Raw genomic sequence first — 53,006 nt, 5'->3', positions numbered from 1 at the left:
GCGAGCCAAGGGAAGGAAACCTGGATAGGGATAGGACTCAGACGTGTTCAGAATTGTTTGCTCGCGACTCTTGGAGGACTTAGGTTCTCCTAGTACTGCCATATTCAGAGACTTTGTGGCTAGGGAATATGGTTGGTATATCGACTTCGGATGACGATCCGGGGCATGCATCCGAGGGTCCTGTGGGAAGGTTGTTAAAGGGTGAGGACTAGGGTTCGAGGAACGCCTGGCGCACTAATAACCTACTGGTGGATTAGGATATCCACAGTGATGGGTTAGGATCGATGCCGTGTAGGACCAGCTTGGGGTCCATTGGAACGGCTAGCAGTGGGTTAGCAGGGTCCACGAACAGTCTGTTAGGACAGCTAGCGGTGGGCTAGTGGAGTCCACGGGAAGGGTTGTCATACCATGAAAGAAAATGAAGAAGAATGAGGAAAATTAATAAGAATGAGTGTAATTAAGAAGTGAAGAACAAGGAGTAAAAGAAGGCGCAGAACAAGGTGGAGAACACTTTTTAACCAGTTGAAGAACAAGAGTCGAAGGAACGACGTTTTCTATTTCTGGAGAAGATGATGACATGGAATGCTGACATGGATGATGCGTCCGAAGTGGCAAGTCAGCCACCAAACGAACATTTAAATCAGCCTAATTAAATCAGCCATCAAACAAAATTATAACTCAGCTGCAACATGAATAATATTACAGTAATTAAAAAGCACAAAAATAGCTGCCAAATTTGCCGCTTAATGTCATAACTCAACTGAAAATTTGTAACTTAGTCATATCGTTAAATAAGTCAGCCGTAACTGAATGATATTCTAGTAATTAATATTTTGCTACTAAGTCAGCCGTAAAATGGCCGAGTTTTACGATAAGTCAGCTCATGGCGGCTGAGTTATAAAACTTAACCATAAATCAGCCATAACCACATCTCATAAGTCAGTCATTGTTCATAACTCAGTCAGATTCAGAATGATAATTCAGCCGTGTAGTAGTAATAACTCAGCCAAAACTTTTACAACTCAACCATCGGATTATAACTCAGCCGTAAGGGCGGCTGAGTTGTGGCATAACTCAACCAGATTTCATTAAGTCAGCCGTAATGCTTGGCTGAGTTATGCTCTACGTCAGCCGTCCGCTTTAACTCAAATGTTTTTTCTATAAATCAGCCGTCATTACCTCTGTAACGCGTACGGCTGAGTTATATAATACACGTTAGTGATTTCTGATGTGGCGTCTGACGTAGCAATGATATATTTGTAATTACATTTTTTCTTGTAACATAAAACAAGGACACATTGTGTATTTTAAAAATAGTCAAAATATTTTAATTTCTGAGTAAATCTCCCTTATTTTATAGTTAACTAAATTAACTATGGAATTTTCGAAGAATATTGACAATTTTTTTTTTCTCACGCTGTTTTACAATTTTCTTGAATTCATAATTTTCTTTTTATTGATTTTATGTGTATAACATACATAAAGAAGTTGTCGTGAATCAGAATATCATACGTCGTGGATCTGAATATTCTAACATTTCTCAATAAAATTAAGAATATATATCTGATATTCCTATTTCCTCCTCCTCCTTTTGTCTCGTGCCACGGAAGATTCAACAAGTTTTTAAATAGTTCAATAGCCTAGTCTTCGTCATTACTTGGAGCTAAAGCTAAATAGTAAAGTATATATTACTTTCTAGATAAACTATAAAGTATATATTAGCACACTATAAATAAAAAGAAATGCCCCAAAATACCATCAAACATAGTTTTAGTTCCTAATCTACTACACATTCGTTAATTTTCCATTAATAACATTATTTATTCATTAAAAAGATTATATTGTCCCTATGTTATACATCGTCATTCTCAGCCTCTCTATGGTATGCGTCTATGGTCTTCGGCGAGATCTGACGAATCTTTTACGATCTAGCTACGACGTCGTTATCTATGGTCTCCAGCGAGATCCGACGAAGCTTTTGTGTTCTCATCGTTCTGGACCTCTCTACGTTCTTCTTCGTCGTTCTCTATTATCTCTGGCGAGATTCACGAAGCTTTTGCGATCTAGCTACAAGGTCATCCGTCTTCGTCTCTTTTCGATGTCGTCAATTTTAGTTTTCTCTTTTATCTCTTCTTTGTTACTCTCGTATCTTAGTTATCTTGAGGTTTACTATTTGGAAAAATGAATCGATTATGCTCAATCGATTGTGTTTAATTAGCCGTTGTGCTTTATGGTCTCTAACAATTATAGCTTTGTCTAGCTTTGATGTTGCCAATATCAGATTCTTCTCAGTCATAAAGAGATGTTGCTTTGGATTTGTAAGGTGATTTCAATTTTGATTAATGTTTATCAATCCTAGATATTTGGTTTAGGTTACATTTGTGTATCTCAAGTTGTGATTGTTTGAATTCTTGTGTATATGGTTGAGTTGTACTCAGTTTGTGGAGAGTGGAAACACAATGACGAATGAGGCTGGGATTTTGCAATTGTTCGAGAAGAAGAAGATCACTTAGTGAAGGTCATCCTAAATTTGTGAAGGTCATCCTGAATTTATGAAAGTCATCATAAATGTTAAGATATCTTTTATAAACATTATGAAATCTTCTTTGAATTAAAATAAATGTGTTTATCTCCTTATTTTCTGTTTTGCCTCAATTTATTACAGATTGATCCATTTGTTAAGGTGAATGGTTTGATTTTGTGTCTTGGTTGATGGCTTTTAGCATTTGTTTTTGTTTTATGAAGACCATCCTGAAATTCAAAGAAACCTTCCTAAATCTCAAGAAATCCTTCCTGAATGTTTAGTTCATACTTATTTCTATTATGAGTTATTAAACCAACCTTTTATTGAAGCCTTTGTTTCATAACCTTCTTAAATGTTTAATTCAAAACAATTATGGGACTGTGGTGAAAACATAGCTACCTACCACAAATCTTAATACAATAATTAACAAACATATCAACATCATGTGATATCTTGTTGTTTTTGTAGCGGACTTATACAATTTGTGTTTCTAAAGTACAATTTGGCTCCTCTTCAATTTTGAAATGAGCTTAGGCAGTGGGGGCATTTGTAAGAAAAAAAATCTCCCATGTCCTACAATAAAAATTGAAGTCAGTAATCTATTCAGAAAAGTCTTCCTGAATTTCAATAATACTTCCTGAATTCTCTCAATAAATGCTTCCTGAATTATAAACAACGCTTCCTGAATTTTCAAAAGTGATTCGTAAACACATCAATACACAAGAAACAAACAATAAGCAAAACACAAGCAACAAGCAATAAGCAAAACACAAGCAACAAGCAATAAAAATGATAATGTGGTGTAAGACCATAAGTGGCTAAAAACACATCAGTACACAAGCAACAAGGATTGATAACATGGTATGATATTAACAATTACGGTAGCACAACTCTTTGAAAACCAAGATCCTACAAAAAAAATCATTAGTGGGACCTAACAAAAGAATCCAAAATCGACCAAATTCTATTATAACTATAGCATCACCATTAGATCCAACAAAACTAGCAAAGCTACCATCACCATTGTATCCAACAAAACTAGCATCACCATTGTTATACGGAGAAGAAAATTCACAAATAGTATTCTAGTTTAGGAAAACCAAATCATTACACAAAGAATACTATCCACAATACAAAATCTATTAAAATTTACTGAAATTTTAGTATAATCCATAAGAATCTACTAAAATTTGCACCCAATTGATTGAGGGTTTTGAAAAATTAGAAAATTCAAAATTACACAAACCTAAAACTTGCAATTTCTACAATGTAACGAGAATAGCAAGTGAAAGTAGATACAAACCTTACTTAGGAAGACACAATGATAAAGCGTCGTGTGAGGGATTGAGAAAAAAGAAGAACCATAAAAACAGATCGGAGATGGTGATAGACCGATGACGTTAGATCAAAGACAAAAGATTGGCGAGGGGAAAAGAATCTGAGCAAACTCTGTATCAGATCTCTTCAGGAAAGGGAAGGCGAGGAGATGACGTGAAACAACGAGTGTTTGAGGTAACGTCAAATTCGATCCTTACAAGCAAAGGAAGTACACGGCGAGGAGACGACATATTGGTGATTAGAACAAGGTGAGAAGAACACGACGACGACGAGGAGATCGAAGTTCGTGCGCCGAGTCGAGGAGATTGAAGTTTCTAAGATGAGAAACAAAAGTGATTTGAATAAGATTATTTTAGTCAATTGTGTTAGTAGTAAATATTACAAATGGAAATTTAAGAACCATGTGGTATTTTTGGCCTACAAACATAAAACTATGGTATTTGTGACAATTCCCCATAAATAAAAGTAGTGACATATTCTTTTGACTTTATTAATATTACTTTTTGCAAAACGTTGTTTCTTGATTAATTTTCAACTCACAATTGTGATGGTTCGACAACAACAAAAACCTATCTTTGATTTATCACGTTTTTATTCATTACTAAGGCTGTGTTCGTTTGTTTTTTTTTTTTTTTGTGGCAAAAACATTGATTTATAAATCCAGAGATTACATGGCTTAATGGTTCTACAGATTCAGATATTACAACACAACATCAGATATAGAAACATCTATATATGCAAATCATGCAACAAAATGATAGCTATGATAGGCCGATAAAGAAAAAACAATGAAATTTCTTAGATAAGAGTTGTAACACAAGTCACCACAACCGAGAAGACGGAGAGTTAAAATACACGAACACGAACACTTTTGGAAGTCGGAGATTAGTCACGGTTAATAGACACAGTGATCTTAAAGAATCCAAAATCTTGAAATAGAAAACAGAGAGCCCATTGATGAAAAGTTGGGAATGAAAATGTTGCTAGGAACACTAAAACGAACACGGTCTAAATCACTACGAAATGATTTAACGAATTTTAAATTATTATTATTTCATTTTAAAATAAAAAGGAAACTTCCATATCATTGTTAGTTATGTACCAGAAGAATTTGGTTTCTCAGCCTCTATACATACGTACTTAATGCCATAACCATGTACACGCTGTTTTTCACTTTTGATTTGTAGTATTAACGGAGGAGCTACTGACACTCATACCTAAACAAATCATTGTGCACATTCATGATTTTTTTTGGTGGACGTATTTATGTAAGTATGCATATTCATTGTGCCTATTCATTGTGCATGTTCATAATATTTTGTGGATTTGAATCATTTTTAAATTAACTCTCTTTTTTTTGTCAACAAAAGATTAGCTTATATGAGCCAATGCGGTGGAAAATTGTTTACATACAAAACATTCTGCGGAGATGTGCGCGCATAGCGAGCCAGAAGATCCACTTTTGCATTTGCATTTCTAGGAATAAAAGTTAAGGAAAAAGAAGAGAACTCCTCCCTGTCCATCTTTATATCATCAAGATACGTCGAAAACGCCGGCCAGTCGTGTGGCGAAGACACCATCTTCACCAAATCAGCACAGTCTGAGTAGAAAGCCACATCACGGTAGTCATGTCCACTCATGCAACGCATCGCCCAAATGAAAGCTTCCACTTCAGCGTGCAAGGGGGAAAGACTTCGTCGAAAGTTAGTTGCACCCCTGTCTGTCCTTGGATCCTGAGACTGAGTATAAAACCACCCGGCTCCTGCGAAACGATCGTCCGACTTCCAAGAGCCATCAACAAAACAACGGTAACCTGAAAAGGATATGGGGAGGGAGCCGTTTGGCCCCCGCAAATGGGATTCCGCAACCGCTGTCTGGATAGTTGAAACCACATCCTCACCCTCCTCCTGAGCCCGATTCCAGGCTAAAGCCTCACCTTCGGCTATCCGAAAAACCTCCTCTGGCCGCTCTGTGATATTTTCAAAAACCTTTGCATTACGCGCCTTCCATAAATACCCCAAAATCCACGGGAAAGCTGATACATGGGATCCCGGGCTTTTGGGATCCAGGAAATGATCCATATTAGCATAAACGGACTCCACCGGAAAACAATGTGATCCTACCGGTACCTGAGATAAAGCCCAGGTCTGACGCGCTGGTGGACAAAGGAACAGAACATGATTAACTGTTTCCTCATCCGCGCCATAACGTGAACAGCCCAAATCACATGCGATACCACGCCGCCACAAATTTCGTGAAACCGGAATACACCCAGACAAAACTTGCCACATAAAGTGGTGTAGTTTTGGTGGGCAACGAACCGTCCATACACTAGCTAGGAGGGAGGTTATCTCTGGCCCGTCCCCAATCGCCTTAAAAGGCCCTGAAATCGACATACGTGCCACATGGTAACCAGATTTAACCGTATACCTCCCATTTTTTGTAAAATGCCAACCAAATGTATCATCCTTTGGGCAGCTACCTAAAGGTAAAGCTCCTATCAACGCAACATCTACTGGATCAAAATGCTCCGAAAGCACATCCATCTGCCACGAATTTGTCCGACAATCAACTAAGTGTGAAATTTTAAGAGAAGGGTCCTTAAACGGGCCCTTGCTGAGAGCTGGTCTCGGGGATTGAGCTGGTATCCAGGGGTCAGTCCATATTGAAATGGACTCTCCCGAACCAACCCGTTTAATAAGTCCTTTTTGTACCAGAGAGCGAGCTGAAACTATACTCCTCCACCCGTAAGATGGAGAGTAAGAACGAATCGGTTCCATGGGATCCGAATTCCTATAATACCTACCTTTAAAAACCCTGGCAAACAACGAATCAGGATATTCAATTAGCCTCCACAGTTGTTTAGCCAACAAGGCCGAATTGAAATCATCGACATTCCAAAATCCCAAACCACCCAATTGTTTACTACAGCACAGTTTCTTCCAAGCTAACCAATGCATACCCCCCGACCTACCATCCGTACTCCACCAAAAATTCACCACAGCACTGGTGAGTTTGGATGTAATCGTCTTCGGAAGCCAAAAGCAAGACATCACAAACGTCGGGACCGCAGTAGCGACATATTTGATAATTGCCTCCTTTCCCCCTTTAGAAAGCAGCCTCGCCGACCAACTAGTCGTACGACCCTGCAATCTTTCCCGAACAAAGGAAAAAACCTTTGTTTTAGATCCTCCTAAACTCTCAGGCAACCCCAGATACGATCCCATGCCACCCCGATTTGTTATGCCAAGAATTCCTTGGATCTCTATTTTTATATCTTCCGCAACCTTATGACCAAACTGAATAGAAGATTTCGAAAAATTTATTTGCTGACCCGAGGCAGCCTCATATTTCCGTAAAATACCCAAAATGACCTTACATTGTTCTTTGTCGACCTTACAAAAAAATAAACTATCATCCGCAAATAAAAGATGTGTGATTGGTGGGGATTGATTCGCCACCTTAATCCCCGTAATTAATTTATCCTCCTCCGCTTTCCGAATATTGGCTATTAATACCTCCGTGCACAATATAAACAAGTATGGAGATAAAGGATCCCCTGTCGTAAACCCCTTTCCGGAACAATCAAACCATTTGGTTGACCATTCAAAAGGACTTTGTACTCAACCGAACTAACACAAAACATAATCCAACCAATCCATTTATCATCAAAACCCATTTTGTGGAGTAACTTTTCAATAAACGCCCACTCCACCCGGTCATATGCCTTACATATATCTGTTTTTATTGCCATAAACTTCCCTTTGCAAGACGGATTAGTCCGTAACCCATGGAACATTTCCTGGGCAATCAGAATGTTATCTGAAATTAGACGGCCAGCAACGAAAGCCGATTGTGTTTCCGAAATTAGCCCTGGTAAGAACTTCTTAAGCCGTTGACACATGATCTTTGAGATAATTTTATACCCCACATTGCACAAACTAATTGGACGCAGCTCCGTCATCTGGGTTGGCTTTGCCACCTTCGGAATGAGACAAATATGCGTAGCATTTAAACCTCTTTCAAATACTCCCTCCTCAAAAAAACCATTAACTAGCGAAAGAAGGTCTCCTTTAACAACCTGCCACGCTTTTTGGTAAAACAAGGCGGTCATCCCGTCCGGGTGCATCATAAAAAGAGCTGCGCGAACCTCTGCCTCTGTAACCGAGGCCGTTAACTGGGCATTGGCTTCATCTGTAATGACTGGGCGTACCTCACATAAGACCTCATCAAAATTTGTCGGGTTTAAAGTTGTAAATAAATCGGCAAAGTATGACACTGCAATATTGCAGATATCAACATCCTCCGTAGACCAAACCTCGTTCTTATCAAAAAGACCTGTAATCCGATTGCGGGCCCGTCTCTGCTTAGTCAGGGCATGAAAATACTTAGAGTTCTGATCCCCCATCTGCATCCACCTATTAAGACTCTTCAAATACCAATAAACCTCTTCATCCTTATAGGCTTCCCACAATCGGGCATTTAATTCGGAAATTACCGAATGTGGAGTTGCATCATCAGCCTGAGCGGCGGCCAGCTGACTCTTTAAAGCCTCAATTGTGTCCCTACCAAAAGGAACTTGCTCCTTACGCCACCGCGAAATAGTCCGTCGACAATTTACAATTTTATCTATAAAGGTGGGCGAACTCTGAGTGTGTTCCCCATCCCAACCCACCGCGATCGCCTCCATCAATCCATCCTTCCCAATCCACCGGGGATCAAACATAAAACGTCGCTTACCCCGCGGCCGCTTTGCCCCTATATTAATCACAATTGGCTTGTGATCCGAGGCAATCATAGGTAAATATTCTAGAACCGTATCAGGGAACAGTTCATGCCAATCCTCATTACCAAGGGCTCTATCCAACCGACAACGAATAGCTTTTTTGATGATCCGCCCTTTATAAACCGCTTCAACATCAATTAACCGATTAGACTCAAATAAAATAGAGGCATTAAAATCTTCTTGATTGTAAAAAAGTGCCAAACCTCCACTAGACCCAATAGGATCAACTGTGACTAAATTTTTGTAGCCAAAATGCCCTACATATTTTTCCAAAACAGTGCGGGTTGTTTTGTTTCCATCAAGAATAAAAAATCAGGCCGATGTTTATGCCATAAATCCCGCAGATTACCAATGGTTGCCTTATTACCTAGGCCTTGACAATTCCAACTAACAATATTCATAAATTAAAAACCAAGTTTGTGTGGTTAAGACCATATAAGGCTACCCGCCCAAACCACGGACGAGTAGGCCGAAAAAGAGACTGAGAAAAACGCCAAAAATATCCAATAGAAACCGATGGGGGGAAAAAAGCCCAAAGCCCACGAGCCCAACTTGATCCAAACATAATTCCCCAACACAGAGGGGCAAACAAATGCTTTAACACCTGCTGAATAAATTTGGAGAGACCTCGACACCACTCAAAGTTGAAAATATCCCGTAACAATAGAAAACATACCAAACGGAAAATAATAGGCATGAAACCACATTCACTAAGCCAATGCTTAAATATCTCCTGTGACCAACAGAATAATACCACCAAGTAAAAGAAAAGAAGCCAGTAGGTTCTTATTATTGTCCTTACAAAAAGGTTACAACAGCTCAGAAACAAATCAAACTGAAAACACCCACAGATGGGGAACAAAAGCAAGAAATTAAAACAAAACAATGGAGCTCCCATTGTAATATTATTGAATAGAAGAAAAAGAGACAAAACTAAAAGACTCAAAAAGGACCAGAACCCAGTCTTTTTGCCGAACAAAACCCAGAAACGAAAGAGATGCTCTGGAACCCCCTTTTCATGCCAACTCATACAGGCACTCAACATCAACTACCCAAATTAGTTGGAGGCTTCCCTCCTTGGGTAGGGCCTGCGTTACCTTGCATTCCCACTCCCAAAGTTGAGACCGATGCAACCACCTTCTTGTGCGGTGAAGCTAAGGTATAGAGATTCCGTTTTTAGTGCTTGCACCAGGTAAGACACCTTTGGACCTGACCAACTTAGACCGAGGTGGTGGAACCCCACTCTCATCTGCGACATCTTGCACAAAATCTGTAGTGGCACCTTCCTCAACAACAGAAACCGCATCCCCTTGCATAGTTTGCACTTGGGAATCGCCTAGACCACAATCCTTGGTGACAAAAGACACCTCCTCATCCGCTGTGGGCGTGACTTCCTCAGAAGGTAACTCAGGTGCAACCCCGCTCTCCTCCAAAATTGGAGCCAGTCCTCCTATCTCTCGTGTATCAGTGAGATTAAACTCCTGATCCAGGAAATCACACAAGGCAGCGGAGAAAAGATCCTCCTGTTGATCTTGAACCATAACTCAACGAGTGGTGACATTCTGGGCTACAGAAGCAGAAAAAGATTCTTACATACCCGTTTGTCCTCACCAGAAGGAACCTCAACAAACAAAGGAACAGCAACCTCCTCCGTAGCAGAATCCAAAAAAGCATCCAGTATCGGTTGTTCTGTAACGTCCCCGTCAGTTCCCTGAGCTGGACCAACACCCTCTCCCACAACCGGGACAGTAGTACCCGCCATTGAAGCCTGCTGTGCAACCTGCTCCTTTGGCTGAAAATCCCTACGTCCCCTCTTTGACTTGTGCCCAAAACCTTGTTTGTGACGGTGACCGTCAGCCTGACCACCTCCTGCACCCCGTCCTCCTCCTACAGCAGAGCCCTGAGGAGCCCCCGACCCACGGACCCCTGAACTAGAACCAGAATTAGACCCACTTGCAACTGCTCCCTTATAGCTTTGAAGCTTGTCCTCAGGACGAGGATCCGTTCCACTTGCCTGTGCTTGTTTCCCATTATTCCCAAACAAAGGACAATAGGACACGTCATGGCACAACCTAAAGCACCATCTACAGTACCCATATAACCGCTCATACCTCAGAATCACCAACGTTTCTTCGCCACTATGGAACTCGACAGCAGCTTCAAACACCAATGGTTTAAAACCATCAAACAAGAATTGAACTCGACCATTGTCGATATCAACCTCCACAACCTCCCCCAGATCGGAGCCAATACTGCGGAACGTCTCATCAGCCCAAAAATGAAGCGGCACTCCCATCATCCGCACCCAAAACTTAATAAGATAGGGATACATGTGATCCACCACTGGCTCCCACCTAACCAGGGAGAGCATCCAATGATCAAAGTGATAGGGTTCCATTTTCAGAACCTCGAGAATGTCCTCTTCTTGATCAAAATCAAACTGAAAACGCCCCATTCCCAGATCCGCACCCACAACCCTCTCCTCAATCTTCCAGATCTTTGGCAACATGAATAACAGAGCCTTCATGTCCTGCATCGCAGGATTCATACACCGGCCAATGAGAGTCTTAGCATACCCTTGGATTAGTGCAGAATTATCGAAACGTGGAACCTTGATCTTCAGCTTACCACTAGACCCTGACACCTTCTCAGAAAGCACCTAAGAAGCCAATAAACCGCTTTGAGCCATAATACCGAAAGGAAAAAGAGAATAAAGACGCGAATATGAGAAGACGGAACAACCAAAAGCGACCAACAAACAAGCTGGTCCGAACCAGAAGAGTAAAGAGCAAGAAGCAAGACAACACAAAGAAGCGTGAATACCAAGTGCGAACCTCAAGACCCTTTTATAACCAAATCCAACCCTCTCAATCGGATTTACCATTAAGACAATGATCTCGAAAGTAATTGAGACAAAGGTTTCGCCATTACCCGGACGATGATTTCGTGATTGACCATCGGATCTCGAGGACCAATTATAACCAGAAAAGGAAACTTGGACCACCAAAGAATCCTCCCGCAACACAGCCCCAGACTGCGTAATCACAGCCGAAAATCCCCATATCCATCTAGGCAAATCGAGAGAAGACGAACCGTGACCCACACCAGAAGAAAGCCAACCGAAGGATCCGCTTTCCAGGATTCGATCCCCTTCGTTCCCTCCCATCAGATCACCATGAAAATCCCATTGAAAAACCAAGATCCCCAACACCGGTAAACGCAGATCCGCTATATTGAAACCAAAATCAGAGGAACCCTGAAAGGAGAACCCAGAACAAACCAACCAGAATCTCAAGATGAGATCCTCCAGATTTAAAACTTGCCGCAATCGGGGACCAAATCAAACCCTACCGTCGCATCGAGAGAGAGATATTTCTCGAGAGGTTTTGCTCACTTTGTTCCTTCATTTTTAAATTAACTCTTAAAGAAAATTTTATATGACTTAGCTTTATATAAGTACACATTTTCCCACTTAGGCTGCAGAAGGTACATGCAACAAGTTTCAATGGACATGGTTACTTAAAATAGCATCGACGAAGACCGTTTCCAATGGGATATTATTATTTTAAAACTTTTATAAATTTTTAATATTAAATTTTGTACTTTTTAAAAATAAAAAATTTAGAAGGTTAATTAAAATTATTGTCTTCAATGGTAAAATTCTAATTAGGGTTCTTATTTTTTAAAAAAATATATTTTCAAAATAAAAATATTTTAAGTAGAACATAATTAGTTTAAATGTTTAAACATTTTAGATTTTATAAAAATGGAAGATTAATGCATTTCATAAAATTTTAAACATACAAAACATAAAATTATATTTAAAATAGAATTACAAATCATAAATGAGGAAGAAACAAAAAAAATCTTCACACCAACCATCTATATATTGACACTTACACAACAAATAAGAGTGGATCTTATTTTTTTCATCAATTATTATTTATTTTTAATCACTTTTGCAATAAGAACTCTTGCTAAATCCTCCATTGGAAATGCTCTAACGAGTTTGTCACAACTAAACTTTTAGTCGTAAAGTGTATTAATTTAATTTAAGAGAAACCACTTAGAACTAAATAATAAAAGAAATTATACTACTGATAAACCACTAAGTATAATAATAATAATTTAGACTAATGTTATATATATTATACTTTTGTGTAACTTTGTTTCCAATGTTTTCAAACCCATTCGAAAAACAAATTGAAAAATCTTTTGGATTACTAGATCGATTTGGTCTAACAAGAAGTCAATAAATTGGTTAACTTTTATTATATATATTTTATAAATATAAAAACAAAACAAAATTATATGTATGATGTTATACAATAATCATATCTTAATATAAAACTTAATTCAAATTTAATGTAAGCGATAAACAGTAATTAGATAGTGATATATATCTTATTATATAAAGTTGGGTTTTGAAAGTTAGCAATTAACAGGATTTTGACACTTGTCAAGTTATTAATCTGAGATTTTGACATGTGTAAAAGTTAATATTTAATAGGATAAATTTGAGATAATGACAAAAAATAAAAATAAATTGTTTAAACAATATTAATAATGTAAAAATATAATTATCAAAAAATTACAAAAATTAAACATTTAAAAAATAATAATTATAAGGAGATTATATATTTTATAAAATTCAAAATTATAACATTATTTACTTTTTTTTAATTTTAAGTTATTAATTCAAAAAAAAATAGAAATAGGATTAAGAAAAATGTACAGTTAATTATTAATTCTAAAAAATGTAAATACTCACTTCTACATAAACATAAATTGTCTCACATTTTTCATCTAACAAAATAATTTATTCAAAAACACTGCTTTAAACTTTGTTCTATTGGTAAAAAAGGTAAATTTTCCTTATTTTTTTAAACCAAAACTTTCTCCTATTTTCTCTTCTTTCGGTTTGGAATATGTAAGAGATTAATATGTTGACCCAAACAAAAATGTAAGATTAATATATGCGTCTTCTTTTTCTAATACTGTATTTTAAATTTTATTGTAGTGTTTTTAGATTGTTTTATTTAATTTATATTTTCATCTCTGATTTGAGATTAATATATTACTGTGCTTATAATTTTCTATTATTTATTTAATTATGTCAAATTTATTTTTTTGTAATTTTTCAACCTTGATTGGTTGGTCATAGACCTTTTTTATGCAAACATAATTGTTACCATTCATTCAATCCCAAAAGAAGATAAAGAGTAGAACCCCATCAACCTAATGGTTGGATAAAATAGGCTAATCAAACACAAGCTTACAACAAACATAGATAGATAGATTGGAAAAACATAAACCATTTTTGATAGATCCATAGGAGCTTGAAGATAGAGGCTACATCATGATGTGTCAAAGACAATTCCACAAATATATTGAGAAATTTAACATTAGTTACTATCAAAATATTTTGTGACGTTAGAAAAGGGTTTTTAGTTTTATTGGTTGTCGGAGCATGCCACTTTGAGATAGCTAAAAGACGTGAACATGTTCTCTCCACACATTAGTAAGGCAGAGCCAAGGTTCTCTTCATGGTGGAAGAGGTTGGACGCCTGCAAGGTTATCTCTCCAAGGGAGGAAAGCGGAGCCATAGTTCCCTTCATGGTGGAGGAGGTTGGACGCAAGGTTCTCTCCATAAGGGAGGAGGGCGGAGCCGAGGTTCTCTCTATGGTTGGTCATACACTAATTGTGATGATACATCATTGATTAGTATACTATGTAATATACTTTTTATTTGAGAAGTTTTTTGAACCGACAATTTTAGTGATTAAAGAAACTATGCAAAAGTGAAAATAAATAGACGTATAATAGTTGGCTTAATGTGTTTATATAGATATTTTCCTAGGTGGTGGTAAAGAATATATTTGTAACATACAATATAATTAGATGTAAAAAAATACACCTAATGGTTGGATAAAATAGGCTAATCATACACAAGCTTATAACAAACATAGATAGATTGGAAAACTATAAACAGTTTTTGATAGATCTGTAGGAGCTCGGAGACAGAGGCTACATACATCATGATGTGTCAAAAACATTTCAATGAATACATTGAGAAATTTAACATTAGTTACTATCAAAAGATTTTGTGACATTGGAAAAGGGCTTTTAGTTTCATTGGTTGTCGGAGAATGCCACTTTGAGATAGCTAAAAGACGTAAACATGTTCTCTCCACATATGAGGAGGGCAAAGCCAAGGTTCTCTTGATAGTGGAGGAGGTCGGACATATGCAAGGTTATCTTCCCAAAGGAGAAAGATTGAGCCAAGGTTCTTTTCATGGTGGAGCAGGTTGGACACATGATTCTCTCCATAAGGGAGGAGGGCGGAGCTGAAGTTCTCTCTATGGTTGCTCATACACTATTGTGATGATACATCATTGATTAGTATACTATGTAATATATTCTTTATTCGAAAAGTTTCTTGAACCAACAATTTTAGTCATTAAAGAAACTATGCAAAAGATAAAATAAATAGACATATAATAGTTGATGTAATATGTTTATATAGATATTTTCCTAGATAGTGATAAATAATATATTTGTAACATACAATATACTTAGGTGTAAAAAAATATACTTTTAATGGTAACAAAAATCAAAAATTTGTAAATAGATATAAATCAGTGTAATATAGCAAAAAATGTTTTTTTATAAATAACGTAAGACAAATTTTAATATATATTTGTTAAATTTAATTTTATTTACAAGGGTATGTATTTATCTAGTATATATATAGTTGGATAAGTTTACTGAACCGCATTATGTCATATAAGTAAACAATTTTTCTATTAATTAATTTATTTGAGCTAATCTATTAAAATTGTTGTTAAAAATAAAAAAAAATTGGAGAAAAACAAAAACAAAAAAGGATGCGAAGTATTGAAGTTGTATAACAATGTGGATGCCACTCATGGAACCGAACTTATCAAAGTGATTGTGTTGTTCGATTGAGACCAGAATTTGATAGTTTTATAGAGGTTGGTTCTTCACTCCTGTTTTTTTTTTTCTGTGGTTGCAAATTTTCTATACAAGAAGGAAGAAACATTGATGTATGTTGGAAACAAAAAAGTGTTAAAGAAAAAAAAAACCTATTATATATTTCCTAAATTGGTCAAAAGACTCAAAACTCCAAACCAAACTACAAAAAATTAGAACCTCTTAGTAATTAAAAAAAAAAAGAAAAAAAAAGTATTAACCTTGTAACCGATGTTTGAACAAAATGAAATTTCCCAAATATTACCGATTCGATAAGTCTCTCGAGTGAACAAAAAAGGAATATACGGGTCCGACCCCAATATGGGTCGGGTTCTAATTAATAACATTGATTGCTTTTTCAACATTACTAGGTTTGAATCCGCGGTACACCGCGGAACTATTTTTGTTTTTATTCTGTTTCTAAAACATTTAAATATTTTAGTAGATATATGTACACTTATTTTTGAAATAATTATCATTAATATTAGTTATTTTTTTCTTTAAATATTTTATAAGTTAAAAGATTTAGAGTAATATTAGTGAATGCCACAAATATGGAGAGAAATAAACAAATACCACAAAAATTTATTTTTATAGGAAAATGCTAATGGGCCCACAGTTTTGGTAGAGTAAAAAGACATAATTATCCTTTTTGTTTTAGAGTTAGATAGAAAAAGTGAAAAATAGCATGTAATATTTATATTTTACATGTTATATTGAACTAAATAACATTTAACATATAAAAATAGCATGTTACACGAAAAAGTAACATGTTAAAAAGAGAAATTTTCTAAATATGACTTGTAATTCAAAAAAATAACATGTTCCAAAAAAAATAACGGAAGTTCTAACATGAAAGAAGAGAGAGAGTGAGAAAGAAAGAAGGAGAGAGAGACAAAAAAATTATAGAAATTTTTACATGATTGGCATGAGAGAAGAAATAAAAGAAGAGTGAGAGAGGATGTTATTTATGTGAATTGAAAAAATAACATGATATTTAAACAAATAACATGTAATATATGTAATGGGTATAAAAGTAATTGTAGATGAAGAGAGAGAAGGCATTGTCACATCAGTGGTATTTCCTTAAATACTTTTGGTTTCAATGGTATTCACTGCATATCTTTGATACCATTAAAAATTAATAAAATGTATGTACGAAAACGGTTGCGGACATGTATATACTTTCACGGATTTCGNATTTTACATGTTATATTGAACTAAATAACATTTAACATATAAAAATAGCATGTTACACGAAAAAGTAACATGTTAAAAAGAGAAATTTTCTAAATATGACTTGTAATTCAAAAAAATAACATGTTCCAAAAAAAATAACGGAAGTTCTAACATGAAAGAAGAGAGAGAGTGAGAAAGAAAGAAGGAGAGAGAGACAAAAAAATTATAGAAATTTTTACATGATTGGCATGAGAGAAGAAATAAAAGAAGAGTGAGAGAGGATGTTATTTATGTGAATTGAAAAAATAACATGATATTTAAACAAATAACATGTAATATATGTAATGGGTATAAAAGTAATTGTAGATGAAGAGAGAGAAGGCATTGTCACATCAGTGGTATTTCCTTAAATACTTTTGGTTTCAATGGTATTCACTGCATATCTTTGATACCATTAAAAATTAATAAAATGTATGTACGAAAACGGTTGCGGACATGTATATACTTTCACGGATTTCGTAGGATGGTTAATTATTTTGTGAGTTAAAAATCTATAATATATGAAATAAATTAATATTTTTAGTGTTAGTTCAAACCTGTAATGTCAGGTCGGTTCTGGAACAGATTTTTTTACTTTAACTCGCAAAAAATTATCCTACAAAACCCATGGCTCTATGGGAGTATATAGTCTGCACCCATATGTCCCGTTTGAGTTTACAGGATTAGAATATGTGAACATTTTACTAATTCAATTCTTCTAATTTTGTTTTAATGGTGAAAACGTGATAATATGTGTTAACCCGCCATATGAGTTCTGATCCGTAACAGATTTAATGATTTTAACCCGTACAAATATTATTACTTTGATTATGAAAATTTTTTTTTCAAATTTAAGGAAAGTTATATTTTATTTAATTAATTATCGAATTAGTATTTGATGCAAATAGTAGTGGTTCCGATTTTTTTGGAAAGTTGGAATTATGGGAGAATAATTGTTTACAAAAATTAAAAATCTTATCATAATTTAATAAATTGTAAATTGTTAATATAAATATTTAATACTAATGGTAGTCTTGTAAATAGATGGCAATTTCAGGATTTATTTACTAAATGTACTTGGAAAATGTATATATAAATTCAACTGATTTGCCATGTGCACGACTCCAAAACATTGGTCTTTCAAATATCAATATAAAAAGAAAAAACAAAGAACCAAACAAATCACGACCCTTCATTGAGAATCTTTTCTTCCTTAGCCAACAAGTCCTTTTACGTTTTATTTTATTTTATCTTTTTTTTCTTTTCTTTGAATAAGACCGACCAGTCTCCTTGGTTGTATTGTATGTACATCAGTTTCACATACATGTCAGCTTCCACTTATTTTCCTTGCGTGTAATAATTTACATATCATTTATGACACAATATCTCCTTTCTTTAACACGTACATACATGCCAGTTGTTTTGTTGTCTAGCGTCTTGCCCATATCAGGCTACGCCTAATCAGGCTACTTAACAACAATACTCCTTATTTAGTAGACTAGTCTACTACAAAAGATCAAACAAGCTAATACATATACCATCATATAACATGTATATGTAAGGTCAGTTAGCATATTTTAGCATCCATTTTCAAAAACAGTGCAAACAGTTTCTTTTCATAAATGATTTTAAACTCCCAATATATACTATTGCGGTGTGAGCTCAAATTAGTAACTAAAGATAATTTATAGTTTTTGGAAACCCTATATTCATCATAATTTAGTACACAAACAAAATCATAATATATTTGCACGCTGCAAACCTAATTTGTACTTATTTCATTGTTAATTTGCATACAGATTAATAGAAAAATAATTAACTTTTAAAGTATATATAAAGTGCGTTTGTGTGTAGTTAGATACATTAACCACATTTGTTTAATTGTATAGGTATGTGTACGTCTTTGAAGTGTACGTGAATGTGACTTGCCTTGTCTTTATCTCCCTTGACCTTAATGACGTCTTCCACTTTCTCTCATCCGTGCTTGGAGCTTTCCACCCAAGTTTGCTGCTTACACTTTCCCTGAAATTTTCAATCTTTCTTTTTTCTTTTTCTTTTTTGATTAAATGTTTTAAAAATTCTAACTTTCTTGTTCACCACTCACCAAACTCTTTATATAAAGACAATACACACTATCTCACTCATTCATCATCTTCCTTCTTCTTCTTCTTCACTTAAGAAAACCAAAAAAAAAAATGGCGAATCTTTATAGTCAGGTCCCTTCTGTATCCGCTGTTTTCTCTCTTTACACATCTTTTTCAGCAATCACGATGCTTTTTCGAACAATCCTCAACGAGATCGTGCCTAAGAGGATCAGAGAGTACATAGCTATAAAAGTTATGGACTTCTTCTCTTCTTACTTCCAGTCAAGTTTCACTTTTGTGATCGAGCAACGTTGGGAGTTTGTTGAGAACCAGACGTTCCGTGCTGCTGAAGTTTACTTACCGACCCGTCTGGCCGGGCTCTCTACCGGAAAACTCCTTGTGGGTTCGAGTAATCTCAAGAATCCAGCGGCTGAGCCAAAACTTGGGATTCCTGTCAACACAAAGATCATTGATGAGTTTGAAGGGATTCATCTTGAGTGGACTCTTCACTCTGTTGAAACTAAGAAGTATCTACCCGAGAAACGGTAAACAGAACACTCTGTTTTCTTCTTGTTCTTGTTGTCTTGGATTACAATCTTGTTTGTTTCTGACATGTTTGATGTGTTTTTCAGGTACTTTCATTTGACATGTAAGAAGGAGTTTCGTGAGAAGATTATGACGGATTACTTCACTTACTTGGCGAAATCAGCGGAGAAGATAATGAGCCATCGTGAGAATCTCAAGATCTACACTTACAACCAAGACCGGTCTAAATGGGAATCGGCTATTTTCGAGCACCACACGACCTTTGAGACCTTAGCTGTTGAGCCAGACCTTAAGAAGACTTTGATTGATGATCTTGATGCTTTCTCTAAAGGCAAAGACTTTTTCAAGAGTGTGGGACGCGCTTGGAAGCGCGGATATCTTCTTTACGGTCCACCGGGTACTGGAAAATCCTCTATGGTAGCTGCCATTGCTAATCACATGAAGTATCATATCTATGATCTTCAGATTCAGAGTGTTAGAGATGATGGTGAGCTGCGGGAGATTCTTACTTCGACTAAGAACCGGTCTATTCTTCTTATTGAAGATATTGATTGTGGAGCTGATGCTTCTCGTAGACGCCAGACCAAGAAAAAGGAAGAGGATGGTGGAGAAGATGATGGAGAGCCGCAGAAGCGGAAGAAGAAGTTTGAAGTTGGGGTAAGTTGAAACTTTAAAATCCTCTGTTTTGAATTAAATCTATGTTTCTTAGACTTATGAATGTTTCTTTTTTGGACAGATATCGTTGTCTGGTCTATTGAACTTTGTTGATGGACTTTGGTCTAGCTGTGGAGAAGAAAAAATCATAATTTTCACAACCAATCACAAGGAGAAGCTTGACCCGGCATTGCTGAGACCGGGACGAATGGATGTTCACATTCTCATGGACAATTGCACGCCATTTGTGTTCAGAAAGCTTGTGGCTTTGTACCTCAAAACTGATGACCATGTCTTGTTTGATCCAATTGAGAAGCTCGTCCTTGAGGTTAGTTCAACTCCGGCTGAAGTCACGCAGCAGCTCATGGCAAGTAAGAACGCTGATATCGCGCTTAAAGGTCTCCTCGAGTTCCTGGAAACCAAGAAGATGAAAAAGGGAGAAGAGTCCAGTGTGGAGGAAGAGGGAGAGATTGAAGATGCTGAGACTAAAGAAGCAGAAACATAAGTAAATCTCTCTATTAGTGCTATTTGATTATCTTAAAGACTTATTAGAAGTAGTTCTTGTGTTTCAGCTCCTTTTTAGTAATAATATCATTTCTTTAGACAAGATGAGACAAATTGTAGCTGAGACTACAAGTTGATGTATTAAAAAATTAGGAGGCATAGAGTCTCATAATCATATCTTTCTTTTTCAATTATATAATCCAAATGTGTGTCTGTATTAATAATGCTGTTTGGCTAAAAAACCAAAACGATGGAAGGAAAAAGCAACAGCAGAAAGATGATGATACATTCACAACAGACAGAAGAAACAATATAATTTTGGTTCTTAGCTCAAGAAACTTCGAATCGAACAACAATGCAAGTGATGTTGTCACAGCTACCGCGTGCGTAGGCTTCTTGCACAAGCTTTCTTGCTGCAGTTTCTGCATCTGAAATGTCTCGTGCTATTGCCACAGCATCCTAAAAAATTAAGTAGTTTTGAGAATGTGTTTACGGTTTAGGTAGGTACTCAATTCCTGTCTTTTTTTTTTTTTAATGGATCTAGACATCGTTCACAAGCAATCCCATCAAGAAATATGTATGTTTTCAATGCAAATATATCAAAATGAGCATTATCTGGAAACTAACCTTGTTTGACAACACATTCCACAGTCCATCGCTAGCAATAACAATGAACTCCAACGTGCTTATATCCTCTTCCTAAGAAGATAATAACAGTACTGAGTGTGAGTATGAGCACAATCGCATTCCAATCAGCAAACAGGACACTTACATTTTGTGACTTAAAACCAAAAATACTAAATGCTCAATGCGGCCAGCTATGCAACAAGAGAGTAGCACATCTTAAGTACCTGAATCTCTGGATCTGCAATCACATATGGCTTAAGTTGCTTATCCCCAAATGCACGAGACACAGCAAGAATTCCACCAACTCGCCACGTTCCTATTCGTATTCCAAGGAACGATTAATAACTAAACAGCCTAAACCACATATTACTTCAAAACAACATATCTCTAAATACAATATTCAGTAGCAAACAACATATCTCTTAAGCACAGGTAAGTAGAGGGAATTAAAAAACATTACCAGCCCAGATAATGAAGCCACCAGCATCTTCAATCCTTTGTCTCTCATCTGATCTATCAGGTTTGTGATCATTAGATAGTGGAACCGCTACAGAACAAACAAAGAGCATCACATAAACAAAAGCTTAAAAAGAGAGAGTTTAATCAATTTAGTATCCCAGAGTCAAAAAAAGCAAACAAACCTGAACCATTTCTCGACGCTACAACTCTAGAATCACCAACATTAGCAACAATCAACTTATCACCTATAAGCAAAGCAGTTGATGCAGTTGAGCCAGCATTCTTCGGCTGTCCTATCTCTTCAATCAAATACTCTTCATCTGTCTTCTTAAAACATTCAACTAAACACAACAAAAACTCTCAGTGAAAGATAAAACAAAACAACTAAAATAGCTTGATCTCATCTCATTACCAATAGCTTTCTTAGTGTCTGAGATAAAATCATCATGACTAACTAAATTCTTGAAAAGATTGTTTTTGAGATACTCTGCAGTTCTTGCTCCACCATGACCTAATCAAGCAACAACAAAAACACCATCAGTAACAAGTTTGATTAAGACAATAACAATGTGTTAAGTGAAAAAAAAATTTACCATCGAAGACACCAAAGAAAGCAACCATTTGTCCATTAACATCAGAGATTCTAGTTTCGAAGTAATCCTCCATTGTTGCTCTTTTACCCTTAAGACTAGAGTACCCATAACTAAACTTGACAGTTCTAACTCCTGCTAAAAAGCTACAACACCGGAGAACAAAGAAAAAAAAAATCAAAAAAAGATACTAAATTGAGAAATCGATTGAAAGATTTCAATTTTAAGAAACCTGATTCCACCACCGCTGAAGAGAGCATCGGGATCTCTAGAAGAAATCATGGAATGAGAATGATCGGATGCGGAGGAGGAGTTCGCCGCCGGAGAAGAAGAAGATTCCGGCGGTGGCGAATAGGCATCCCCACGAAGGGGAGCAACGGAGAGTGGAGGAGGAGATGGGTTTGTCAGGTTTGGTGATTGGGAGAACCAAAAGAAGAAACAGAGAAAAAAGTAGAAGATGATAAAGGAAGAGATTGTTCTGGAGTTGAAGAAGAAGAAGAAGAAAGACAGAACAAGAGTGGTGAGTTTGGTTTGGAGGTGGACGCATTCAATAGGAGCGGAAGCACCACCATTTTTTTTTTTCTTCATTTTTTTCCGACAGTTATTATTATTTTTTTTTCCTGTCTACTCATACAGTCATACTAGAATAGGACTCATTGGATTACTGCTTTTAATTTTTTTTTTTAATTAAAAAAAAACTAAAATTTACAAAACTTTTAGTTTATTTCAAAAAACTATTTTTAGGAAGTAAATATATAAATTATTTAGTCAGAGAAAATTATTTTTTATTTTTTGTTACCTTAATCCACTAATTTGTGTTTTATATTTTTAATTTATTATACCATTTCTTAAGTTAATTTACTAAAGTTAACTAATAATGTTACTAAAGTTAACATTTCTAAAGTTACTAAAGTTAACATTTCTAAAGTTACTAAAGTTAATTTACTAAAGTTAACTACTAATGTTACTAAAGTTAACATTTCTTAATCCATTTATTATATCTACTAAAGTTAATTTATCACTCACCAAAAGTTTGGCTAAAAATTAAATATTATTATTGTTGCACAACTTTAAAAAGTGTTTTCACAATCTCATATAATACATGATTTTATAACTTTTCACAAAATATTTTACATGCAAACCACTAGTCAAACCGTCATCTTAATTATATCCATGTGCAATTTTACTAGTATTTATTTTACCACTAAAAATGTATTTATATATATTTTACTGTTAAAGTAGACTTTTATCACCATCTATCAGATGACTATATAAACACATTAGCCAATTATTATGTCTATTTACTTTCACTTCGGCGTATTTTATTTAGACACTAAAATTGTTAGCACAAGAAAATATTTCAAATGAAAATTATATCATAGAGCAATAATTGATGACATATTTATAAGAAAAAATAAGATGAAAATATACTCGACTGTATTAAGTCTATGATAACCAATAAAGATTGAGATATTATAAAGAAAATTCATTTGACATAGTTAAAAAAAAAATTATAAGCACGATAATACTTTAGTTTTATCCACAATTATTTTCAAAAATCTTCCTAGTTCTATATTTGGGACAATTTGAAGAATATACTAAATTTGAAAAGAAATTTGAAAATTATACTTAATATTATAGTTATTTGAAAACCACACATTTTGAAATGAAAATGGACAGAAATACCCTTATTATTAAACAATTAAATAAAAACAATAAAAACTTAATTTACATTAAAAAATAAATCAACTTTAAAAATAAATTACTTTTAAAAATTGTTAAATTCAGAATTAATTATTTAATAATTTAAAATTATAACGAAAAGTACTTATTGTATTTTATATAATGATTACATGAATAATTTTTTGATCTTAAAATTTTGATTAAATAAAAAGAATTTAAATATTTTTGTTGATATTATTTAGATTTAAATTTATTTAAAAATATATAATTCAAGATTATACAATTTATAATATATATATATATATATATATATATCAATGTTTTAGACTTATTTTAATCAAGGTTGATTTATTTATAATTGTGACAACCCGTCCCGCGGACCCCACTAGCCCACCGCTAGCTGCCCCAACGGACCGTCCGTGGATCCCACTAGCCCATCGCTAGCTGGCCCAACAGACTCCAAGCTGGCCCTGCAGGGCATCAATCCTAACCCATCACTGTGGAAATCCACATCCACTAGTAGTTTATTGGTGCGCCAGGCGTTCCTCGAACCCTGGTCCTCACCCTTTAACAACCTTCCCACAGGACAAGCTGTCACCAATTGACCTGCAGATCAATTGGTGACAGCTTGTCCTGTGGGAAGGTTGTTAAAGGGTGGGGACCAGAGTTCGAGGAACGCCTGGTGCACCAATAACCTACTGTGGATTTGGATGAATAGTTCCATTTGCCCAGTGAGGGGTTAGGATCGATGCCCTGCAGGGCCAGCTTGGAGTCTGTTGGACGGCTAGCGGTGGGCTAGCAGGGTCCACAGACGGTCCGTTGGGGCAGCTAGCGGTGGGCTAGTGGGGTCCACGGGACGGGTTGTCACGATAATGTTGACTTTTTGAACAATCGTTTTACTTTTTTACTTCTATTGATTTAATTATCTTTGTCATCGACTTATATTAGAATAGTTGACTTATGTTATGGCTAGTAGATTTATAACATAGTCGAGTTTTTTAACTGTTGACTTATTTTTTTTGTTTATCGATTTATTTTTGTTTTCTGTTGATTTGTTTATTTATCGTTGACTTATTATATTTTACATTGATTTATTAATAAGGTCGATACTTTGAATGATTGACTTTTTGAACTGTTGACTTATATTTAATTCCTGCTGATATGTGTTTTTTCTTTGTTGACTTATTTTAAAAAGTCGATTTATTCTTTTATTATTTGATTTGTTACATAGTAAATTATTTTGAACTGTTGATTTATTTTCTAAAAGCTCACAATTGTGATTGATTAATATTTTAGAGAATAAGAAAATATAATTGTGATTTTATCTTTTTTGTATTGTTAATGTTTTATAAACCACCTTTTTATTTCTTTACCTGAATTTTAATTTTCTTTCATAATAAAGTACTTCATCATTATCTAATTTTTTTCAATATCTAAAATATAAACAGTAATTTTTAAAAATCACTTTCTAACAATGATGAGTTTAATTATTTTGTGTTTACTTTTTTAACGTTTAATTAATTATTAATTAAGGGCATATTTTATTTATTTTATCTTAATTTAATCTTTTAGTTATTGATTAATATTATATATAATAAATTAATTCATCATTTTCAAAAAATAATTTACACAATGTTTTACAAGATTTTACCTGAATATGTAGTTTAGACAATGTTTGTCAAAATAATTTTTTCAAATGAATTAATTTATTTATATTGTATTTAGTTTTAATTAATTTGTAATTGAGGACAAAATAGTCATTTAGTTCAATACATAAGGTACATTTCAAAGACTTAAAAAATTTAGTATAGATTTCAAATTTCCTATTAAGTTTAAGGTATGTATTCAAAATTTTTCTCTATATTTCGGTCTAAAACTGTGTTATCCATGGGAAGAGTTTACGGCTTCTCATATATAACGGATATGATCTAGTAATACTAAAAGCTGATTATTTTTTTCTTTTTATGCTCTGACTTTTGTGTAACAATACCGTGCTGGCTGTCTCGCCAAAAAGGCACGATCATGCGGTTCTATCTTTTCCCATGTAGGCTCCTCTACTCTGGACTGGTTCTCCTTTTTGGAAAACCGTCTCTTTCTAACTTAAATGGATGAACTTTATTTTCTGTCAATAGTTATATATACATATATACTAGATTATAACCCGTGGTACACCGCGTGCATATAATTTTTATTATTATTTATATTTTATATTGTATTTGTTATTTAAATATTAGATATTTTGCAAATAGAGGAATAACTAAATTTCCTGCCGTTTGTGCGGTTAAATGTTTATGTTAATTTTTTAATTCGTAATATACTTCATGACCATTTGTTTGTTATAATTAGTTTGTTTTGTTTAGTGTTTGAGATTCTATTTTGATTTTTAATTATTATAACAAAAAATAAGGGATTTAAAAGCATAATAAGTCATTTATACGCTTTGATTAAGTCACATTTTTCTTAATTATTTAATTATTTTACACAATCTTAGTTAAATCAACTTAATTTTATATGTCAAATATTATAATATTAATAGTGTTGAGAAATAATAAAATAAGGATTTAACCCATGTTAGCACAAATTTAATGATATTTTATTAGTTCTAACATGTCTTTTTTTATAACTTATTTACAATATAACTATATTATATAGTATTTTAAACTTTTAAATTTTACATATTCATAATATTTTAAAATTTTATTAAATTTCTATATATAAATTATAATATTTAAATAAATGTGAATTGAAGTTTTTTTTATGTTAAGAATCAAAGCTAAAATGTTTTGGAAAACAAAATGGAATCAAATTGTTGTTTTCTTTGTTTGCAAAGGATTAAGAGATAGAATATCTTCAAAATATAATAGAAAATATGTGGTTAAATATATCATAGTTTCTGTTTCCATATTGATTTTGCTGTCATTTTTTAGTTGAAATGGAATGTAAAATATTTAGGAAACAAAATCTGAAATCAGTGCCGGCCCACCCCTAAAACAGGCAAAGCACCTGCTTTAGGCCACATGATATAGGAAAATGTTTAGCATCATATATTTGAGAAATTAGGTAGGTCTGTTGGGTCGGTATCATGCAAATATGTGGCAAGTCATGGGTTCAAGCCTTCAACTCTGCTGATTTTTTTTTCTATTTCTTTTGCTTTTTAATTACAAGTTTTGGTTTTTGTTTTTTTCTACAAAAATTTTGAATTAACTTGATTACAGATATTATAATATTTAAAAAAACTAAAATTTTATACAAAAATATCAAAATTACTTCTTCTATCTTTATTTTATTATAATAATACATTATTACCAACTACTTTTGATTAGCAATGATGATGTCTACCAAATATTTGTTATAATAAAAGTTAGAAAAAAAAATTTAGATTGTTATTATATTTTTTGCCATGTTTTTTTATTATTGTAGTGAAAAAACTATTTGTTTTATATAATAAATATATATTTTTTTTATGCTTTAGGCCACCAAAATTCAAGGACCGGCCCTGTTTGAAATAATATTATTTTTGGAAGTTTTTTAGAGATTAACTTTGTAAATAAATTCAAATAAAAGGATAGAACCCAAAATGTAGTTCAAAAAAATATATATATATATATATATATATATTATATTTAACCTCTTCATACACAACAATAAAAGTCTTCATAGAAAACAATACACAACATAATCGTTTTGTTTTGATTCACGAGCTAGTTCAAGGTTTAATATGAGAGATCATTGTTCTAGTCGAATCAAGGATTCAGGATTATAATGGGATCATTATTGGTTTATATTCCTGTATTTGATGGAAACAACTACGACTACTGGAGTGCGCAAATAAAAACGTTTCTCAAAGTTTTTTATTTATGGGATGTGGTGGAGATGGGAATTCATCAGCAAGAACCGGTGGATTCGAAGGAGTGAGTTCTGATGCACTAGCATATGATGCGGCGGCTGAAAACTATTCAACCTAGTGGAAACAATGGATGGAATGGAAAGATGCGAACGCTCTTTCTATGATCTAGACTGCAGTAAGCATTGAGGTTTTCCCATGGATAGCTTGGGCTACATCATCAAAAGAAGCATGGGATCTTTTGATGGTGAAATCCATAGGTGGTCCTATATTTCAAGCTAGAAAGCTTGCTGATCTCAAGAATGAGTACGAGAATATGACAGTGAGAGATGCGGAAACAATTCTTGAATTTATTAAGAAACTAATGAAGCTTGTGTTTCGTATGAAGTCTTGTGGGTGGAAGGTTGTAACAACCCGTCCCGTGGACTCCACTAGCCCCCCGCTAGCTGCCCCAACGGACCGTCCGTGGACCCTGCTAGTCTCCTGCTAGCCGTCCCAACGGACACAAAGCTGACCTGTAGGACATCGATCATAATCCATCACTGTGGATATCTAAATCAATTGGTGACAGCTTGTCCTGTGGGAAGGTTGTTAAAGGATGGGGACCAGGGTTCGAGGAACGTTTGGTGCACCAATAACCTACTGGTGGATTTGGATGTGAGTTCTTTTCCACGTTGAGGGGTTAGGATCGATGCCCTACAGGACCAGTTTCGGGTATATGGGGGCAAGCTATCGGTGGGCTAGTGGGGTCAACGGGAGAAACCCTTTATGTCAGTGTCCTTATCGATTGATTGCTTGTTCATAAATACAATATTACACCAAATCAAGAGTCTTTGGAAGAATCGACATTCAAAGAATATTCATTTGACATAGTTAAAAAAAAAATTATAAGCACCATGATACTTTAATTTTATCAACAATTATTTTCAAATCTTCTAAGTTCTATATTTCGATCTAAAACGGTGTCATCCCTCGGAAGATTTTACGACTTCTCATATTTAACGGGTATGGTCTAGTAATACTGAAAGCTATTTTTTTCTTTTTTTCTTTTTATGCTCTTGGTTGAAAATATCTTTCTTGTAATTTTTTTTAGAGATGTGTCGGGTAAGATTTTTCTACGGCCACATGCAGTATCCCATTTCTTTTACCTTTGTAAATATTTCTGAACAGATTTTCCCTCGACAACAGTTAAAGAGATCGATGGAAATATCGAGTTCAAAGAAATTATCAAAAATATATAAATAGATATATGAAAAGCAAATTTTAAAATATAGCTACACATACACAATATATATATATGATAATGTTGAACTTAAAGATATTTAAAAGACCAAAAACATGTTATTTTTAGATTTTAGGAGAAAAATTATTTCTTATTCATTAAGATTCAAGTACGTAGATTTAAAATTTTAATATATGATTTATTCTTATGAATTAGATGATTAAACTGTTCTGCAAGAAAATAAAGAGTCTACAGATATTATTTTTTATATAGACTTTAACGCATTTGAAATTCATTTAATATAAGGTAGATTTATTATTCATGAGATCACGACATATAGAAAAATTATTTCAAACAATGTTATTTTCCCAAAAAAGTTGTGGTTTTTTCATTTCTTTTTCTTTACTAGTTCTGTTTTTGAAATATAGCTACGCATATACAATATATATATATATGACAATGTCAAACTTAAAGAAAATTAAAAGACCAAAAACATGTTATTTCTATATTTTAGGAGATGAATTATTTCTTATTCATTAAGATTTGAGTACGTGGTTTTAAAATTTTAATATATGGTTTATTCTTATGAATTAGATGATTAAATTGTTCTTTAAGAAAATAAAGAGTCTACATATATTAATTTTTTATATAGACTTTAATGCATTTGAAATTCATTTAACATAAGGTAGATTTATTATTCATGAAATCACAATATATAGAAAAATGATGTCAAACAATGTTATTTTCCCAAAAAAGTTGTGGTTTTTTCATTTCTTTTTCTTTACTAGTTCTGTTTTTATTTTTAATTACTTTTTGATATAACTAAGATAAATATTTGATATAATGCACATGTTAGTTTTGATATGGAATCATATTTATTATTATCGAATAGATGGTTAAATTGTTTTGGAAGATGACGTATCTGATTCTTATGTTTGAATTGGGCTTTTAAACACATAGAATAATATCTTAAGAATTATATGCATATTTACCAACTTTAAATTGAAATATTAACAGTAAAATGTAACACCTACATTTATATACTGGCGTATTTATTTGGTTTTAATCAAGTTTTAAAATAATTTTTAATACTTTGTACATTTCCAGTCCACTCCCAATAGATTTCTTTTTCTCGGTATATGCATCACACATAGTTTATGGTTAATCACTCTGAATAATATATTAATGATATTAATTGTAAACACTTATGATTTTGCACATTTGTGTCATGCTTTATTATTATTATTATTATTATTATCTCATCAAATGATCCACCAATTGCAACATATGGAGCGGAAAAATATTTATGTAATCATAATGGAAAACAACATGCACTTTTATATTTATGTATGTGTTTTTTCCGCTAGAAAAAGGCTCTACATGAATATAAAAATATCTAAATAATTTCAGAAGATATTTATCAACTCAAAAAACAAACAGACAGTTAGACATACCTATATTTCAAATTTATGTCAAAATAATGTCTGTAAAACACTGTTCATCGTAATGTCTATTCACTCTTTGCATTTGCAAATTGGTATTGTGTCATATCTATGAAATTTGTGGTACTATCTTAGATTCTCCCAAAATTGAGATTGAGAAAGAAACGGTAACGACAAAATATATTTATTCAACATGAAATGTATAATAAAAAAAGTTTAAATACAATCGAGAAAAAACCAATATAATAACTAAACTTATTTAAAAAAACAAAAAAAAAAAAACAAGAGAAAACCAACTATATCATGGAACCAGCTAAACTGCCAACCATAATCATCATCTCTATTCTCTATTCTATTTCACAAACATCTTTTTTTTTTGTTTTGGTTAATCACAAACATCTTATATTGTGTATAATATAAACTTGACTTATTCCAACTGTTGGAATATTAATTAGAGACTTTAAAGTATTTGCCAAGTTTGATGAATACAAATGTCTTGTTTTATCCAAACATTGCCCCATCCTCTGAAATATGAGATGAACAAACAGATATTGTGAATTCATCTCATTTCGTCGGACTCATTTTATTCATTTGACTATTATTCGTTCTATCTATCTTGTTCATTTTGTCAAACAACCATTTGGACCTCCTTATGTATTTTGGTATTTACATTGCAGCTTCCCTCCATTCACTGCAATTTGTATTACTCCCATTTTGGTGGATCTTATAAAACGAATGAAAAATTGAAATTGATAAGTACTTGTGGTTTTTTTAATCATTATGTTTAGCGACATCAAAGGTAATCATCATCTCTGATATCTATTTCACAACATTTTATAATTACAGTACTTATTCGAACTGATAAGTACTGTAACTGTAGACTACAGTGATAACCTAAAACTCCAGACTTTCGGAAGATGTTGGTATCTCATATCTGCCAAGTTTGATGAATACATGAAAAATGTTTGTTTTAGCCAAACATTGCCCATCCCTCTAGATATGAGATGAACAACGGGAAATAGTGAATTCATCTCATTTCGTCCGAATCATTGTATTCATATGACTTATTTATTCGTTCTATCTATGTGGTTTCATTTTGTCAAACAACCATTTGCACCTCCTTATTTATTTTGGTACTTGCATTGGAGCTTCCCTCCTTTCACTGGAATATATATTACTCTCATTTAAACTCTTTGGAAGATCTTGTATAAAAGTTCTTTTTATCCTCGAATGATGAGAAATTGAAATTGGCAACAAAGAAAAATGTGATACTGGCCACAGTGGTCAGTTATTTCTTCAGCCTGATCAGGTAAAAAAGAACTGTTTTATAAGATGGAATAATCCCAGATTAGAAACTAGTGAACACAACTTTGAAACCAGGGTTAAGATTTACATCCAAGATGCTGCAGTTTTTGGAAAACAAAGAGACCATCAAAAACAAGAAGACAAGCAAGAGTGTAATTTTGTGTCATAAACCCGTAGAGTCATCATGTCTAAGACGAGCAGCAGTAGCTCGACGAAGCACTGCTGGTCTGAGCTGGGTTTTGTTTGAAGATGTTCTTCTTTCCACCAGACGAACCTTCAGCAGTAAGAGTCGGTGTTTCCAATATCTACAGATAAAAAGAAAAAGAAAGGTTAAAAGACATACTCATCATCCTCAGCACGACAAGCTTGAAGAAAGGAGCAAAGTTACTACCTTAAGAACAAGCTCTTCAAAACACTGCTCAACATTGACCCTAGTCTTAGCACTACACTCCAGAAACAAGCATCCATACTCCCGAGCAAAGTCTATGCCTTCTTTTTTAGAAACAGCCCTTTCACTCTCCTAGAGAGATCACATTAGGTCAGTAGAGTGACAAGTTATAGACACTCAAAGATAGGAGGACACAGAGAAAATCTTACCTTGTCAACTTTATTCCCAACAAGCATCTTGATGCAATCCTGATTGGTCGAGTAGAGGTCAATTTCCTTAGCCCATATATCTGATAGGTTAGTGAATGTATCTCGTCGTGTCACATCATATACTACAGATAAAGAGTTCCAAAGTCACATACAAAGGTTAAAATAATATGTAGCCCAATAGATCAAGGATAACAAAAATTATTATGTTCATCAAGAAAGAGAGACATACCCATAATTATACCCTGAGCTCCTCTGTAATATGAACTTGTTAGCGTCCTAAATCTCTCTTGCCCAGCTGAGTAATCAGAAAAACACCCAAAGACTAATCAGGTATAACAGAGAAACTGAAAAGTTACAAGAGGGTATTCTAAATACAAGAAGACCAATCTCAAAACTATTCTATATACAAGACTAATTTCAAAACCAAGTACAAGAGTCTAATATCTAAACTATTCTGGACACAAGTGTAATCTTAGAAGTAATACTGTTGCCAAATCTATAAACTATTCTAAAAACAAGACTAATCTTTTAAAATATTATAAAGACATAGACGAATCTCTAAACGCAATAGACTGATCTATAAACTATTCTAAATACAAGATACTAATCTCCAAACCATTCCAAATACAAGACTCTTATTCAAGCTTAGGTAACAGTGACTAAGACAAAGAAATTGTAAAATATTCCACATTATTGTGGTCCAATTTTTTTACAGAAGAAGACATTCTCAAACTCAGGATTGTCCAATGGTTTCCCCTAAACATCTAAAATTGAAACCAAAAGATATGAACATTTACAGAAAATTCAATTTTTTTTTTTGTTTTCTCACCAGTGTCCCAAATCGCAAGTTTGAGTTTCTTTTCCCCAATTGTAAGATACTTAACCTTAAAATCAACACCTACAAAACAATACAAAAAAAAAAAAAAAAACAAATCCAACATCATAATCAAAAACAAAAACACAAGAGGCAAGATCGGTACTTTAAAGCTCGATCACATATATTAAAAACTAACCAATTGTGGGAGACAGATCATCAAAGGTATTAGATGTGAAACTCAACAAAAGAGAGCTCTTTCCAACACCAGAATCTCCGATCAATAAAACCTTAAACAAGTAATCAAATTCGGGTTGCCCCGACGAAGAACCCATCGGAATAAAATCGAACCCTTTTTTTTTCTTAACCTGAGAAACAAAAATCAAAAGGGTCGGAACAAAACAATCAAAAGACACAAACTTTGGAGTAAAAATTTCACAACCTTAAGGCCCTCGAGATCTGCGAGAAGAATGACACGAAGACACAAGAAGCAGAGTTAAAACCGGAGGGATCGTAAAAAGCCGAAGAAAACTCTTACAAAAGAGTTCTTCTTTTTTTTTTATTTTTTTTTTTTATAATAACGTGATGAGAGCCTGAAGATGCCTCTTTAATTTCACCGACTGACACAGGAGTACAATCCTCTACGGTTGGTCTTACGGGGCTTTATCTACACCTTCTTTTTGTTTGTTTCATAACCGTTGGATCATAAACCGGTTTTTATTCGACGTCGGCCGAATTGGTACGCACTTTGAATCTATACCGGAATCAATCGAATGGTACTTGGTCCAGTTCTTCTGTAAATGAATTTTAATTTTATACATACATGTAAATTACCATACGTAAATATTTTTGTACTTTTCTTTCTTGGTTAGTTTTCCTTTTGGATTAAGGAAAATAAATTTTTCTAAAACAGTCTTGATAGAAATATGTAAATTATAGTATGTATATATTTCCCATCTTTCCAAGAAAAAGAAAGTCAATTTTGAATTTAATTAATACATTTTTTTTAAAAACAATTTATTATATTAATACGGATAATCAGTTTCATTACAAGGCGAAAAGTCCAACCTGGTCGCAGGCCCACAAGACAAAAGAAAGAGATAAATCCCTTACCTGTATAACGGAGGACCAACAAAGACAATCACCTATAAGGAAACAACGAAAACGGATACAACACGGCGAGAGATCAAATTAGGGAGACTAGAACCGATCAAACCAAGTACACAGAGCAGAGTCCCCCGGGTTGTGAGAAGACTGTATCCTTGAGAGTGGAATTAAACGAGCTCTAATGATAAGTTGGATATCCTTTATGAGGAGATGATGTGGTCTAACTTTGCCTGTGTGGTTACGAAGGTTCCGCTCCTTCCAGATAAAGTAGATTGAGGCTTGATACGCTAGCTTGATGATGAGAGAAATATTTTTGTTTGATGAAGCTCCTGTCAACCAGAGAAGAGAGTCCATAAACTGAGTAGGCGGGGTCAATGAAGCCCTCGAAGTGAAGAAGCTCCAAACAGTTGTACTGAAGCTACACTCAAAGAACAAGTGATCCCTCGATTCGTCCTAATCATTGCATAGAACACATACAGAGGGAATATTGAGCCCCCAATTCCTCAAAATATCCCTTGTGTGTAATATATTCCAAGCCACCACCCAGCAAATGAAAGCATGCTTAGGAATTCGATCTCTGAACCACACTACCTTATGCCACAAAACCTGATGCGTAGTTGGGTGCATGGCCAGCCAAGTATTTTGTGTGGAAAACTTGCTTGAGGGAGCATTGTTATCGGCCTTCCATAGATATACATCACCATGTTGACACTCGATGAAAGGTTCGACGCTTGGCAGGATGCTTTTTAGCAGGCAGATGATTGGGTTCCTGCTTCTGCTTCTAGCAAGCCACCACGATCTACCCCAAATTGCATCACGTACCACTGCATGAAGGGGTAAATCCACTGTTTGAGGGCCCAGCGGACCTACCAGCTCCACGAGAGGACCTAATCCAGTCCAATTGTCATGCCAGAAACTTACTGATTCACCTGAGCCAATCTCACAAACTAAAAAAGGTCTAGATAGGGGGCGAAGCTTGCAAAGCTTCTTCCAAATCCAGCTTCCGGAGGCAGTGGGATTTAAGTCCCAAAAATTCCGATACCCAATCAAGTGTTGCCTTACCCACGAGACCCAGAGAGACCCAGCTGCAGAAAAAAGTAACCATATGAGTTTAAGGGCGAGGACCTTGTTCCAATCTGCCAACCTTCTCAAACCAAGACCGCCACTCTCCCTCGGGGAGCACACAATATCCCAGGCAATTTTTGCTCCCCTAGCAGAGTTAGGGGCCCCTTTACAGAGAAAAGCATTACACATTTGTTCTATCTTCAAGAGTCATTGATTCAGCAAGATAAAGATAGAGGCCTAGAAGTTTATGGTGGAGTAGATAACTGATTGCAATAGCTGTAGCCTGAATTTAATTAATACATAGTACATGAAAAATTAACATACAATATGTAAATACTAGAAGTTTAAAGACAACTTGGTAAGAAACTAGAAAAAAAAAGTAGGGAAATTTGGACTCAAAGTAATAAAGGGGTTGGCCCAAAATATTGTGTTACCTAATAATATTCTCTATGTTCTATGTTCTAGGCGCCTCTATATTCTTTTCAACAATGACTTATGCTTGGGGACTCGATTTTCTCTGATCAAAACGTCTTGGAAACGTCCTCATCACATAACTTTCCCATCCCCATCAACAGTGAGTCGTCTCCGCTTGTTAGGAACGTTTTGGTGTCCCCTTCCCCGAAATACATGAGACGGTGGCTATAAACAGAAGAAGTGTTGGATCATATGGATAGGTTAAGTAAGTTGCCTGATGCGGTACTCTTGGAAATATTGTCATTCTTATCAACAAAAGAGGTTGTGACCACGATGGTTTTATCGAAATGGTGGAAGTTTCTTTGGATGTTAGTGCCAAGACTTCGATATAACCGTGATGAATATCAAGTTGGTGCATGTGAATCCATGAGATTCAGGCGGTTGATTCACACTTCTTTGGTTTTGCACAAGGCTCTGGTCATAGAAATTTTGAATATCTCAATTAGTCCAATGACTGATGCTTATGAAGATATTGAAGAGTGTGTTGGAACCGCTATTGAACGTGGTGTGCGTGAGCTATGTATCCATACCGAAACTTGTTCTACCGGGTCTCCAGTAGTAGTACTTCCAAGTAGCTTGTGTCCAAGTTCTTGGAAGTAGGGAAACTAGAAAAAAAAAGTAGGGAAATTTGGACTCAAAGTAATAAAGGGGTTGGCCCAAAATATTGTGTTACCTAATAATATTCTCTATGTTCTATGTTCTAGGTGCCTCTATATTCTTTTCAACAATGACTTATGCTTGGGGACTCGATTTTCTCTGATCAAAACGTCTTGGAAACGTCCTCATCACATAACTTTCCCATCCCCATCAACAGTGAGTCGTCTCCGCTTGTTAGAAACGTTTTGGTGTCCCCTTCCCCGAAATACATGAGACGGCGGCTATAAACAGAAGAAGTGTTGGATCATATGGATAGGTTAAGTGAGTTGCCTGATGCGGTACTCTTGGAAATATTGTCATTCTTATCAACAAAAGAGGTTGTGACCACGATGGTTTTATCGAAACGGTGGAAGTTTCTTTGGATGTTAGTGCCAAGACTTCGATATAACCGTGATGAATATCAAGTTGGTGCATGTGAATCCATGAGATTCAGGCGGTTGATTCACACTTCTTTGGTTTTGCACAAGGCTCTGGTCATAGAAATTTTGAATATCTCAATTAGTCCAATGACTGATGCTTATGAAGATATTGAAGAGTGTGTTGGAACCGCTATTGAACGTGGTGTGCGTGAGCTATGTATCCATACCGAAACTTGTTCTACCGGGTCTCCAGTAGTAGTACTTCCAAGTAGCTTGTGTCCAAGTTCTTGGAAGTAGGGAAACTAGAAAAAAAAAGTAGGGAAATTTGGACTCAAAGTAATAAAGGGGTTGGCCCAAAATATTGTGTTACCTAATAATATTCTCTATGTTCTATGTTCTAGGTGCCTCTATATTCTTTTCAACAATGACTTATGCTTGGGGACTCGATTTTCTCTGATCAAAACGTCTTGGAAACGTCCTCATCACATAACTTTCCCATCCCCATCAACAGTGAGTCGTCTCCGCTTGTTAGAAACGTTTTGGTGTCCCCTTCCCCGAAATACATGAGACGGCGGCTATAAACAGAAGAAGTGTTGGATCATATGGATAGGTTAAGTGAGTTGCCTGATGCGGTACTCTTGGAAATATTGTCATTCTTATCAACAAAAGAGGTTGTGACCACGATGGTTTTATCGAAACGGTGGAAGTTTCTTTGGATGTTAGTGCCAAGACTTCGATATAACCGTGATGAATATCAAGTTGGTGCATGTGAATCCATGAGATTCAGGCGGTTGATTCACACTTCTTTGGTTTTGCACAAGGCTCTGGTCATAGAAATTTTGAATATCTCAATTAGTCCAATGACTGATGCTTATGAAGATATTGAAGAGTGTGTTGGAACCGCTATTGAACGTGGTGTGCGTGAGCTATGTATCCATACCGAAACTTGTTCTACCGGGTCTCCAGTAGTAGTACTTCCAAGTAGCTTGTGTCCAAGTTCTTGGAAGTAGGGAAACTAGAAAAAAAAAGTAGGGAAATTTGGACTCAAAGTAATAAAGGGGTTGGCCCAAAATATTGTGTTACCTAATAATATTCTCTATGTTCTATCTAGGCGCCTCTATATTCTTTTCAACAATGACTTATGCTTGAGGACTCGATTTTCTCTGATCAAAACGTCTTGGAAACGTCCTCATCACATAACTTTCCCATCCCCATCAACAGTGAGTCGTCTCCGCTTGTTAGGAACGTTTTGGTGTCCCCTTCCCCGAAATACATGAGACGGTGGCTATAAACAGAAGAAGTGTTGGATCATATGGATAGGTTAAGTAAGTTGCCTGATGCGGTACTCTTGGAAATATTGTCATTCTTATCAACAAAAGAGGTTGTGACCACGATGGTTTTATCGAAATGGTGGAAGTTTCTTTGGATGTTAGTGCCAAGACTTCGATATAACCGTGATGAATATCAAGTTGGTGCATGTGAATCCATGAGATTCAGGCGGTTGATTCACACTTCTTTGGTTTTGCACAAGGCTCTGGTCATAGAAATTTTGAATATCTCAATTAGTCCAATGACTGATGCTTATGAAGATATTGAAGAGTGTGTTGGAACCGCTATTGAACGTGGTGTGCGTGAGCTATGTATCCATACCGAAACTTGTTCTACCGGGTCTCCAGTAGTAGTACTTCCAAGTAGCTTGTGTCCAAGTTCTTGGAAGTAGGGAAACTAGAAAAAAAAGTAGGGAAATTTGGACTCAAAGTAATAAAGGGGTTGGCCCAAAATATTGTGTTACCTAATAATATTCTCAATGTTCTATGTTCTAGGCGCCTCTATATTCTTTTCAACAATGACTTATGCTTGGGGACTCGATTTTCTCTGATCAAAACGTCTTGGAAACGTCCTCATCACATAACTTTCCCATCCCCATCAACAGTGAGTCGTCTCCGCTTGTTAGAAACGCTTTGGTGTCCCCTTCCCCGAAATACATGAGACGGCGGCTATAAACAGAAGAAGTGTTGGATCATATGGATAGGTTAAGTGAGTTGCCTGATGCGGTACTCTTGGAAATATTGTCATTCGTATCAACAAAAGAGGTTGTGACCACGATGGTTTTATCAAAACGGTGGAAGTTTCTTTGGATGTTAGTGCCAAGACTTCGATATAACCGTGATGAATATCAAGTTGGTGCATGTGAATCCATGAGATTCAGGCGGTTGATTCACACTTCTTTGGTTTTGCACAAGGCTCTGGTCATAGAAATTTTGAATATCTCAATTAGTCCAATGACTGATGCTTATGAAGATATTGAAGAGTGTGTTGGAACCGCTATTGAACGTGGTGTGCGTGAGCTATGTATCCATACCGAAACTTGTTCTACCGGGTCTCCAGTAGTAGTACTTCCAAGTAGCTTGTGTCCAAGTTCTTGGAAGTAGGGAAACTAGAAAAAAAAAGTAGGGAAATTTGGACTCAAAGTAATAAAGGGGTTGGCCCAAAATATTGTGTTACCTAATAATATTCTCTATGTTCTATGTTCTAGGTGCCTCTATATTCTTTTCAACAATGACTTATGCTTGGGGACTCGATTTTCTCTGATCAAAACGTCTTGGAAACGTCCTCATCACATAAATTTCCCATCCCCATCAACAGTGAGTAGTCTCCGCTTGTTAGAAACGTTTTGGTGTCCCCTTCCCCGAAATACATGAGACGGCGGCTATAAACAGAAGAAGTGTTGGATCATATGGATAGGTTAAGTGAGTTGCCTGATGCGGTACTCTTGGAAATATTGTCATTCTTATCAACAAAAGAGGTTGTGACCACGATGGTTTTATCGAAACGGTGGAAGTTTCTTTGGATGTTAGTGCCAAGACTTCGATATAACCGTGATGAATATCAAGTTGGTGCATGTGAATCCATGAGATTCAGGCGGTTGATTCACACTTCTTTGGTTTTGCACAAGGCTCTGGTCATAGAAATTTTGAATATCTCAATTAGTCCAATGAGTGATGCTTATGAAGATATTGAAGAGTGTGTTGGAACCGCTATTGAACGTGGTGTGCGTGAGCTATGTATCCATACCGAAACTTGTTCTACCGGGTCTCCAGTAGTAGTACTTCCAAGTAGCTTGTGTCCAAGTTCTTCTGCAATGCTTGTGACTTTGTTGCGAGACAATGTGGTTCTTAAATATTCGTTTTCATTGGTTTCTTTCCCATCCCTCAAAAATCTGGCACTTCTTTCATTGACGTACCCAAGCGACGAATTTGTCCCCATGCTTTTATTTGGTTGTCCTGTTCTTGAAACTATGATGATAGAACGATACCGAGGTGATAATGTGGGCTTATTCATTGTTAGAGTTACCTCTTTAAAGATGTTAAAATTGGTTGAACAATCTTACATAAATGCTGACAGGTTTCTAATAGATGCTCCTTCGTTGGAGCTCTTGGAGATTAATAAACACAAGGGTGGGTTTTGTCGCATTGAGCATAATATGCCTAAGATTGAAGCTGCAAATGTTTATGTTACTTGTAGTCATACACAGCAGATTCTTTCGTCTCTTACTTCAGTCGAGCAACTTGGATTATGTTTAGCGACATCGAAGGTAACCATTAGTTCTTCTCACTATAGACTTGTTTAAAAAGTTTTTATCATTAATATACTAAACTTTCATTTCATTTAACCTATATCTTATGTAGAATGTGTATGCTGAAGGAAAAATATATAGTCGACTTGTACGATTGCATCTATGCACATGTGAGCCAGAGTGGTTGAATCTGCTAATGCGTCTGCTCAGAGATTCCCCTAAACTAAGAATCCTCATACTAGAACAAGTATATTTACTCTTCAAGTTAACCTAATTAATTTCGATGTTCATTCAATATTTTTCAGTTTGGTTTAATTAGAGTGGAGTTATAATACTAATAATCTCCCTTTTTCAGTCTCAGATCCATAGAGTTGAGACTGATGTATATCCGCGACCATGCTGGAATGAACCGAGTCATGTCCCGGGATGCCTATTGTCAAGTCTTGAAATTTTTGAATGGTCGGAATACGAAGGGAAAGAAGAAGAGATGGAAGTTGCAAGATTCATCTTAAGAAACTCTAGTTGTTTAAAGATGGCAGCATTCTACCCCAAATCCACAAATCATGAAGAGAAACGTGAGATGCTAATGGACCTGTCAATGTCACCAAGGCGTTCTTCAATCTGCCAGCTTGATTTCAATCGTGGGACTATTACAAAAAGGAACATCTTTTATGCTCACCGGTTATTCCGACGTTTAGTACAAGCATCCCAAATCCCGTAGAGATATTGTTTTCTTTTAAAATCTAAGACCTTCTCCATCGGTAAGCTCTTAGAGGAGTTTTAAGGGTTTTGAATCAAAAAAATAAACCAGAAGTAAAAAAAAAACTTAAGAGAGCCCCTTATATAGTATACCCAATTGTGTTATAAGAGACGATACGTGTCGCGTTTCTGTTGGCCGAACATAATAATACAAAAGAAAAAAAATTCCTCTTTTCCTCTCTCTCTCTCTCTCTCTTTCTCTCGCGATATGCGAAATGACAAAGGAATTTGGAATCAGAAGGAAGGGTTTGGAATTGATTGATCTGGAATCAGAGGAAGGGATTGGATTCGTGACTAGTGTTTTATGATTAGAGTTCTTTGATTTTGGATCGCAAATTAGGGTTATGTGATGTTTGTTAGAAAATTAGCTAACAGAGCAAGCCTCAGGAAAATAACAGCTCCGATTCGTTTTCTTTTAAGTGTTTGTGTGATTCAACGAGTTTTTTTTTTCGTTTTGATTGATCAGGTGGCTCGTGCTTCGGCTTTTGGCTTGGGTCTCGTCTACGGGAACATGAAGCTCAAGGTCTTGAAGGTGAAAATTTTCTATCTTCACTTTTGTTGTGTCATCTATTTCTGATTAGATTGCTCTTTAACTGCTATGAATCTGCAATATTGTGTCTGTAGTTTGATCTCGAAAAGGTTGTGATTGATTCTGATTCTTTTTGTTCATCATCTGTTGATTGTGACATTTGAATTTGGTGACTTGATATTTTGAGTTTGGTGGCTACACATAACTTGAGCGAGTGAGCAAAGTTTTGTTTGTTGGCATGATATGTTATTGTGTTCCCATCATTTTAAAGCTCTCTTTAGTCAAACTTGTGAATTGCAGAATGCTGCTTGGCTCCTTTGTTAGCTTTGTTTTCAGCTAGTCCACTGAGTAGCCTTATTTAAAAGTTCTCTGGCCTTATATTCATCTAGAAGTTGAAGTTACTAGAGTTGTGATTGTGTAATACGTTTGGTCCCTCTTCAAAGCAAGAGATAGTAAAATAAGAACACAAGAATTGATTGGTAGTTTTGACTACCTATTTTTGTTGTTTTTCATTGATATAAATAAGCAAGTACATGAAGCAAATAATAGAATTGAGAAGTGGAGTCATTGACTCCTACAATGCAGGAAATGGGAAAGTGGAGATACAGTCTCCTAGAAAGTAGGAAGACTTAGTCTCTTATTTGCTAACTGAAACAAACGAAAGAAGTCTCCATGACTTCGTTAATCCAAGTATTTGGGATTCGGCTTGCGTGGCCTAGATGACACCCTCAGTGCCACCTCATCCTTGTGACCTCCATCCTCAGCTGTCGCTATCCTATCAACACTCCCGCCGTCAAATAGAACCTTGTCCTCAAGGTTCGGCTGAAACTGGGGAAAACTCAATGACAACTGCTTCAAATTCTCCCAAGTGGCTTCCTCCGGTTCAAATTCTCCCAAGTGGCTTCCTCCGGTGGCAAGTTATGCCACTTCACCAAAACCTCAGTACTATGCCCAGACCCTTGCTCAACTTCCCGTGATCGCAACACACTCTCCGGCTCTAAACACAAGACACCATCCTCTCGAAGTGGTGGTAATGCGGGAAAATGGCCAAAATCAACCCCAACTATTTGCCAAACGCTTTTTTATACCTAAACTTCAACACCCAGCAAATAACAACTTGAACTTTATTAAAATTCAAATTTGCTACCTAAACTATACAAAATGTTGTCAATTTCAACCTCTGTTCGAACAGTGTTAAATCAGAATTTAACGATGTTGAGTCAGACGATATGTGGCATCCACATGGCACTAGGAATTACCATAACTAAGTTGTTTTGGTCATTTTTAGGTGTGATGTAGCAAGAAACAAATCGTTTGACAAAAAATGAGGTATTGGAGTCCGTTTTCGGGTGTGTTGTGAGACTTCATTTTTGGTCATTTCTTGCTACAACACACCCAAAAATGACCAAAACGACATAGTTTTGATAAGTCTCAGTGCTACGTTGATATCACGGATCTTCTGACTCAATATCGTTAAAATTTGATTTAACACTGTTCGAATAGAGGTTTAAATTGACAACATTTTAAATAGTTGATATAGCAAATTTGAATTTTAATACAGTTCAGGTTGTTATTTGCAGGGTATTGAAGTTTAGAGAAGAAAAAGCGTTTGGGAAATAATTGGGATTGATTTTGGCTGTTTTCCCGGTGGTAATGCTACAGAACTAACACCTCCTCACCAACCCATTTTTAAGCAATGACACGTGAAAAACTGGGTGGATACGTGAGCCTTCTGGTAGGGCTAAACGATACGCCATAGTTCCAACTTTCTCTGTGATTTGAAAAGGTCCATAGAACCGACTGGAAAGCTTTTTGTAGAACCTCCGGATCACAAACTGTTGTCGATACGGCTGCAGTCGAAGAAAAACCCAATCCCCAACCAAAAATGTAACATCACGACGCTTCTTATCCGCCAGCTGCTTCATACGGTTGTTCGAGGCCGTGAGATGTTGCTTCAACTCACCCAAAAACTCGTCTCTGTTACGCAATTGCTCATCAATCTCTCCCAACAAAGAAGAACCAATTTTGTAACTTGGTAGCAAAAGAGGTGGGCGACCATAGAGTGCCTCAAACGGAGACATACCGGTGCTGGCATGAAAAGTGGTGTTGTACCAATACTCCACCCATGGTAAAAAGGCGCTCCCCTGTTTTGGTCGATGTTGAACAAAGCAACGCAAGAACTGTTCGATGCACCGGTTGACGACTTCGGTCTGACCATCTGATTGGGGGTGGTAGGCGGAAGACCGACGAAGCTTAGTGCCTGACAATTTCCAGAATTCCTGCCAAAAGTTGCTGAGAAACACCGGATCACGATCGCTGAGAATAGAACGTGGCAGACCGTGTAACTTCATAATGAATGCAACAAACTGGCCCACTACGATAGCTGCGGTGTAAGGATGCTTCAATGGAACCAGATGTGCCACTTTTCTTAACCGATCAACGACCACCATGATAATTGTGTAGCCCTCGAACTTGGGCAGGCCGTCAACAAAATCCATAGACACATCCTCCCATAGCTGCTCAGGGACGGTAAGTGGTTGGAGTAGACCAGTGGTGACATTGTTTGCGACTTGGCCCGTTGACATGTGTCACAGCGTGAAACATAGTCTGCCACCACCTTGTGCATAGAGGGCCAATAAAATTGATGAGATAAACGTTTAAAGGTTCGTAACACACCTGAATGGCCGCCCATGGTCGTGTTATGATGTTCAAACAAAAGTTGTTGAATCCATGGTGATTGTGGAGGAATCACTATGCGATTGTTGTAACAGACAAACCCATCGCGCCAAGTGTAGGGATGGCCTGGTTTTTCTTTTGCGAGTGCACCGATGCGGAGCAGATACGGGTCTGTGGTGGCGAGGGTCTGCAATTCATCCCATAAGGAGACCTTAGGAACAGAAATAGCAAGGAGAACATGACTGTCAGCCACACGTGATAGTGCATCTGCTGCAGAATTGGCTTTCTCCGTCTTGTAGATGATTTCATAGTCGTAACCCACCAACTTGCTCATCCACTTTTGCTGTTATGGCGTGAGAATGCGTTGCTCCAACATATAACAGAGGTTCCTTTGGTCTGTTTGTATCGTGAACCGCCTCCCTAAAAGATATGGCTGCCATGTCCATATTGCCACTATTATAGCCAACATTTCCCTAGCATATGTAGACCATGACTTCTTTGTTGCTCCAAGGGACCTGCTCATAAACGCAATTGGTTTCCCTTATTGGGATAAAACAACACCAATACCTTCACCTGATGCATCCGTCTCGATCACAAACGGTTGAGGCAAGGGTCGGTGTTCTTGTCATCGCCATCTTCAGTGCGTTGAATGCCGTCCCCGCCTCGACATTCCAAGCAAAACACCCTTTCTCAATAAATTGGTCAGCGGATGAGCAATCAAGCCATAGTCACGGACGAACTTGAGGTAATACCCGGATAAACCAAGGAATCCCCGCAACTCAGTGATCGTCGTGGGAACTGGCCAACTGGTCATAGCAGTCACCTTCGAGCAATCGACCTTAACTCCCATGTGTGTGATAATGTGACCGAGGTACTCCAACTCCTGCTTCCCGAACTCACATTTTTTAAGCTTCACTGCTAAATCATTCTTACGAATCAGCTCAAAAACTGCGCGTACGTGTTGCAGATGCTCTTCCCAGTTCGGACTATAAATGAGAATATCGTCGAAGAAGACCAAAACTGATTTTCGCATTAGTGGTCGGAAGATGTTGTTCATGAGCGATTGAAACGTCGAAGGGGCGTTACATAAACCGAAGGGTATCACGAGATATTCATAGTGGCCGTTGTGTGTTCTGAAAGCTGTTTTATGAATATCTAGTGGATGCATCCTCACTTGATGGTAACCCGCTGTGTGATTGAGTTTGGTGAAGAAGGCAGACCCATGGAGCTCATCCAACATATCCTTGACAGTGAGAATGGGAAAACGGTCCTTGATCGTTGCAGAATTGAGCGCTCTGTAGTCTGTACAGAATCTCCATGATCCATCTTTTTTCTTCACCAATAGGACTGGTGACAAAAACGGGCTTGAACTCGGTTGAACTATGCCCGACTAGAGCATCTCACTCACTTGTTGCTCAATCTTGTCTTTCTGGTAGTATGCGTACCGGTATGGACGGACGTGGATAGGATCGGTTCCCTCTTTCAGGTTGATGTGGTGTTTGATTTCTTGTGGTGGTGGAAGCTGCTCTGGTGTGCGGAAAATATCAGCGAACTCGTTCACCAATGTCTGCATCGATGTCGGAAGTGATGGTGGTGAGGTCACCTCCTCCGTTGAACAGATCGCGAAAAGGGTCTGTCCTTCTCTCCTTTCCTTGTCGATATCTTGTGGTGTCGTGGGCCTGATTTTTAATCGTTGAAGCCCACTAAGCTTAATGGTATTATCCTCCCACTCGAATTGCATGGTTTGTGTCTTCCAATCACACAAGATAGGCCCAAGGCTTTCTAACCACTGGACCCCCAATACCAAATCCATGCCCACCAAGGGTAAAGCGTACAACGTGAGATTGAACACGGCGTCTCCTAGTTTGATCAGCACGTCCTCGTATCTCCACCGGCAACTAAGGGGATTACCATTTGCGACACGAACATCGAAGGGCTTCATCGTCGTCTCCTTTAATCGCAACCCTTGAGCCACTTTCTCGCCAATAAAATTGTGCGTCGAACCGCTATCAACAAGTGCGACTAGTGTCTTTCCTTTGATTTTGGTGCAAAGACGGATAGTGGTAGCCGCATCCCAACCCGTTAATGCGTGTAGCGTAATCTCCGGTGCCATTTCTCCCTAGTCTTCATTGGTTTTCTCATCCTCTGTCTCATCATGCTCGCCCTCCATGATAAACAGCTGGGGTTGTTTACACTTGTGACCAGGGGTGTACTTCTCGTCGCAACTAAAACATAACCCCAAACTGCGTTTCTTCCTTAACTCTTCCCAATTCAGCCGACGAGGTGTTGGTTGTTGCTTCTCTCGTATTACCGGGGTATTGGTGACTGCATAACGTGAATTTCCCGAACTGCTAGTATATGACCTCCACCGCTTCTCTTGCTGCAGCTGGTCATCCCTCATCCTTGCAAGACCGATTGCTTCCATTAATGTTTTCGGTTTGAGGATTCGAATGCCACTAGATATGGAGATATGAAGTCCCCCCATAAACGCACCCACCAGAGTTTTCTCGGACCAATCCACCTTGTTTTGTAGTCGTTCAATTTCTCTCTGGTACTCGATTAAAGTTCCCTTCTGCCGTATATGACAAATGGCTTATTCAAAGACTTCTCCATCAGTGGGACCAAAGCGTGTATACAGCTCCACCTCAAATGTTTCCCATGGCAGACGATGGACATCAAAACCTCTTCCTCTCGATTTTGCCTGCCACCACGCATTCGCCTCCTCCGTCAGGTGAAAGGAGGCTAAGCTGACTCTCTGATCCCATGGTATTTCATGGTAAGTGAAATACTGCTTTGCTCTATCCAACCACTCCTCCGGGTCGCCACCATTGAACCGAGGAAATCCAGCTTAACCTGTCGAGCCTGGGCTTGCACCGTTGTTACCGCAAAAGGATTGACATGGTCCTTCCTCTGTTCCATCGGGTAGCGATGCTCTTCTACTCGCCGCTGTCCCCGCTCTGCACTGGTTCCACTATCTCGACTGGTAACAATGAGCTCACGCATCTGATTCACCGTGTCTTCCAACATTTGACGGAAAGTCATCTCCATCTTCTGTAACTTGCCGTCGATCTTGGTAGTAACTGCTCGTACCTCATCTTGTACTGTTCCGAGGCCCTCTTGCATCAACCCGAGACCAGCCTCCAAGTCATCGAGTCTCTCTTTGTTGTTAGGCATTGGCACTAACTCTTTTTTTTTGTTTTTCTGGATGGAATTTTGAAAGAAGTAAAAATGGAAAGGTGAAAGAAGCTTTTTGTTGAACGTTGATTCGTATGAATGCCGTCGTCAACAAAAAACAGAACCGCTCTGATACCAAATTAATACGTTTGGTCCCTCTTCAAAGCAAGAGATAGTAAAATAAGAACACAAGAATTGATTGGTAGTTTTGACTACCTATTTTTGTTGCTTTTCATTGATATAAATAAGCAAGTACACGAAGCAAATGACAGAATTGAGAAGTGGAGTCATTGACTCCTACAATGCAGGAAATGGGAAAGTGGAGATACTGTCTCCTAGAAAGTAGGAAGACTTAGTCTCTTATTTGCTAACTGAAACAAACGAAAGAAGTCTCCATGACTTCGTTAATCCAAGTACTTGGATTCGGCTTACGTGGCCTAGATGACACCCTCATTGCCACCTCAGCCTTGTGACCTCCATCCTCAGCTGTCGCTATCCTATCATTGTGAGTCTCGTCTGTTAAGAAGATCTTTGAGTTGCCGTGCCAGTAATGTGATGCCTTGAGCAAAGTATCTAGCTCATTCATTATGTGGCTCTAAGAAGGTTTACTTGTTGAATCTCGTTGTTTGCTCATTCTGGTTTTCATGCCTTATACTAGTTCACTCTTTGGCATAACCGTAAATGTTTTAAAATGTTGATATCACCATGCCTAAAATGTTGTTGAATCTTAGTATATGCTGAAGTAAGAAAGTACCAACAAATTGCTTTTCACCTGCAGATCAAATCAATGTCACATAAGAAGGTTGACGCCACTGATCAAAGGAAGGATCTCATGCTTCTTCAGAATATCGTTTATGTTTCTTGGAAATATATCTGAGTTCTCGTTTATGTTTCAATAGTTTATAGTTTATTATCATCTAGTTTCTATACTCTGCATCATTACCATTATCATATTCCTCAAATGGCTTCTAAATCATTGACTGTTGTTGCAGGACGATGACGTGTGAATGTGATCACAAGTATAGCTTCATTGGATAGAGTTTCTTTTGTATTAAACGATTGTGTGAGCTCTCTGTTTTCATCCTTCCACTTGGATAATATCAGCAGATTCTTTTGTTTTTTTTTGTTTGTTGAAATCAAAGCTTTGATATTTAATCTTATAAGAGACAAGAACTACTGAAATATGAATTTCGACATGTTGATGTAAATTAGTATATAGTAATTTGAATTTGCAATATTTTCTATTTTTATAAAATCTTAAATGTTTACACATTTATACCACTTCTATTCTATTTAAAAATTTTTAAATTTTAAAAAAAATATTTTCAAAAATAAGAGACCCAAGATTAGAACCTACCATTGGAGGAGAAAATTTTAACTAAGAGATCATGGGTTCTTATATTCAAAACAATACACAATTAATTCATAAAAAAATCAAACAGTGTTTAAGAGACTCCAATTATGATACTACCGATAATCTTGCTCTAATGACTTTTCACAATTTGCTTTTCTTTTCTTAGATGTATAAAAGAAAACAAATTTATGATCATTTTATTATAAATTTATGGTCATTTTATTATAAATTTGTTTTATTCTGGTCGATTCTATTCATAACAAATTTATGGTAATTTTCTAAAAACTTGGATTTCTTTCTGTTTACAAATAGATTTAAATTATAATTCTATTTATATGTAACCTATTACAAATTTTTTATGTTTCAGTTGAATTCATGGATGATCATTGATCATAATTGTGGATCTACAAAATTGAATATAATGAAATTCATGTATTAATTTTTGCTAACCCGAATCCTTAATTTTTTAAAATAATATTGTTGGCTTGTTGCTAATATTCTTTGTAATGATTATAGTTATAGAAAAACTATGGTGGATTCCATTCATAAAAAAATATGGTAATTTTCTAAAAATTTAGATTTCTTTTTGTTTACAAATAGATTGAGATATTTTAAATGACTAATATTTAAATAAATATTTGTGACTAATATTTCTTCATAAATATTTGTGACTAATATTTATTCTTCCTCTTAAATTGATAGAAAGAAGAATGAAGTAATATTAATTGGATTCACGACTTAATCTCTCAGATGCTTATCAAGAAAGAACGAAGATTAAGGAAGTTTTTTTTTTCTTGACAACAGCATACAAGAATGGCTTATACAAACCGAACATTGTTTACATAGGTAACTAAGTGCAGAACTGTACGAACTCGTCGCGCTAAATTATCCGCTTTACCATTCTGAGATCGAGGATTAAGGAAGCTTAGAAAGAGTTTTCTAACAACTTACAAGTGTTATTTATTCGAAATTGTTTTAGAAGGATATACACTATATAAAAAATTGTAAATTTCCCCTTTTATTTATTAAAATTTAAAAGTAATAGAAGATAAATACTAGAATATATTCCGGATATTTTTTTTGAGAAAATCTCTATTTCTAAAAATGTTATACAGAATCATTTTACTTTCACTTTTAAAAATAATTCTTTTTTAAAAACGAAAATCAGAAAAAGCAGAAATCAAATATTCATATTTCATTTAAAATTTATTAAAGATGGAAAATAAATATTAGAATCTATTGTAAATATTTGTTTCGAGAAAAATTCTATTTTTTAAAATGTTAAATTTTTATAGATAATTATGAAGATTGACTTTGAAAGAAGGAACTAAAGAACTCATGAGGATATACTACAAATATCGATTTAATTTGAAATCTCATAGGGTTTAGTATTTAATTTTGAAACTTCCAAAAGTAGCACTATTTACACAATTTTAATATGTTTAGAATTTTTTTGGTTTGGGATCTCTACTTTACATTTAAAGTATATTTTTGAGGTGGTAAGGTTTAGTATTTAGAGTTTAGGGTTTAATTTTGACCTTTAATGCTATATTATAACTTTAGAGATGATGTGCTAAATTTGGAAGTTAAAGTTATTTTTGTGCCATTTTTGAGAGTATTACAGCTTAGAATCAATATAATTTGTTGGATGTTACCAAATTATATATATATTTTTTTTATATATAAAAAAGGAAGCATAGATTTTTTAAAATATCGAAGGATCAAGTGAAATTTAAGATGTTAGAGTCGTATATTAAAGTTTTTTTTAAAAAACTGTTAATTGGCCTCAAAAATATAACAAAATATTTTAAGGCTTCATTATATGCTTTGACATTTTTTACTATAGTTTGTTTCGTTAGAAAACTAAAATATTTTGATGACTATCATACATATTTTTTTAAAAATAGAAAATTATTACTAAATCTAAAAAATAACAAAATAAAAATAAAAATTTAAAATTATTGTTTATAATCAGTATAAGAGTGTGGGTAACTCTCTCCTAGACTCCTAGTAAATAAATAACTATTTTGAGGAAAAAACAAAATATATATAATAAAATATATATAATGAAGGTTAAAGAAGACCTACCATTTTTTGCAATTTTGACAAATAAATATCCCAAAGTAGTGGCGGCGAGAGGGAAAAAGGAAGACGAAGTTACGAGCAAAGAAAATGTCGAAGACGCTGGTGCAGCCCGTTGGGCAGAAGAGGTTGACGAACGTTGCAGTGGTTCGTCTCAAAAAGCAAGGCAATCGATTCGAGATCGCTTGCTACAAGAATAAGGTCCTTTCATGGCGGTCTGGCGTGTAAGCTTTTCGATTATATCCGAATCTTCGTTTGCTTGCGGTTTGATTTTACTGAGTTTAGCTGACTCGATTCTGATTTGTGGTTGTTTATCACTGTAAATAATGTAAGGAAGTGTGTGACGATTGCGTTGAATCGGATCATGTGCTTAACCTAATTTTGAAGGAGAAGGAGTATAATCGCATCAATCAATCTTTGTTTGCTTGTGTTTGATTGGTCTTTTGTTGATTTTTTCCTGAATTTTGCGGATTCGTTTCTGATGTTGAAGGTCTTAAGCATACTTTAGTTGTTTATCTCTGTAAATAATAATGTTATAGAATTGGTATAGCATGATGATGAATTTGGTGTGACGGTTGGGCATATGTTTAACCTAATCTGAAGGGAAATGAGAATGAATAACACACCTATAGATAAGATTTGTTCTGCGTTGTTTTATTAGTAAACGTACTGAGATGTGGGCGAAAATGTTCATGCAGGGAGAAGGACATAGATGAAGTGCTTCAGTCTCATACTGTTTATTCGAATGTTTCTAAAGGAGTTCTTGCCAAATCCAAAGACTTGATGAGGGCCTTTGGATCAGATGATCATACGAAAATATGCATTGATGTATGTCATGGCTTGTTTGATTTTATTAGTTTTTGAAGTTGTGACTCCTTAAGATGTCTCTTATATGTTGCATTTCCAACTCTCTGTGTTTCAGATTTTGGAGAAAGGAGAGCTTCAAGTTGCTGGAAAAGAGAGAGAATCACAGTTCTCTAGCCAGTTTCGGGATATTGCAACCATTGTTTTGCAGAAAACCATCAACCCTGAAACACAACGCCCTTATACGATCACCATGGTAGAGCGCCTGATGCATGAGATTCATTTTGCTGTTGATCCTCATAGCAATTCCAAGAAGCAGGTGATTGGTTTAGGTTAATGTAGAGGCAACAGTGACTTGTGGCAGACATATGAAATGCTTATGTTAGGCTTCAATTTGATTATTAAACTTTGCAGGCTCTTGATGTCATCCGTGAGCTGCAAAAGCACTTCCCTATAAAGCGGTCTCCAATGAGACTGCGCCTCACTGTTCCTGTTCAAAATTTTCCCTCGCTTCTGGAGAAGCTAAAAGAATGGGACGCTAGTGTTGTCTCCAAAGACGAATCTGGCACACACATGTCCACTGTAATGATCTCTATATCTTCAAAATTTTGAACATCTTTTTCTTTCTTTCTCTAATCCTCTCTAATTGTGGTGATACATTCTTGTGCAGGTCTGCGAGATGGAACCGGGCCTATTCCGAGAGTGTGATTCCCATGTCAGGAATATACAGGGAAAACTAGAAATACTTGCTGTATCAGTTCATGCAGAAGGTGACACGAGCATGGATCATTACGATGAGCATGATGATATGACATTGCAAACCCACAAGCCGTTGTTACCTGCTGAGGCTGAGACTAAGGATTTGACTGATCCCGTCGTTGAACTTAGCAAGAAAATGCAGAAGCAAGAGATGAGTACTACAGATAACATAAAGCAAGAAGGAGGAGAAGAAAAGAAGGGGACCAAGTGCAGCACTTGCAACACGTTTGTTGGGGAGGCTAAGCAATACAGAGAGCACTGTAAGAGTGATTGGCACAAACACAACCTGAAGCGTAAGACTCGTAAACTCCCTCCTCTTACCGCTGAAGAATGCTTGTCTGAAATTGACATGGACGACTCTAGAGCAGATTTGAAAGACTACTCTTTCTGAAACTACAGT

At 35.9% G+C, this 53,006-nt stretch overlaps 6 protein-coding genes across 8 annotated transcripts in view; 3 read left to right on the top strand and 3 right to left on the bottom strand.

Annotated features, from left to right (window-relative positions):
* LOC104757938 lies at positions 9,410–12,121 on the bottom strand. The gene is made up of 2 exons (XM_010480733.2): positions 11,580–12,121; positions 9,410–11,307 (listed from the first exon to the last, which is right to left on the bottom strand). Exons 1-2 carry the CDS (start codon positions 11,604–11,606, stop codon positions 10,216–10,218), a joined length of 1,119 nt encoding a protein of 372 aa, XP_010479035.1. The 5' UTR covers positions 11,607–12,121; the 3' UTR covers positions 9,410–10,215.
* On the top strand, positions 18,993–20,838 carry LOC104757936 (AAA-ATPase At1g43910). Its single transcript, XM_010480731.1, has 3 exons — positions 18,993–19,488; positions 19,576–20,146; positions 20,226–20,838. The coding sequence occupies exons 1-3, from the start codon at positions 19,055–19,057 to the stop codon at positions 20,646–20,648; spliced, it is 1,428 nt and encodes a 475-aa protein (XP_010479033.1). The 5' UTR covers positions 18,993–19,054; the 3' UTR covers positions 20,649–20,838.
* LOC104757937 (probable protein phosphatase 2C 11) lies at positions 20,812–22,947 on the bottom strand. Its single transcript, XM_010480732.2, has 8 exons — positions 22,556–22,947; positions 22,327–22,469; positions 22,146–22,244; positions 21,916–22,074; positions 21,735–21,821; positions 21,499–21,590; positions 21,275–21,346; positions 20,812–21,106 (listed from the first exon to the last, which is right to left on the bottom strand). Exons 1-8 carry the CDS (start codon positions 22,909–22,911, stop codon positions 20,978–20,980), a joined length of 1,137 nt encoding a protein of 378 aa, XP_010479034.1. The 5' UTR covers positions 22,912–22,947; the 3' UTR covers positions 20,812–20,977.
* LOC104757935 (ras-related protein RABC1) lies at positions 31,820–33,814 on the bottom strand. The gene is made up of 7 exons (XM_010480730.2): positions 33,673–33,814; positions 33,430–33,598; positions 33,246–33,314; positions 32,646–32,711; positions 32,417–32,538; positions 32,211–32,339; positions 31,820–32,124 (listed from the first exon to the last, which is right to left on the bottom strand). The coding sequence occupies exons 2-7, from the start codon at positions 33,563–33,565 to the stop codon at positions 32,008–32,010; spliced, it is 639 nt and encodes a 212-aa protein (XP_010479032.1). The 5' UTR covers positions 33,566–33,598; positions 33,673–33,814; the 3' UTR covers positions 31,820–32,007.
* On the top strand, positions 39,711–41,190 carry LOC104759771 (probable FBD-associated F-box protein At1g32375). The gene is made up of 3 exons (XM_019238992.1): positions 39,711–40,487; positions 40,582–40,716; positions 40,825–41,190. Exons 1-3 carry the CDS (start codon positions 39,711–39,713, stop codon positions 41,188–41,190), a joined length of 1,278 nt encoding a protein of 425 aa, XP_019094537.1.
* The window catches only part of LOC104757934 (ribosome maturation protein SBDS-like), a 3,603-nt gene continuing 1,647 nt past the window's right edge, over positions 51,051–53,006 (top strand). The window contains exons 1-5 of one of the 3 annotated variants that reach the window (XM_010480729.1): positions 51,051–51,267; positions 51,742–51,871; positions 51,966–52,166; positions 52,262–52,429; positions 52,518–52,669. In XM_010480729.1, coding sequence (XP_010479031.1) covers positions 51,134–51,267; positions 51,742–51,871; positions 51,966–52,166; positions 52,262–52,429; positions 52,518–52,669 — 785 coding nt within the window. In that variant the 5' untranslated portion in view covers positions 51,051–51,133. Of the gene's footprint in view, positions 51,268–51,741; positions 51,872–51,965; positions 52,167–52,261; positions 52,430–52,517; positions 53,001–53,006 lie in introns of those variants that run through there. The other 2 variants (XM_010480728.1, XM_010480727.1) reach the window with 2 other exon arrangements.

This window comes from Camelina sativa, chromosome 17 (genome assembly GCF_000633955.1).
Source record: "Camelina sativa cultivar DH55 chromosome 17, Cs, whole genome shotgun sequence".
Lineage (NCBI taxonomy): Eukaryota > Viridiplantae > Streptophyta > Magnoliopsida > Brassicales > Brassicaceae > Camelina > Camelina sativa.
Note: the sequence above shows the minus strand (reverse complement) of the source record. Positions and strands in the feature narration are given on the sequence as shown.

What these genes read in the sequence shown, in the direction of transcription:
- LOC104757938 (XM_010480733.2), bottom strand. Translation starts at nt 11,606, where the DNA reads ATGGTCAATCACGAAATCATCGTCCGG. An exon ending in ATCACGAAATCATCGTCCGG is followed by an intron (nt 11,308 to 11,579) that starts GTAATGGCGAAA and finishes TTGGCTTCTTAG; the next exon opens with GTGCTTTCTGAGAAGGTGTC.
- LOC104757936 (XM_010480731.1), top strand. Translation starts at nt 19,055, where the DNA reads ATGGCGAATCTTTATAGTCAGGTCCCTTCTGTATCCGCTGTTTTCTCT. An exon ending in AAGTATCTACCCGAGAAACG is followed by an intron (nt 19,489 to 19,575) that starts GTAAACAGAACA and finishes TGTGTTTTTCAG; the next exon opens with GTACTTTCATTTGACATGTA. An exon ending in AGAAGAAGTTTGAAGTTGGG is followed by an intron (nt 20,147 to 20,225) that starts GTAAGTTGAAAC and finishes TTTTTTGGACAG; the next exon opens with ATATCGTTGTCTGGTCTATT.
- LOC104757937 (XM_010480732.2), bottom strand. Translation starts at nt 22,911, where the DNA reads ATGAAGAAAAAAAAAAATGGTGGTGCTTCCGCTCCTATTGAATGCGTC. An exon ending in AGCGTCGAGAAATGGTTCAG is followed by an intron (nt 21,822 to 21,915) that starts GTTTGTTTGCTT and finishes TTTGTTCTGTAG; the next exon opens with CGGTTCCACTATCTAATGAT. An exon ending in GGAATGTGTTGTCAAACAAG is followed by an intron (nt 21,107 to 21,274) that starts GTTAGTTTCCAG and finishes TTAATTTTTTAG; the next exon opens with GATGCTGTGGCAATAGCACG.
- LOC104757935 (XM_010480730.2), bottom strand. Translation starts at nt 33,565, where the DNA reads ATGGGTTCTTCGTCGGGGCAACCCGAATTTGATTACTTGTTTAAGGTT. An exon ending in ACTTGCGATTTGGGACACTG is followed by an intron (nt 32,712 to 33,245) that starts GTGAGAAAACAA and finishes CTGATTACTCAG; the next exon opens with CTGGGCAAGAGAGATTTAGG. An exon ending in TTGGGAATAAAGTTGACAAG is followed by an intron (nt 32,340 to 32,416) that starts GTAAGATTTTCT and finishes TGATCTCTCTAG; the next exon opens with GAGAGTGAAAGGGCTGTTTC.
- LOC104759771 (XM_019238992.1), top strand. Translation starts at nt 39,711, where the DNA reads ATGGTTTTATCGAAACGGTGGAAGTTTCTTTGGATGTTAGTGCCAAGA. An exon ending in TATGTTTAGCGACATCGAAG is followed by an intron (nt 40,488 to 40,581) that starts GTAACCATTAGT and finishes TATCTTATGTAG; the next exon opens with AATGTGTATGCTGAAGGAAA. An exon ending in GAATCCTCATACTAGAACAA is followed by an intron (nt 40,717 to 40,824) that starts GTATATTTACTC and finishes TCCCTTTTTCAG; the next exon opens with TCTCAGATCCATAGAGTTGA.